This window comes from Mustela nivalis (genome assembly GCF_964662115.1).
Source record: "Mustela nivalis genome assembly, chromosome: X".
Lineage (NCBI taxonomy): Eukaryota > Metazoa > Chordata > Mammalia > Carnivora > Mustelidae > Mustela > Mustela nivalis.
In genome coordinates, this window is record NC_139040.1 from 40517210 (window position 1) to 40589298 (window position 72089).

Consider the following 72089-nt stretch of genomic DNA (forward strand, 5'->3'; position numbering starts at 1 on the left):
ATCCCTAGGCCCATTTATATACAGTGGATCATGGATTGACAGACTGTGCATAACTGTTTATCCCAACAATTATACTGACTAATTTTTATATTTTAAGTGATGCTTTATCCTTGGGATAAATTCCACATAGTCATGGTAAAGAATTATTATTTTTTTATGTTGCTGGATTAGTAGTGCTAATAGTTTGTTGAAAATTTTTGTATCTATATTTGTAAGGAGTTTTGATATGTGAGGTTTTCCCCCCTTAGTTTTAAAGATTTTATTTATTTAGTTGAGAGGGAGAGAGAGAGAGAGAGGGAGAGTAAGCAAGAGCAGGGGGGAGGGCCAAAGGGAGAAGGAGAAGCAGACTCCCCACTGGCTAGAGAGCCCGATGCGGGGCTCCACCCCAGGACCCTGAGATCATGAACTGAACCAAAGTCAGGTGCCCCTTGTTTTCTCCTTCTTGTTATCACTTTGTCTCTATGAGTGCCAGGGTATTACTGGACTGATTATATGAGTTGGGAAGTGTTTCTTCCTCATCTATATTTTGGGGGAGTTTTTAAAAGATTGAGCACTGGGTGTTATACACACCTAATGAATCATTGAACACTACATCAAAAACTAATGATGTACTATACAGTGGCTAACTGAACATAATAAAAAAATGAAAAAACAATAAAAATGAGCAACCTCAAAAAAAATAAAGTTGAATGTAAGATTAAAAATACAATAAAAAAAAAAAAAAAAGGTTGGGAGCGCCTGGGTGAATCAGTGGGTTGAAGCCTCTGCCTTCAGCTCAGGTCATGATCCCAGGGCCTGGGATGGAGCCCCGCATTGGGCTCTCTGCTCAGCAGGGAGTCTGCCTCCTCCTCTCTCTCTCTGCCTGCCTCTCTGCCTACTTGTAATCTCTGTCTGTCAAATAAAGTAAATAAAATCTTAAAAAAAAATAAAAGGTTGATGTTAAATCTCCTTTAAATGTAGAGAAGACCTCTTAACCATAGGAAATAAACTGAGGGTTGCGGGAGGCTAGGGGATTGAGGTGATGGGGCTACATGGTGACTGACATTAAGGAGGACATGTGTTGTAATGAGCACTGGATGTTACATAGAACTGATGAGTCACTGACCTCCACCTCTGAAACTAATAATACACTCTATGTTAATTATTTGAATTCATATTTTAAAAATATAGAATAGACCAGTGAAGCCATCCGGTCCTGGGCTTCTGTGTGTGTGTGTGTGTGTGTGTGTGTTGTGCGGAAGGGGAGTTGTGTTTCATTAGAATGTCAATTTCTTGTTCTAAGTCAGTTCATACTTCCTATTTCTTTTTGAGTCAATCTCATTGCTTTGTGTCTTTCCAGTAATATGTACACTTCATATAGATTATCTAATTTGTTGGCATATGCTTTTTTGTAGGATTATCGTATAACCTCTCTTAAAATTGTAGCATTGGTAGTATTCAAAAATAAAATTCAGCTGATTAATTTTAAAGACCTTATTGCCATTATTCAATGACTCATGAATCAGGCAGCATTCAACCAAACAGAAAGAAAGGAGCTCCAAGCAACTGTACAAAGTGAAAGAGTTTTACAGGCAGAAGGGAGCAGAAACAAGGAAGTTAGACTAAGAAAAAGTGGATTGTCTGTGGAAGGTCACTTACTTTCAGGGGATGGTAGGCAGATTACCTAACTAGTGTTGATTAGGTCATTCCTAATTCACTGGTTTGAGTTTCGATTTCTGAGAGAGCTGAAACTCTAAGTCTTAGTTTGATGATGTGCTGCTTAGCATAAATGACTTGCTTTGGGTCTGTTGTTGTCTTTAACAATTATGATATCCCTTCTTCCTCCAATTTTTCCTTGGTCAATCTAGCTAAAGGTCTGTAACATTGTTTAATTTGTTTATAGAAAAAAAAAAAAAACTTCCAGTCACTAATTCCTGCTATTCTTTTTCTATGCTCTATTTTACTTACTAATACTCTTACCTTTATGTGTACCCCATAAATTTTGATAGCTCGTCTTTTCCTTTGCATTCTTATCAGAATATTCTCTAATTACTGATGTGATTTCCCCTCACTTCAGTTCCTAAGTTATTAAGGAGTCTATTGTTAATTTTTGTGAATTTCCCATGACTTATTATTACTGATTCCTACTGTCACACCCAGTCATGGGCAAGAATTTCCAAGTCTCTTTTACTGTAGTAAATTACTGAATGAAGTTTCCTATTAAAAAGCCAAGAATCATTTCATTCTTTGCCATGTTAAGACCTCTATTATGACTTCCAGGAGAGTAAAGTAGGTAATTTTCTCATCCCCTATTAAGAACCCTCACGGGTGCTAAATATACACAGTGTCTCATTCTCATAAGGAGATGTTTTCAAGGTTATTCACTGCATTATCTTCTGTAATAACAAGAAAATATCCCTTCATGACATGAAAGTGTCTATCAAAGCATGGAAGAGTAAATAATCTGTGGTCTACCCAGAAAATGGAATATCATGGATCAATTAGAATGAATGGGGTTGTACAATTATAACAAATGGAAAGGCAAATCAAGTGGGAAAAAAGGCGGCAAACAAATAAGTACTCAACTATATCTTTTGTTTTAAATGCACAAACATGTATAAAGAAAAAATATTTTTCTTAGAATACACAAGTACATGTAAATGCACATAATAAAGGTCTATACCATTGCCTGATGATGGAGTAACATATGAAGTCAGAAAGAATGAAGATGGTGACAGGTGGTAAAACAGGACTTTCATATTCTCATAATGTTTGAAATTTTCGCAGGGAGAATGACTTTACGATTCAGACATGTAACTCAGTGTTACTTTTTTAAAGTCTATACAGTGAAGAAAAACATGTACAGAAAGCACACGTGAACAACAAAGCAAATATAGCAAAGTCTAAACAAGAAATAGAATTTGTGGCAACTAACTTTCAAAGTAACATAGAGAGATACTCAAATGAAGGAAAGGAGTCGTCATAAAATGTAAGTACATGACAGCATAATTTTGGAATCTAGAAAACAGAGGAGGCTGGAACTACATGGAAAACAAACAAATACAAGTGGAAATTCTACAACTAGAAGGAACCCTTACTGAGATGAAGAAATGAGCTAGAGTAGCACTTCTGGAATGGTGAAATAAGGACCTCTGAAAATCTGTTCCTCCACAATATGCAATGAGAACACTGGGGAAAAAAAAAACTGTCAAAATCAACTTTTCAGAACTCTGGGAATCATAGAAAGGCTTTCAGTCATCCCAAGAATATTTATTCAGGAAAAATGGTCAGATCTTATCATGAACAAGAAACTTTGTGGTATTTTAAATTCTGAACCCCTTGGCCCCAGATCTGTGGTAGCATGGAAAACCAACAGATCTGCAATTATGTTACCCGTGAAACAGCAGCCTGGCACCTAGTGGGGAGGCAGAAAGATTTGGAGCTCCCCAACATTCCCATCCTCAAAGAATTATCAATATTTGACCCATCCAGCAGCTCTCTAAAATGTTCCATGCTCAGACATGACTTCATTTATTCTCACTTAGAATCCATTTTCTATAAACTGGCCTGGCCACAGGCATCAGAAAAAAACAAGCAAACAAACAAAAAACACTCAGCAGCAATTGTTTACCACTGCAGCTTCCAAATGCAGGGTGACTAGTTGGGGCTAATAAGAAGGGAGAGAAACCATATGAGACTCTTGACTCCAGGAAACAAACTGGGGGTTGCGGAAAGGGAAGTGAGTGGCGGGATGAAGTAACTGGGTGATGGGCATTAAGGAGGGCATGTGATGCGATGAGCACTGGGTCTTATATGTAACTAAAGAACACTGAACATTATATGAAAAACTATCTGACGGTTTTAGGGGGGTTGGGAGGATGGGTGATACTGGTGGTGGGTATTAAGGAGGGCACGTATTGCATGGAGCACTGGGTGTTGAACATAAACAATGAATCTTGGAACACTGCATCAAAAACGAATGATGTATTTTATGGTGACTAACATAACACAATAAAAAAAACTAATGATGTACTACTATACGTTGGCTAATTGGATTTAAATTTTAAAAAGCAGAAGCTATCCAAAATATTAAAAAAGCAAAACGGGGAGAGGAAATGTCCGTAGGATGCCTTGAAAAGTTCCAACATATAACTAAGTTCTAGAAGGCCATGAAGTGAACTGCGTGCATACTCAAAAGATACCTGAGAAGACCTGGCCCTCACTTCTAGCTGACATGGGGAATATGAACGGTTAGGCAGAGTTATAAACTGCCTACCTGAGCATTGAATTCATCTAAAAAACATGCTCAAAGCATCCTGATAAAGGTTGGAAGATTTATTGGTTCAAGGAATTTAATTCAATCTCTGTATAGTCATTAGCTCATTAGTAAGCTATCAGAGAAGAGAATCCAGTGACCACAGATGAAAAAGTATCCAGGTTTTAATGCATTACTTAGGTAAAGTCACTATGCAAACAATAACAATGGCAACAAATAATAACAATGAATCTGGAGAGGGAGGTATCATCTGATTTATGGAGTTTCCACAATGTATTATTTTAAAGGTCCTATATATATATGACAACCTACAAAATGTGCAAACAGCCAAGAAGGTATGGCTCATGGAAAAAGAAACAGTCAATGTAAAGTGTTCCTGATGAAGCCTAGACATGGGCTTTCTCAAAGACTTCAAATCAACTTTTCTTTTAAATTTTATTTTATTTTCTTAGTTAAATTGTTTAAGTTCAGTTGACACACAGTGTTATATTAGGTTCAGGTGTAAAACATAGTGATTCAAGTTCTTTTTCTTTCTGTTATGCTCACCACAAGTGTGGCTACTCTCTGTCACCATACAATGCTATTACAACACCTTTGACTATATTCCCTATTCTGTGCCTCTTATTCCCATGACTTACTGACTCCATAACTGGAAGTCTGTATCTCTCCCTCCCCTTCACCCATTTCATCCATCTCCTCATCGCCATTCCCTCTGGCAACCATCAATTTGTTCTCTTTACTTATATGTCTGATTCTGCTTTTTGTTTGTTTGTTTTGATTTTAGATTCCTCGTATAAGTGAAACCATATGGTATTTGTCTTTTTCAGTCTGAATTATTTCACTTAGCATAATACACTCTTGGTCCATCCATACTGTTACAAATGGCACAACCTCATTCTTTTTTTATGGTTACATATTCGTGTGTGTGTGAGAGAGAGTGAGAGAGATTCCTTACCCATTCATTTGTTAATGGATCATTGGGTTCCTTCCATATCTTGGCACTTGCAAATAATGTTACAAGAAACATAAGTGTGCATATAGCTTTCCACATTCGTGTTTTCATTTTGGGGGGTGAATACCCATTAGTGGAATTACTGAGTAATATGACATTTCTATTTTTAATCCTTGGGGGATCGTCCATCCTGTTTTCCATAGTAGCTGCACCAGTTTGCGTTCCCACCAACAGTGCAAGAGGGTGCTCTTTTCCTCCACATCCTCAGAAACACTTGTTACTTCTTGTCTTTTTAATTTTTGCCATTCTGACAGGTATAAGGTGATATCTCCTTATGGTTTTGTAAATCAACTATTTATAAACATGTTTAAATGATTAAAGGAAAGCACACTAGATAATTAAAGTTAAATGAAAAGAATATCTCACCAAATACAATAATTTAATAAGGAGACATTACTTTAAAAAATCAAAGTTCTTGGGTTTCAAGGACAGTAATGAAATGAAAAATTCCCCCATTGGATCTCAATAGCAGATCTGAACTAATAAAGAAAGAATCAGTGAATCTGAAGGTAGGTCAACTGAGATTATCCAGAGTGAGGAATAGAAAGCCAAAATTAAAAAAAAAAAATTAAGAAGACTGAACAGAGAGTCAGGGGCCTAGCCTACACTGGGTGTTGTACATAAACAATGAATCTTGGAACAGTGCATCAAAAACAAATGATGTATTTTATGGTGACTAACATAACACAATAAAAAAAATACACATAATGGGAGTCTCCGAAAAAGAGGAGATAGAGGAAGGGGCAGGGGGATTATATGAAGAAAGAACAACCAAAACTTCCCCAAATAGTTGAAAAGCATTAATCTACACATTCAAGAACTTCAGTAGATCCAAGTAGGATAAAGTCAAAGAGAGATACACCTAGGCACAACGTAATAACACTTTCAAAGCCCAACACAAAAAGATGAGTTTGAAAATGATAAGAGAAAAGCAACTCATTACATTTAAGAGATTTTCATTTCTCAACAACAGCCATGGAGACTCAAAGCCAGTAAGATGACCTTTTTCAGGTGTTGAAAGGAAAAGACTGTCAATGAGGAATTCTATATCTAAAAGAACTATCTTTCGAAATTGAAGAAAAAGTAAGACCTTTACATATTAACAAAACCCTAGAGATTCTGTTTTTCCCACAAGCAATATTAAACTGAACTTTCAGGCTGAAATAAGAGAACACTAAGCAAAAACTCTAATTTACATGAAGCGTTAAAAAGCACCAGGATATGAAGAAGTGGTGATGCAACATGGGAGCTTAAGTGGGTAGGAGAAGAATCAATGAAACAAGATGGGATTGGGAGGGAGACAAACCATAAGTGACTCTTAATCTCACAAAACAAACTGAGGGTTGCTGGGGGGAGGGGGTTTGGGAGAAGGGGGTGGGATTATGGACATTGGGGAGGGTATGTGCTTTGGTGAGTGCTGTGAAGTGTGTAAACCTGGTGATTCACAGACCTGTACCCCTGGGGATAAAAACATATGTTTATAAAAAATAAAAAATTAAAAAATAAAATAAAAAAAAAGCACCAGGAAATGTAACCAGATAGGTAACTATAAAGACAGAGCATATGGATTTTTGTCCATTTCTTTTTTCTTATCTGATTCATGATGTACAAAAAAAATTATAAAACTGCATTGATGGGCTTATAATATATACACACATAATTTGTATAACAATAATAAGCTTTAAGAAAGAAGGAGAAAATTGGATAATAGTTAACAAAGCTTTTTTTTTTTACTATTGGAATTAAACCTGTATTAGTCTATAGATTAAGAGAAATTGCCAATTGTAACCTCTAGGGCAAACCATTAAGAAAATAAAGAATTTAGTAAAATTGAACTTCAAAACGGGCAATATTAAATGAATAAAGGAACAAACGACATAAAATATACAGAAAAGAAAAAGCCAAGTGGTAAGCATGGATCCTATCTCCTCTTTAATTACATTTAATGTAAATGTAATAAATCTTCCAATCAAAAATCATATATCTGTACAATGGATTTAAAAAGCCATTGTCTAATCATAGGCTGTCTACAAGGGACACACATTCGATTCAAAGTAGATTGAAAGTAAAACGATGGAAAAAATATATATATACTATGGAAAGAATAACCAAAAATAGCCCCCTCTTTTTTTTTTTTGGCTATCCTAATATCTGGTAAAATAGAGTTTAAGACAAAAGAGACCAAAGAAAGACAGCTGAGAATGATTAAAGCAACAATTCATAGGAAGGATACAATGATTAAAAATATGAATGCACCTAAGAACAGAGTGCCTAAATATATGAAACAAAAGCTGACACAACTGAAGAGAGAAATGCACAGGTCATCAGTAGCTGAAGACTTCAACAACCCACTCTTGCAACTGAATAAATACAACAATTAGGCAGGAGATCAGCCAGAAATTAGGAGATTGAAACAACACTCTAAGCGAGTTATATCTAACAGATACTCTAACAGATACCTGTAGAATACTCAAGAGAGGAATACACATTCTTCTCAATAGGACATGGAATATTCTGCAGGGTAGGCCTTATAGGGGCCATAAATAAGCCTCAATAAACTTAAAAGGTTTTAATTTATATAAATGTTCTCTGAACAATATGCTAATACAGATGTTAAGAAAATGAGCTTGAAGGTGAATGTGAAATATTCATATCCCTTTGTAGGGAAGGGGTGTGAAATGAGGCCAAGTTGTATGATAAAGGCAAATTGCAGGAGAGTCTATACTGAAAATCTCATTTTGGGGGCAGTATGAAAACACAACAAAAGTGATAGAAACAGGACATCATTTGTACACATGGTCGTCCTCCATATTTGGCTCTACTAAGTTTGGTGGAACTTTCTGGGCACTCAGAAAGGCTGCATATATATAGTCGGTCTCAAGTTAACTTATGGTGGAAATGCATGGTGCAGCTTGCCTTTGACAGTTATCCCGTGTGTGTGTGTGTGTGTGTGTGTGTGTGTGTGTGTATGTGAGAGAGAATGTGATTGTGTGTGTGTGTTGTGTACATGCGTAGGCATATCTATATATACTTGTGTGTATATAAACATCTATATGTGTTTGCAGGTATACATATATTTGTATATATAAATTTGTATTTATATATGTGTGTGTACCCTTATATTTTTATATATGTATGTTTACAGACATTGGAAAATTAGAGAACAGTATTTGTTTTTGTTTCAGTTTGTTACCTACAGCTATCACTTCATGTAGTATGATTATAATAGCTGCTTTAATATCTTTTTTTCTTTCACTTCCAATACTTGTGTCATCTTTGTGCTTGCCTCTCTTGCTTGCATTTTCCCATGGAATTTATTAATGTTTCCCTGGTTTTTCATATACTAATTGATTTTAAGTATATTTGGACATTTTAGTGTTCTGGTTTTAGAGAAAGTATCATGATATCCTATAGAAAATCTCAGAAAATCTCTTTTATCCTACAGAAAATTTCTTTCTTTAGGTAGAGAGAGAGAGAGAGAGAGAAATAGTAATGTTTTCCTTATTTTACCTTCGTTTTAGGTTCAGGCCACAAATTTGTAAATTTTGTTGGCTGTTGTTCCAGTCTCGGTTTTCATTTCAAAGCCTTCGTGATGCTATTCATATCTGGCCATATATGTACCAACCAGTGAGGAATGTGGGATAATGACAGTAGTCTACTTATTTGATCAGTACTCAAATCATTTAATATTATTTTTGGGTTCAGGTACATGCATGCACCGTTTGTCCAGAGCCGAGATCTTTATGCACAATTTTATGTGGTCATTTTCATGAGCTCCATTATCTCAGCAAACTCACTGGTGAATTCTAGGGCTTCAGGGTACCTATACTGATTTTCGCTAAAGTATTGCAGTTTAATTTCTCTCCTCTGCCTTGAAAGTTCTCTGATGGATTTTACCTCAAAGCTAAATAGCGTAAGTACAGAACTAGAATAAATAGGAGCAACAACAACAGCATTGATGGAAAAGGAGTGTTTCTGTGGGAGCTTTGCCTGTCCACACTTGGTGTTTTAGTTTTCTAGGGCTGCCATCACAAAATGCCCCAGAGTGGGTGGTGTAAAGAACAGAAACTTATTTTCCCACAGTTCTGGAGGATAAAAGTCTGAGATCAAGTCGTCGGCAGGTTTGGTTTCTTCCAAGGGCTCGCTCCTTGGCTTGCAGATGGCCGCCTCCTCACTGTGTCCTTACAGGACCTTTCTTCTGTGTGTACACATTTCTGGTGTGTCTTTGTATGTCCCAATCATCTCGTCTTTTCTAGGACACTGGTCAGATTGGGCTAGGACCTACCCGTATGATCTCACTGAACTTTAATTACCCTTTAAAAGGTCCTGTCACCAAATACAGTCAAGTTTGGGGATAGTGAGTCCTAGGGGTTCCACATATGAATTTGGGGGACTATAATTCAGTCCATTAGGGGTAAATCTCCATGACCTTTGATTTGGCAATGGATTCTTAGATAGGACAATAAAAGCGTGAGGAAAGAAGACAGAACAGATAAATTTTACTTTGCCAAGCTAAAAACCTTTTTATGTCAAAGGATGTTACCAAGAAAGCAAAAACAAACTACGGGATGGGATAAAAATTTTCTGGCAAACACGTATCTAAGGAGGGTCTAGTATCCAGAATGCATAAAAAACACAACCCAACAACATGTAGACAGTCCAGTTTAAAAGAGGACTTAGGGGGGCCCCTGGGTGGGTCAGTGGGCTAAAGCCTCTGTCTTTGGCTCAGGTCATGATCTCAGGGTCCTGAGATCGAGCCCCACATCGGGCTCTCTCTGCTCAGCAGGGAGTGTGCTTCCCACCTCTCTCTCTGCCTGCTGCTCTGCCTACTTGTGATCTCTCCTTCTCTCTGTCAAATAAATAAATAAAATCTTTAAAAAAAAAAGTGGACTTAGGATGCGAATTCTTTATCTTCAGAAAAGATGTACAAATATGCAATAAGGACAGGAAAATCAGCTCAACATTATTAGTCATTAGGGAAATGCAAACAAAACCCCCATGCAATGCCACAGCATACTCACAAGGGTGGGTGTAATAGAATTATTTTTAAATGAAAAATAAAACATATTGAGCAGAATGTGGAGAAATTGGGATCCTTGTGCATTACTGATGGGTATGTAAAATGAATGTCGTCCCTGTGGGAAAGAGTTTGAGAGTTCCCCAAAGAGTTAAATGCAGAATTACCATATGGCTGACTCGTGAATTCCACCCCCAAAATTGCCACATGTTCATGGCAGCCCCATTCACCCTAACCAAAAGGTGGAAACGCCTCAAGTGCCCATCAACTGATGGACGGACAAACAAAAGTGGTATGTCCATACAGTGGAATATCGTGCAACCATAAAGAGGAATCAAGTACTGATACATGCAGCATGATGGATGAACCTCAAAACCATTACGCTAAGGGAGAGAGGCCAGACACAGAAGGTCACATATTGTATGATTTCATTTGTACCCAATTTTAGGCAATATAGAATAAATGTAAACTAGGTAAATTTACAAAGAGAGCAGATAAGTGGTTTCTAGAACGTAGAGTCACAGATGGCAAAACAGGGGAGAACTAATTAAAGGGTATGAGGTTTCCTTTTGGAGTGATGGTGTATTTTGGGACTTCACAGAGGGGATACCTGGAGAGCACTGTGAATGTACTAAACGCCACTGACATGTACCCTCCAAAATGGTGAGTTTTTATCACAACAACAATAATGATAAACAGAATAAAGTGCTGATTGGCTTTACACTTTTACAAATAGTGAATTAACTTCAACATCTGCTAAATGCATCATTTAGGAAACCTTTACGTTCTTAATAGTGGGGCTCAAATGATAGTAGCAGTTGGGAATCCTACTAAATTTTAAAAGGGAGCCCCTGAAATCTTAGGAGAGCTAATGAATATAAAATAGAGGTCAGAGAGGTTTCCCTTGCCTTACACATTGAAAGTATTGCCTTACCTCAATTCCCCATGGTCACGGCACCCATTGTCCTAAAGTGTCTATCCTACAGTGGGCATCAGCACTCTGACACAACGGTTAATAAAGTTAAACTCAATCTTTGTCACTTATGAATGGGCTTGACAAAATGGGACCCAAATGGACTGCCCCCACTGAAAACACTGAATACGGGCTAAGGAAAAATAAAATGGGGCCTATAAAGATTGAAATCCATTATGTAAGTTCTATGTAAAGAAAGAATGACTTCCCCCACTGCTTCTCCATTTGACCTTCTCCAGTTTGGCCTGTTCTTAGATGCGGAAAGAATGAAGGATGCCTCAGGGTGGATTCCCACAGCCTTGGTACCTCAGGGTCTGGTCTCACACATTAAGGCCCCCATACCCAATGTTCTTGAAATTATGGACTCCATCCTGTCAGCAACCGCTGAAGGCTTTGCTATTATAAACTTGGCTAATGTGTTCTGTTCACTGTCTGCATATCAATAGCACCTCAGTTGCAGTGTGCCTTCACTTCTGAAAGGACACAATACACATTTACCTGGCTAAACACGGTGTACCTCAATGGCCCTGCCGTCGTCCACAATCTTTGCAGGCAAGATTGTAAGCACATCCACACTGGTCTAGGATCACAGGTATGACATTACATGGATGACCTCTTCCTCCAAGGATAGGCATTTGGAACTGTCAGGACATGCAAATATTCAGAGGGGCTTACAAAAGGCGGGCAAGCCATTGTCCCACACATAGGGCAAGACCATGACACCTTGGTTAAATTCCTGAAAATTAGTTGGTTACCAAGCGCTGCTTCATTGCTGACACTGTCAACAACCAGCTATTGACCCTCTTGGCACCCACAGTGCTAGAACAAACCCAGCATCTTTTAGAACTTTGTGGGTCCAGTAGGAAATTCTTCGTTTGCCAATGTTAGCTGAGCCCACTGATCCCGTTATTTAAAAATTGGCCTGCCTTGGAAGGGCCTCCTACAACAAAAGGGTGTAGAATCTGTCCAAATTACAAAACAGCAGGCACTCCTGTTGGGGTCTGCCAGAGAGTCCTTCAGTGTAGATGCTTTAGCGACCTCCTCTCATGCCTTCTGGACTCTCAGGACCTCTTGTGATGACCATAAGTTGCTAATGGAACTCTGATAAAAAAAAAAAAAAACACTTCTCCTGGGCCCTACGACATGAGACATGGGAGCAGCAACTGCTGGCTGCCTAATGAACTCTCTTGGATTTAGAAATTCTCATGGGCCCCAGGCCTGTGACACTCCTCCAGTTGCCCATCAGGCCTTGGCTTACGTCGCAGCACCCCCACAAGTTTAGCAAAGCCAGCAAGGCAAGCCTTCCTTGTTACAGATGGAGGTAAACCTGGGCCCCCTGGTATATCCCACTTGCAGGAGGGCTTGGCCTTTGCCATTGTCACTCCTTTGCCAGATGCCATGGTACTGAAGGATGTCATCCCTCTCTCAGACCCCTTGGCTACCACGGGAGCCCCTTGGGATCACCTGAGGTGAAGAGTAATGGGTGTTTCTCTGGTTTATGACTGGAATTGTCACCATCACTCTGGTCATCTGTGATGGAGCTCTCAGCCCTTGACCAGGACATCTCTAAAGCACCACTGACTGAACGTTGGGCGATTACCTTAGCACTGGATGCGTCGGCCAACAGGCAGTCCAATCTGCACATTTTTAAAAGACTATCCAGGTCGCCGGCATTGTTCTGGCTGTCTGACAGGGGCAGTGGCAGCAACGACAATTCCTTGTCCAAGACTGTCCCCTTTGGGGTAAAGAACTCCAGGAATACCTTACCCCACAGGTTCCCAAAATATAAATCAAGGAGACATGTAGTTTTACATATATGAAAGCCACAATACAAGGCCTCACCTAAGATGCTCCTTATCTGCTTTGGAGTTCCAGACGTTATTGGTAGTGACCGAGGCATCCATTTCACTCTTCAGGATACACAATGCTGAGCTCATGAACGAGCATCCAAGAGATCGTTCCCTTCCCTATCTGGCCTCAGGCTGCAGAACTCATAGAGTGCCACAGTGGCTTACCTCCCAGACTTCAAATTCAATGAAATAGAAGTGACCCATTTTGGTCATCTGTCACACGTCAGGGATGAATTGTAACAAAGTGTCAACTCCGTTCCTTGGTGTTTGACTGCTGAGAGCTTTTAAACCTCGGCTCACCCTCGACCCCAGTACCCCACATCTGGGCGAGCTCATAAAAACACCCACATGTTCTCTCCCTTGGTGCCGTTTGGATGGGTGGGGTTCAAACTACACAAGCCACTGCCAGCACATGGAAACTCCCATGTTGCCCCCATCCACTAACCACAATAAAACTCCCAAACCAGTCTCCTTTCCCATCTTTCTCAAGCCTGTTTTTTGGAGCTGCCTGGGAAGCCTGTCCTGCTGTCCCCCCTCCTGCCCCACCCGACAAAAGCCTCATAATGTAAGTAAGTAAGTAATTACACTTTTCATATTCTCTTGGTGGTGTGTGGGCGGTTCTACCAGTCCTGACATTTGAACCAAATTTTGGGTAGGGGTCCTGACATTTGAACCAAATTTTGGGTAGGGGTCCTGACATTTGAACCAAATTTTGGGTAGGGGTCCTGACATTTGAACCAAATTTTGGGTAGGGGTCCATACTGTCTCAGAGTGTCTGCAACAGCTCTTCTCGTGATTCTTCTAGTAGCACACTTGTGGCAGGTGTGCTCCCCATCCCTGAAACTTTAGTGTTTGTCAGATGCAAAGAGCGTGTGTGTCCAGTGAGGGACATAGCTCATGTTCTGTTGAACTTGAAGTCACAACTAGTTACGCAGTCTTTCTTCTGTGTCCAATGACAACAGCAAATGGAATTAGTAAAACAAAACAATACAACAGCTGTTGATTGCTTCTTAGGTTTAAGAACCTTTACACATGAGGTCTTGGCCAAGTGGGGCAGAATACAACAAAAAGTCTTGGACTGTTGACTGAGAAATTGTTCTAGGAAGCCTGTTCTTTCAATGTCTGCCATGCTGTATTAATCCGCTCGGGCTGCCATTACAAAATGCCATAGACTGGCTGACTTACAAAACAGACATTTATCTTGCGTGGTTCTGGAGGCTGCAAAGTCCAAGGTCAAGGAGGGTGCTAGTTGATCAGTTTCTTAGTGCGAGCCCTCACCCTGGCCTGCAGACAGCTGCCTTCTTTCTGTGTCTTCACAAAAGGTGATTTGGGGTGGGGGGAGTAAACTCTCTAATGTCTTCTGATAAAGGCGTTAATCCCAATTTGCAGAACTCACTTTCATGGCCTCATCAAAGCCTAATTACCTACCAAAGACCCCCATCTCCAAATACCATCACACTGTAGGTAAGGGCTTCTATGTATGGATTTGGGCGGGGCACACAATTCAGTCCATAGCATGTGCTTAGCCCAGTCCTCTCTTTAAAAGAAGTAGCTCTCTTTCTTGGTTCATTCTTTGGAGGCTTGAAGTGAATGGGGGCACATTCATGAATCACCTTCCACCTCCTATTTTAAAACTTCTTCCGTTCTCTGTTCTCCCTGCATCCACTTCAACTTTGTATGTTCTTTTCTAAGGAGCTTGAGTACATCAAAACATCCCGATTCTCTTTCTCTCTTACGGGAGGTCTTTCACCATCGCTGATATTTCATCCGCACACCTTGTTTTTATCTTAAGTAGCTGTATCTCTACTGGCATGAGCCACCCTGAGGTAGAAATTGGGGAAGAAGATACCTTTTGCATACCCCAGGGTGCCACCATACAGGGGCACTATAGTCGTGCTTGCGATCATAGAATTCAAAGGAAGAGACTTGCGTGGGATCAAAGGGTAACCCAGGGTACTAAAGCCTTGAGGGAGGCAGAAGGCTTTGATCACTCATTGGGCGACAAGCATGTCAATCATTGCTTCTCAGCAAATGAGCTTCGAGCTCATGGTGGAGGAAGTGGCTCTTTGTTGACCCTTCCAATTTCCACCTCCCGTCACCAGCCCAACGGAATCTTTCCCGCCTTGTCCCTCTGCCACCTCAGGCGCAGTCTTGGTTGGCCGATTCTTGGGCTGCCCCTCTGCGCTTCCTGTTGCGGGACTTCCACGAGCACCTTCACAGACTGTCGTACCCTCTGAAGTCATCTTCTCTGCCACCCCCACCGCCTCCTGACAGGTCCTGCTGCCAACAGCCTCCCCTCAGGGGCAGTCACTTCAGTGGCCGCCATCTTCACCGCGGTTGTCGCGGCCCCACAATCAAAACTCCAGTTGAGGCACTGACTGGCGAGTCCCTCCGGCCATGTCTGCCACCGAGGAACAAAGTCTGATTCCAGGTGGCCAGGACCCCAGACCCGTTGGGGTCCCGGTGTCCCCTTCAGAAGGGGTGGACGGGGTCGAGGCAGCCGCAGCCTTCCTGGCTTCTGAAGGGGTTGCGCGAGCCCTTCCTGAGGAGGAGGGTGGGCAAGATGCTGCCCAGGCCGCAGAACAGAGCCAGGAGGGAAAGCTGGTAGAAGAGGAGGAGGCGGGGGAAGAGGACGAGGAAGAGGAGGAAGAAGAGGAGGAGGAAGAGGAGTTCGAGTTCGAGTTTGAGTTTGGAGATCAGGAAGACTATGAGTACCAGTCGCCAGAGTTTGAGTTTGGGAACCAGGAGGAGTCTGACTATGAGTCAGAAGAGGAGGGTGAAAACGAGGAAGAGAATGAGGAGGAAGAGGAAGAGACTGAACAGGAGGAAGACAATGGCCAAGTGCCCCCAGACGTCCCAGAAGTCGCCACGGCCACTCCTGAGACCCTCATGGCACGGTTTCGGTCCCTCTTCAGGGCTCTGCTCCATTCCCTTCTACACCGTATCCGTGATAATGACCATGTCCTGGTCCAGCCCCATGCAGGCCGCATGGGAATCAGGCGCCACTCCCGGGAGCCTGAGGACCCTGGAGAGAGGCCAGCGCCTCCAGAGGTGGAAGAGCCAGGAGAAGGACCAGCTCCCCAGGACCAGGGGCACCCGAGAGAGGAAGCGGAGGTCCGGGTGGGCGAGTACCAGGCAGAGGGCACCTCGCCCTGGGGGCCGCAGGAACCAACAGAGGAGGCTGTATCCCAAAAGGCAGAGGAACCCACAGCAGAGGCTCACGGGAAAGAGGACGAGGCCCTGGGCGATGCCTCCAAGTCCTCCGAAGCTGGGGCCTGTGCCCCCGACAAGGTCCAGGTTGGCGAGTGGCCGTCAAGTCCTCGGGCCCTTGCAGCCCCTCTTGGGGCACCCAGCTCAAAGGCAGGCGGTGCTCAGCACTTGCCTTTAGCGGTGAAGCAGCGGGTCAAAGCTCTCAAAAATCTTCAGGCCCAATATGCTCAAGTGGAAGCTCAATTCTACCGAGATTTTCACGATCTAGAGAAAAAGTATGCGGTCTTCTACCAGCCTTTGTTTGATAAGAGATCTGAGATCGTCAATGCAATCTATGAGCCCACAGAAGGTGAGTGTCAGTGGCAAGTAGCTGTCCAGGAAGGCGCGTGGGGGGAAATGGAAAGAGAGCCTGCGGGAAAAGGGCCAACAAGCGGCATACCTCACTTTTGGTTGACAGCTTTTAAAAATGTGAAGATCCTTGGGAGGATGATCCGAAAAAATGATGAACCTGTACTCGAGCACTTGAAAGATGTAAAAATTAAATTTTCAGGGTTCAAGGAACCAATGAGCTTCACCGTAGAATTTATCTTCAAGTCCAACGAATACTTTCTCAATGAAATCCTGACTAAAACATACCAAATGCGATCAGACCCCGATGATTCCGATCCCTTCCTCTCCAAAGGCCCAGAAATTATCAGCAGCACAGGATGTGAGATCTACTGGAAAGAGGGGAGAAATGTCACCATGAAAACGAGCAAGCTGCAGAAATGTGAGGACCGCAGAAGCATTGTATCCACCACCAAGAAGACGCCCCGCTATTCTTTCTTCACCTACTTCTATCCTCCTGATTCTCCTGAGGGCAGAGTCGTCGATGTCGCCACCGATTTTAGACTGGGCTATTTTTTCCGTGAAGTTCTGGTCCCGAAGTCCGTATTATTCTTCACCAATGAAGCCAGCGAATATAAGTGTGGAAGCTCTGATGATGAGGCCCGAGAAGCTGGAGGTGAGGAAAAGAAAGCAGAAGAGATCAGAAATGAAGAACCTGAAAAAGGGCCTGAAAAGCATCTGGGCCCAGGAGAGAGCAGTTCCCGAGAACCCAGGTATCTGTGCGTCGCTTTGTGTATCATCCAGCCATGCCTGATCTACATCAATTATGCTTCTAACTTTTCTCAGTAAAGTAAATAACAAAATGTCAAAAATTTAGTTCTGTGAGCCAGTTCGGTATTAATTTTGGATATCGGTGTAGAAGGCAGCATATTCTGAAATGTGCTTCATTCACAGCTTCAAGTCCTTTCAGGTGTAGCTGTGAGTCTTCAACGGGTGGGAGATGTGTCAGCCTGGTAGCAGAGACCAATGTTTGTTTAGAACACGGTTGCCAGAACAAGCGGCTAAAGGAACATAAATCAATACCAGCTGGGCTTTCAACATGTAGCCACAGAAATATGGTCTTTTATGCTAAGTAGGAGACGATTCCTTTGAGAATGTGACTATCACAGGAATCGTTAAGAATTTTATTTAGAATTTCATATATTTATTTTTCAGCCATTTAAACCATTTATTCAGTTGTAAATGTCTATATTTCAGGGGACAGTGAAAAGAAAACAACAATAGTCATGGTAAGATGAATGTTAATCACTGGATTGATATTTAACTCAATCTATATTCAACATATTTTGTCCTTTCCTTTTACTTTCTTCTTTTACAGATATTGGAACTTGGGCCCTGGGGGATAAATGAGTGTAGTTTATGGATAGAGCATAGGCCTTTAAAATCAAAAGAAATGTGTACATACTAGAATGTTGTCTCACAACAAACAAACAAGCCTTTTTGGTTTGGCAAATAACAGTTGATTTTGTTGTGTCACAGAATGGACGACCTCAGAGTATGCAAAAGCATGCTTACACCCAGGTGTCTGGGTTGTAAGAGAGATACATGATTTCTCATTTTAGCTCAGACATAAATAGGATTGGCTATTCTTAGACTTAGAAAGTCACTGTTGCATTTCAATCAAGTTCAATTGTTAATTGTCTCTTGTTTCATCTACAGTTTGGAGGCATAGTAAGCCATGAACGAAGAAAGCCACAGTGAATTTGTTCTTCAAGGAATGGAGATTTTTTGATATTTATTTGTCTTTTGAAACTTTAGCACCACTGGTCTTGTTCTAATGTCATCATATATTTGAGAGATATGACAGCATTTCAAAGTTGAAAATAAAAGTTCATTTAAAATGAATAAGCTGCAGACTCTTTAGATATATGACAATGACTTAAATCTATCTTTGTATATTTTTGTTTTGGCCACCTATTATTGAAAGGAATCACTTTCAATCATTTGATAAGCCTGTTTTAGGTTCCTTTATTCATCCTCCAATTAATTAAAAAACTTATAAACAATTTACATAAAGAAGGGTGTGGTTGCCCCTACTGTATTCTTTTGAAGTACATGATGGATGATCTTGCTTACCTGGAGATCAGATGGTGCTGGTTTTTACTGGGCTGATATGGACCAGCATCATCATCATCACCTGAGAACTTCTTAGGAATGCAAATGCTCAGGCCTCACTCCATAACTTCTGAATTGGTAATTCTGTCACAGTTTAGAAGTCCTCGCAGATGATTCTGAAACTCAATAAAGTTTGGGAAACATTTCAAGCAATGAATGAGAGGAAATCAGCTTCATTTTTGGTAGGAGCCGCATTAACACAGTGATGTGAAGCTGTTTCAAATAGAGAGTAAGGTCAGAGCTGGGAATGAAAGTGGAAATCTCCAAGACTTGGGACACAGATAAAGACCCCCTAGAAGAACAAACTTTGGATGGTTGCAGTGAAAAATAATGCATAAGAGAACCATCTCATTCCAGAAGAATACAAATACTATGACACAATGTATATGAATTTTCAAAATATGCAAAATAAATGTATACATTATGGATACATATATATGTAGTAAAAAGTAAGCATTGGAAATGCCAGCATATATAGCATGCAGAAAGGCCTATAATGTAATGATAAGGAGACTTTTTAGGACACTGGTTATGTCTTGTGTAGAGGGATAGTGAAGAATTCAATTGGAGACGGGCTGTCTTAGTTTTCTACTTCTGTTATTAAAAAAAAAATTACACAAAGTGGGTGGCCTAAAACAGAACTTCATACCCTCATACTCTGGGGTCTGATTCTGGCAGTTCCGGAATTCTGGAGTTCTGATTTCAGGTGAAATCACGTTGAGGATACAGACACATTTCCTTCTAAGATCCAAGAGAGAATATTCCTGATTCTTCTAGATTCTGGTGTTTTCTGAAATTCCTCTGTTAGTGGCAGCATAACTCCAATATCTGCCTCCATTATTTTATGTCCTTCCCTGCGAGTCTGTGATTCAATTCTGCCTCTCCTTTCTCTTATGTTCACATTAGTCATGGGGGTTAGGCTCACCATAATTCCAGGTTGAGCTCGTCTTGTGTCTCTTAGCCTCGTTATATTTGCAAAGGCCCTGTTTCTAAATAAAATCACATTTATAGGGACCAGATATTAGGATGTGAAAAATTTCTTTTTGGAAAATGCAGTTTAGCCCAGTACAGGTATGCAGTGGGCTTCAACTGTATCTGTAATGTTCTATTTCTTGAGTAAGGTGGTGGGTAAATGGATGTAGTATTGTCTATACCATAGACTCTGTAGGTCTGAAATATTTCCTAATAAAAACGACAACATATTAAAGAGGGAAAGGAGAAAACGGGCCTAAAATCTGGAAGCTGTTTAAGGAAAATGAAGTCTTAATTTACCAGAGGATCAGAAGAAGGCCAGGAAGTCTGATAAGAGAAGATCCTGTTTCTCCATTTATATAAGCCTGCCTAGGTTCTTGTATTTGGCATCGATACCTTTTTCTTTCATATTCTGTGGTAGCACTCTCATGTTCTAATATTAAAATGATCTAGATGTGTGTGTGTGTCTATCCTCTGCTCCACCCCTTCAGACACTGTACAGATTGTGAAATTCTGAATAATTGCAAGCTTAAAAGGTTTAAATTATCCTTCCTTCCCCAAATATCAAGCACTCTGTTCTCCCCCTTTTCAGGTGCTCAATTAATACACCCTCAACCTTTCCTTTTCACCAGTGTTGGCATTTTAAAATGTATTATTACAGGAGTGCCTGGGCTGTTCAGTCCGCTAAGCATCTGACTCAATTTTGGCTCAGGTCGTGATCTCAGGGTTGTGAGATCAAGCCCTGCATCAGGCTCTGCACTTGGCAGGGATTCTGCTTGGGGTTCTCTCTCTCCCTCCCCCTCTGCCCCTTCCTACTTCTCTCTAAAATAAATAAATAAGTCTTTAAAAATAAATAAAATGTGTTATCACATAGTACTTCTTATGACTAGAACTGCATGGTGAGAGAATGTATAGGACCCTTCGTCAGCATTATTTAAATGGAAAGGGCAGAGCAAATAGACAACCATCCACAAGTGTGATTTGAAGGCCCTCAGTTTGTGTCTGATTGGTTAATTCATGCTGTACCAGTTATTAAATACTGCATTTTTCTTAGGCCCTATCAACAGAGGCCCATCTCCTAAACGGTATGCTTTGAAAGCTCTCTTTGGTTCTCTTGGTGATAGGTTCTTCCCACAGCACCAAAAGCCCAGTCTAGGGGACAAAGGAATACATGCATTCTCTGTACCTCCATATCATCCTCAAGATTCCTGGGACACCTAAACTCTTCATTTGAATGGACCCAAGCCTGCTTCCAGTACCAGCATGCTTTTCACTGGGGCTTAGTTTTCTATTGTTTGAAGACTAAATGCACTGTTGGTGTATGTACTTCCAGGTGGCTATGGGGAGGGGTCTTGCCTATACATGAGGAAAAGTTAATGAGTTGCCCTGGTTCTCCACATACACACAGATGAGTCCTCAAAGGTGGGGGATAAAACTCAGGGTGGGAAGAGAAGGCAGACTGACTAATATCTGGGCCTAGTCTAGGACATTGGACATAGAGGGTTGGTGGTAGTTCCTCCCACACTGAAGGCTCAAAAGTTAGAGCAGTCTATGAATTCAAAACCCAAACTGGACCTTTTAGGCCATTATGAAGTATATTTGCCAAAGCATATTTTTACAGTTTATTGGTTGACTTAAACAATTTAACCTAATTAGAAATATGGCATGTAAGCCCCCACTTGAAGTTTTGCCCCCAACTTTGCACATTTTATAAATGTTATACCTGGTTCATGCTAAACACTTGGTGTTTACTTTTTTCCCTCATGAGCTATCATGCTCTCTTTCTGGTGTTTTATGCTGCTTTAAAGTAACCACATGACTAGGTCAGATGAAACAGATAGAGTCCTTGTTGTGCACTTGTCCCACTACTCCTGTCCTAATTGTGTCTTTCATTTGGGTTCCCTTAATACAGTTAAGTATGACATATACTTAAAACTTACAGCTCAAGGAAAGGGCTCTGCCCATTCTTGACAAATGGACTGTGTGGTTCTCTGCTGCCATTTGGTGGCTATCACTGGTATCTAATAGGTATTGAAATGCATTCTACTGATGGGGTGTCATCCCTTTGTAAGTGGGAGATTCTAGCTACATCATAATAGTTCTTGAGTCCATGAACCTCTACATTTTTAATAATTGGGATGCTTAGACCTATTCAGTGCATTGTTATTCATGGTGAAGGAGATCTAATAGTGCACTAATGGACATGGCATTCAGTGACCACTTCATGACCATTTTTGTTCTCATGGTCTTGGCATTTTGATGTGGAATGGGCTTTTAAAGAGGCGACTAATAAAGATTACTTGAAGTTCCACTTCTGGCATGATAGCTTGAGGAGCTCTATGATTCTGCTCCCCAATGAAACTGAAAACAAATTAGTTTAAAAAAAATCAAACTATCTAAATTATCTAGAAATGGTCCTGAGGACATATAGCAAGTACAGAAACATTTATTCAAGAATGTCTAGTAATATTCGGTAAGGACAGTGATAGTCTGGTATTTGAGCAATGACCCAAAACCTCCTTTCCCCTGCTAAATCAGCAAGACAGAAACTCCATCCAGATTGGTACAACCAAGAAAACAGGAACTTCTCTTCCCACAACAAAGCCAGAGTGATCTTTCCAGGGAAGACAGAGCATCAGAGTTTCTCATATTGCCCCAAGCTACCTGTTGCTGAGTCTGAGTCTAGACGAATACAGTCCAGAGTTGGGGGCTCCCATCTTCCATGCAGTCTTCATTCATAGGATTACCTCGGATGAAGCACTGCTAAGAATATCGGGACCCCAATTTGGTAAGAGACTCTATATTGGGTAAAGCAAGCCAAGAAGACCTGAAACTACTGTCCCTTTCCACTGGAGGCCCAGATCCTAAAGCACAAGTGTCACTCATTGAAAAATTCACCATTCCCAGCTCTACATCTATAGCTCAGAGAGATTTTTTTTTCCCCAACAGAAGAAGCAGGCCATTAAACAGAGGTCTCTGCATCTCTTCCCAGAGGAAATATATCATTTTTGCATTAGACTATGAAGAAGTTGAAGCCTATGGCCCTCTCAAAAAATAATGGAGTTTGTGGTTAAGAGCAATTAAGATGAAATTGATAGAATTATTCAAATTAAAAGCTAAACTGTAGGAAAGCTAGTTTACTAGAAAGAACCATGGAGACAGCCAAGAAGAGCCCTTCTGGAGAGAAAACAAATCTCAAACACTGGCTTCAAAACTATTTCACCAAAGGAACCCAAATTTAATTGGATTAGTCTATTGAGCAATTTATGCCTTATCAAGCAACTGGTGACGATTACCAGCTGAATATAGACAGGGAAAGAGACAATCAAAGGGTGCCTTGCAAAAAATAGTCATCCTAGTGTGAATGCAGGCATATCAAAGCCAGTGCTTGGTTCCCTGAGGAGGAAAATCAGAGGTTTCATGCTTTGGGGGAGGGGGAGTAGACTTTGACAAAACAATTCAACCAGTCATTAAACAAATGAAAAAGCAAAGAACAATAACAAGCACCAGAGGGGGAACCAGTAGAAGAGTTGCTACAACATATTGCCTCAAATGTGCAGTTTCCCACAAAAAAGGAAGAGACATGTAAAGAAGCAGGGAAGTTTGCTCCCCTCCATTTTGATTTACTTTTATAGACTTCATTGGTGATAAAGGGATGCTCCACACTAAATATTATGGAATGGCCAAATGCACAATGCCTGACACCAGACAGATGAAATAAAACTGAAGTTTATTAATCAATGATACAGTTCCAAAGGAAATCATGGCGGTCCAAGCAAGGCCACATGGCAGTTGTTTTTGGAATCAAAGTTAATAAGAGGGGTTGAAAGAGGCAGGCTTTGGGGTGCCTGGGTAGCTCAGTGGGTTAAAGCCTCTGCCTTCAGCTCAGGTCATGATCCCAGGGTCCTGGGATCAAGGCCCGCATTGGGCTCTCTGCTCCACAGGGAGCCTGCTTCCTCCCCTCTCTCTCTCTCTCTCTCTCTGCCTGCCTCTCTGCCTACTTGTGATTTCACTCTCTTTGTCAAATAAATAAAATCTTAAAAAAAAAGAAAGAGGCAGGCTTTGTAGAAACCAAAGTTTCAGGTGACCCTTAATTTTATGTGAGTGTGTGATTGGTTTGAATAGTTTTGCAGTCTGTCAAGAAAGTGAAAACTATCAAGCTGAAGTTTGGGTGGAGTGTAGCTGGTCTGGCTCTTAGGGGAGCTAGCAGGCTGGATAGGCTTTCCTTCTGGCTGGGGGGCATATTGGGCAACAACATAGGAAAACATAGCTAAGCTTTTAAGGTCACATGTCAAGGCAGCACATAAATTTTTAAGCCTTTCATTAAAAGACCATACCATGATGGGGGAAATGTCAAAAGAGACTGTCTGGCTTTCCCTGTGGGGTCCTGTTTGTGCAGGACCAAGGGGTCAGTAAGAGAGAAATTGTGAATGGCTGAAATTGCTGCTGGTTCTATTGTTGCTGCAGGCTAAGCAGGAAAGACAATGTACATTGAGCAGTCAGGACCATCACTGGAGCCTGAGGATATATTTCTGGCATTACAGTTTTACATGAAGCAACCATAACAGATGAAGCCAAGAGCAAAGAAAGCTTCTTGGGAATGAAACCAAACCCAAGCACAATGTTTTGCCAGAGAAATAAAGAAATATTCAGATTTTATGAAAACCTACTTTTGGGAGGAGAAAATCCACTGAAGAATGAACTGGCTGGTTGACATCAAGAACACGAGAGAAAATCCACTGAAATAAAGTAGAATTGGACTTAACATGGCTAACAATTTGACCACATCAACACCAGGAGCAGGAGAGAAGCCTAACAAGTATCTTGAAAGCTGGTGGTTATGAAATGTCAAATCAGCATGTAAAGCAAAATAGAAAATAGAACACAATCCTTCCTCTGGCAATCTCTGGTAAACTATATTATCGGGTCCATATTTTCTCATGTCTTCCAATTTTATTTTTTAACATGGAATAACTGACACATCAGAATCAGATTTTTTAGGACAGGCCGCACAACTGAAAAGATGGTAAAACCACTTAATATGGAACAAGCAGATAGAACCCCTTCTGATATTACTAAATCAACTAATGGAGCAGTTAATTCAAATGAGGCTATCAATAATGGTTTAGAAGAAACAGAAGAAACAGTTCTTTGGGATATCTTACCCTTTATGCACCAGTAACTCTAGATACCCATTATTTATCAGCTCATGCAGAGACCACCTACGAGTTAGACTGGAAAGTACTTGACCTTTATAATGTCGGGCAATGTATTATGTTACTAACAGAAAAACAACTAAATAAGAAATCTGCTTTTCTACTAAAAAAAAAAAAAGAAGCACACCAGGATTCTGCCCACTTTTAGAAATAAAACACTATGTGCACTGCAGTAAATGAGCTAGGAGATGCAAACCTTAGTTTTCCTCAGTCATTTCCAAGATATCATTGGTCAGATTTATGTGAAATTAAATTATTCTTCCAGGAATCCTTGATACCAATATCTCAGATGTATAAAATATCCTTTTTACTATTCCCAAGATGTTATAAGCAGATACCTTCTAAACATGTTAGACACTAAAAGCAACTGTTCAGGCACTGGTCTTTCTGTGAACACTGTGTTCATTAACAAGGACTATATTCAAAGGACTTACCCTTGGAAGACATCTTTCAAAAACTGTATTAGTTGTCAAACCAACACAAGCCTTTATATATTAGCTTTTTAAAAATTTTGCTGTTTTTTATTAACATATAATGTATTATTTGCTTCAGGGGTACAAGTCTGTGATTCATCAGTCTTACACAATTCACAGCACTCAGCATAGCACATACATTCCCCAATGTCCATCACCCAGACACCCTATCCCTCCCACCCCCTCCCCTCCAGCAACCCTCATAATGGAATCATTATAGAAAGCTGGCTTGTAGATTAAAGTTTCAATGTACTCCTAAAAGTGATTCCATCCTGTAGAAGCTTGTAGTCTTGAATGGAATTTTCAACCTCTATCAGAAGAAAACTTTGCCTGCATAATTTGCTGTCTCCAGATTAAATACAAAGACTTGTCAAATCAATTAAGGGAGAGAGACTGCAGGGCCCTTTCCTTTTGGACTAAGGCAAAACATCACTATTACTATTGAAATTGTTCATTTTGTAGCCATATTGCTTTTCTTAATTGTGGTGCTGAATGATAATCAATGGTTACAGAATGATACTTCATCTCAGATTAAATACATAGAATAGGTAGGCTGAAACAAAAAAGTCCTTGGAATTCGTGCAACAATTTTTATGTAAGGAACTTCTACAGTTTACATAGAATTATGTTTCTGCCACAGGTGCTTTGGCCTGCAGTCACAAGGGATTTTATAATAAAAAAGATGAAAATGGATTTGTGTTTTTTTTTTACTCCTTTGGAGCATATTATTTTGTTTTTACATTTTTTTAAATTTCTTTTCAGCATAACAGAATTCATTGTTTTTGCACCACACCCAGTGCTCCATGCAATACGTGCCCTCCTTAATACCCACCACCTGGCTCCCCCAACTTCCCACCCCCTGCCCCTTCAAAACCCTCTATTGTTTTTCAGAGTCCCTAGTCTCTCATGGTTGACCTCCCCTTCCAATTTCCCTCAACTCCCTTCTCCTCTCTATCTCCCCATGTCCTCCATGTTATTTGTTATGCTCCACAGATAAGTGAAACCATATGATAGCTTGAATTATTTCACTCAGCATAATTTCTTCCAGACCCGTCCATGTTGCTACAACATTCACCCTTTCTGATGGAGACATAATACTCCATAGTGTATATGGACCACATCTTTCTTATCCATTCGTCCGTTAAAGGACATCTTGGTTCTTTCCACAGTTTGGTGACTGTGGCCATTGCTGCTATAAACATTGGGGTACAGATGGCCCTTCTTTTCACTACATCTGTATCTTTGGGGGTAAATACACAGTAGTGCAATTGCAGGGTCTTAGGGAAGCTCTATTTTTAATTTCTTAAGGAATCTCCACACTGTTCTCCAAAGTGGTTGTACCAATTTGCATTGTTTCTTTCTGTTTGTTGTTGTAAGGGAATTTAAAGCCACTTTTCTGTTACTTTAAGATTTTCATCTTAATAGAAATTTCCAGTAAAAGTATTTTTACTTTTCCTGTTAGGATTTATACCTGTTTTTTTTTTTTTACATTTATTGACCTGTATTAGATTAGAATTTCATTATGTATTTTAGCTGAGGTACTTCATAACTTTTTTTAAATGGTAATTTTTTCTTAGAATACACTTGAATGTCATTTGCCTACTTGTTCTGCCTACACAATGCATATTTGTTTGAAGCCACTTCATAGGTTTTTAAAAATAGTCAATTTTGGTGTAGAGAAATGCAACTGATTTCTGTGCATTGATTTTATATCCTGACACTTTACTGAATTCCTGTATAAGTTCTAGCAGTTTTGGAGTGGAGTCTTTTGGGTTTTCCACATATAGTATCATATCATCTGTGAAGAGTGATAATTTGACTTCTTCTTTGCCGATTTGGATGCCTTTAATTTCCTTTTGTTGTCTGATTGCTGAGGCTAGGACCTCTAGTACTATGTTGAATAGCAGTGGTGATAATGGACATCCCTGCCGTGTTCCTGACCTTAGCGGAAAAGCTTTCAGTTTTTCTCCATTGAGAATGATATTTGCGGTGGGTTTTTCATAGATGGCTTTGATGATATTGAGGTATGTGCCCTCTATCCCTACACTTTGAAGAGTTTTGATCAGGAAGGGATGCTGTACTTTGTCAAATGCTTTTTCAGCATCTATTGAGAGTATCATATGGTTCTTGTTCTTTCTTTTATTGATGTGTTGTATCACATTGATTGATTTGCGGATGTTGAACCAACCTTGCAGCCCTGGAATAAATCCCACTTGGTCGCAAGACAGAAGAAAGAGATATTAAGGAGTCAATCCCATTTACAATTGCATCCAAAACCATAAGATACCTAGGAATAAACCTAACCAAAGAGACACAGAATCTATACTCAGAAAACTATAAAGTACTCATGAAAGAAATTGAGGAAGACACAAAGAAATGGAAAAATGTTCCATGCTCCTGGATTGGAAGAATAAATATTGTGAAAATGTCTATGCTACCTAAAGCAATCTACACATTTAATGCAATTCCTATCAAAGTACCATCCATCTTTTTCAAAGAAATGGAACAAATAATGCTAAAATTTATATGGAACCAGAAAAGACCTCGAATAGCCAAAGGGATATTGAAAAAGAAAGCCAACGTTGGTGGCATCACAATTCCGGACTTCAAGCTCTATTACAAAGCTGTCATTATCAAGACAGCATGGTACTGGCACAAAAACAGACCCATAGATCAATGGAACAGAATAGAGAGCCCAGAAATAGACCCTCAAATCTATGGTCAACTCATCTTCAACAAAGCAGAAAAGAAAGTCCAATGGAGAAAAGACAGCCTCTTCAATAAATGGTGCTGGGAAAATTGGACAGCCACATGCAGAAAAATGAAATTGGACCATTTCCTTACACCACACACAAAAATAGACTCAAAATGGATGAAGGACCTCAATGTGAGAAAGGAATCCATCAGAATCCTTGAGGAGAACACAGGCAGCAACCTCTTCGACCTCAGCCGCAGCAACATCTTCCTAGGAACAACGCAAAAGGCAAGGGAAGCAAGGGAAAAAATGAACTATTGGGATTTCATCAAGATCAAAAGCTTTTGCACAGCAAAGGAAACAGTTAACAAAATCAAAAGACAACTGTCAGAATGGGAGAAGATATTTGCAAACGACATATCCGATAAAGGACTAGTGTCCAGAATCTATAAAGAACTTAGCAAACTCAACACCCAAAGAACAAATAATCCAATCAAGAAATGGGCAGAGGACATGAACAGACATTTCTGCAAAGAAGACATCCAGATGGCGAACAGACACATGAAAAAGTGCTCCATATCACTCGGCATCAGGGAAATACAAATCAAAACCACAATGAGATATCACCTCACACCAGTCAGAATGGCTAAAATCAACAAGTCAGGAAATGACAGATGCTGGCGAGGATGCGGAGAAAGGGGAACCCTCCTACACTGTTGGTGGGAATGCAAACTGGTGCAGCCACTCTGGAAAACAGCATGGAGGTTCCTCAAAATGTTGAAAATAGAACTGCCCTATGACCCAGCAATTGCACTATTGGGTATTTACCCTAAAGATACAAATGTAGTGATCCAAAGGGGCACATGCACCCGAATGTTTATAGCAGCAATGTCCACAATAGCCAAACTATGGAAAGAACCTAGATGTCCATCAACAGATGAATGGATCAAGAAGATGTGGTATATATACACAATGGAATACTATGCAGCCATCAAAAGAAATGAAATCTTGCCATTTGCAACAACATGGATGGAACTAGAGCGTATCATGCTTAGCGAAATAAGTCCAGCAGAGAAAGACAACTATCATATGATCTCCCTGATATGAGGAAGTGGTGATGCAACATGGAGGCTTAAGTGGGTAGGAGAAGAATGAAAGAAACAAGATGGGATTGGGAGGGAGACAAACCATAAGTGACTCTTATCTCACAAAACAAACTGAGGGTTGCTGGGGGGAGGGGGTTTGGGAGAAGAGGGTGGGATTATGGACATTGGGGAGGGTATGTGCTTTGGTGAGTGCTGTGAGGTGTGTAAACCTGGTGATTCACAGACCTGTACCCCTGGGGATAAAAATATATGTTTATAAAAAATAAAAAATTAAAGAAAAAAAATAGTCAATTTTTAGTTTTCTACCATACACTTGAATGATATTTTCCTACTTTTCTGCTTGCATATTTTATATTTCCTAAAAAGCAATCTCTACTTTTAGTCCATATAAGTTCCATTTAGAAAGATGCACATTAGCACTTTGTTACTAAAATATCTTACTGTAGGTAAAATCTTTTCAGAAGTGTAGAGAATGGGTAGATAGGAATATATGAATAATACTCAAAAGATTTAAACCATTATGATGACATATATCCCAAATGGTAATATGGGCACACAGATTTAATGGATAAAGTTATGCCTCAGACATCATGTGCTCAGAAATCTTTAAGGAGAGTGAGTTCAGCCATCTTTTGTATTTAATTTGGTTACTGTTCCCTTTAGTTTTCTCCAAAAATGAAACATTCAGCACAGTGACTCAATATTTTCAATTATTTTGCATGGGCTGAGAGTACCTCTGTTATGTTCTCAGTGATAATCAAGTTAAAACTCTGTGCAACAGTTCTGGTAACTAATATAACCTATACATAATACTGCGGCATAGCACACAATCAAGCCATAAAGGTAGTTAATATGCCTTCACAGTGGTTTTCTCTGCTATAAGAAATTTGTCTTTAAGGCTTGGTTCTCCAGTTGAGCTACTATAGGTGGTTGATACTTTTATAGTAGTGTTTAATTTGCTTTAAGGGAGGGTTTTTTCTTTTCTTTTCTTTTTTAACTTGAAGGTGTAATATGTAATAAAATGCTTTTCCCGTCAACTGCATTAACTTGTCACAGGCTCAGGATATTTTTCTATAAAGGGCCATACGCTCAGACTGCTTTTCTTTAAAGAGTGTCAAATAACAATACTTTTTTTCTGGAGAGAGGTGTGATAGTTTCTATGCTTGTTAAGAAAGTATAGTATTAGAAATTAAGAGCAGAGAAGTAGAAGTTGGCTATTTCAATTGGTTATTATGTATGTTAATTGCTTACTAGTAAAACTTGTACATCTTATATATTAGATACAGCTTCATTTTCAAATGAATCCTAAAACTAGGAGAACACTTAACTTTGTATTATTTATTTAAAAAACCAAAAGTTATTATAATTTTAAGTGTATTAACAAAGATTTTCACATTTCATCAGGTTGAGCATATTCTTATTTTATTATTTGTTGGGTATGCAGTTAGCATGTATACTAAAGTGTTCAAAAATTAGTATGTTTGGGGCACCTGTGTGGCTCAGTCTGTTGGCCATCTGACTCTTGATTTCAGCTTGGGAGCACACAGGGGAACACACAAGGACAATATTTCCCCAAATTCACTGGCTTGGAAAATGAGAGGGACTGATTTCTGTGAGTTCTGGCAATCAGCAGAGCTTAAAACCTATAGTTTTAAAGGTCAGCTGGCTTGGGAAGGGGCAAGATGGTGGAAGAGTAGGGGACCCTATTTCAACAAGTCCCCTGAATTGTGCTAGATATCTACCAGAGCATGCTGAACACCCATGAAATCAGCCTGAGATGTAAGAGTATATACTTCTGGATCTCTGCAGGGGCAGAAGATCATCAGTGCAGAGGTACAAAGGAGTTTGGAGTTCAGGGACAGACATCAGCAGATAAACAGAAGGGGGAAGGAGCCACCAGAAGTAAGCCATTGGAAAGTAATAACCCAATGCGAAAGTGCCCTGTGCTTGAGGACCAGCAATAGCTTGAAGACTCATGGCTGTGAGATGGGAAGGGACTGCTAACAGCATTCAAACACAATAAAGGGACTTAGGGACAATTGCTGGGATTAGGCAGCCACAGGCATGGACCTAAGCCCATGGTCCTGGGACCAGTGGCAGCCACTGCCAGCTCACGCCTGAGAGGATCCAGTGGGGACTTGAGTCAGTGGTCCCTGGGTCTGGTGGCTGCTGCTGCTACCACAGCTGCTGCAGCCTCCGACGAGGCTGATAGGACCTGGTGCATACTTGAGTCCCCCATCCCGGGACTGGCTGCCACCGGGACCGGGCTCACCCAGAGCAGTATTGCTCATGGTTTTGGTGGCAGGGGGGATCAGAGACAAGCGGAGTCTTCAGGCAACCACTGAGACAGTGGTTGGGAGTGTGCACCACCGGTGGGAGGCTGCAGTATTCAAGGGGGTTTGCAGAGAGGGAGTCTGTGTTTTCTCAACCATTCAGAGAGGAACAGACTATGACTTCTTTCTGAGGCAAAAGTCTGGGTGCAGACAGTTTACCTTGGTCTGACCCTTCAAAAAGGCATGAAAAGCTGCCAGAGAACAAAAGCCTAAAAAACTGGCTTACATGGAGCTCAGGCCCTTGATAGGTGGCAGGGCAACTCAGCCCAAGCAGGAATGACGGGAAAACAATGCAACAGGTCCCTCCCCGAGAAGACAAGCTGAAAGAACAAGAGGACAGCAACCATAGGGTCCCCGTAAAACTATAAAACCCCCACACCATGGGAAAACTGTATTTTAAGCTTCTGGTATTGCCCCGCAGCTTGCATATTTAAATACAACTTTTCTCTCTCTCTCTCTCTTTTAAACTCGTTCTCATGATTCTTGTTCTTTTATTTATTTATTTTTTTACCTGGTTATCATTTCAACAAGATGTTTAATACAACTTATTCCATAGTAAATTTTTAACTTGAACTTTTCATACATATACTTTTGTTTTATATATATATATATATATATATATATGCTTCAAAGTGGTCTTTTTTACCTATTCAGATATATATATATATATATATATATATATATATATATATATATAATTTCTAATTTCCCTGTATCTCTGGAAAGTTGAGTCCTCTAACGAAGATAATAAGATACATCCAGGAAAAACTGAAATACCCTTCCTCACTCACATATAGGGATTATAACCACCTTCCCAACACCCACCTTTTTGTGTGCTTCAATTTTTTTCTTTTTCTATTGTAAGTCATATCAATCATACTGTTTGTTTTTGTACTTTATAAATCTTATTCTTAGGGCTCATTCTGGCTTTTTTTTTTTCTTTCTTTCTTTTTAGCAGTGACTTTTGATTGCTCCAAAACTTCCCAGAGTGCACCTTGCCTGGATTGTGATTGATATTTTTAGCTCTACATCCCCTCAACCACAACTCAACAGAATGACAAAGAGAAGGAATTCTCAACAAAAAAAAGACCCAGAGACAATGGCCTTTCCAGCAGATCTAATGGACATGGATCTAAGCAAGATTTCAGAAACAGACTTCAGGGTAGCAGTTATGAAGACAATAGTCAGGCTGGAGAAAACTATTAAAGACAACATAGATTCATTAATGGCAGAAGTGAGAGCAGATCTGGCAAAACTTAAAAATGCTATCAATAAGATCCAATCTAATCTAGATACTCTGACAGTTAGGATAAATGAGACAGAAGATCAAATTAGTGATCTAGAAGACAAACTGATAGAAAAGAAGGATCAGGAGGAGGCCTAGAACAAACAGCTTAGAATCTGAATAAAAACAGAATTAGAGAAATAAATGATGCCATGAAATGTTCAGTGTCAGAATTGCTGGACCCCTGAGGGGTTATGGAGAGAGAAGACTAAAAGATATATTTGACACAATAGCTGAGAACTTCCTTAATCTGGAGAATGAAACAAACATTTGTGTCCTAGAAGCAGAGAGGACCCTTCCTAAGTTCAAGGAGAACAGACCAATGTCCTGGCATGTAACAGTAAAAATTGCAAATCTTAGAACCAAGGAAACAATTTTAAGGGCAGTTAGGGTAAAGAGATTTCTTACATACAGAGGGAAGACAACTGAACAACATCAGACCTGTCAATGGAGACCTGGCAAGCTAGAAACGGCTGGCAAGGCATAATCAAGGCACTAAATGAGAAAAGCATGCAGCTAAAATTCTTTATCTGACAAGGCTGTCATTCAGAATAGATGGAGTAGTAAGGACCTTATGGGATGGGCAGAGACTGAAAGAATAGGTGACCACTAAGCCTTGCAAGAAATAGTAGTTTCTATAGAAACAAGGACTTCACAGACAACATGATGACAATAAAATCTTATCTGTCAATAATCACTCTCAACATGAACAGCCTAAATGTGCCCATAAAATAGCACAGGGTTGCAGATTGGATAAAAAGACAGGACCCATCCATATGCTGTCTACAAGAGACTCATTTTGAATCTAAAGATACATCCAGACTGAAAGTGAAGGGATGGAGAACCATCATTCATACCAACAGACTTCAAAACAAAGCTGGAGTAGCAATTCTCACATCAGACAATTTAGATTTTAAGCTAAAGACTATAGTTAGAAATACAGAAGGACACTATATCAGTCTTAAATACAAGAAGATATAACAACTGTAAATATCTATGCTCCAACATGGGAGCAGCCAACTAGATAAGCCAACTGTTAACCAAAATAAAGAGACATATTGATAATAATATGTTAATTGTAGGAGAGTTTAACACTCAATCTCAGCAATAGACAGATCAACTAAGCAGAAAATCAACCAAAAAACAAGAGCTTTGAATGACACATTGGACCAGGTAGACCTTATAAATATATACAGAACATTCCACCCTCAGACAAAAGAATACTCATTCTTCTCGAGCACACATGGAACGCTCTCTAGACTAGACCACATACTGAGTCACATATCAGATTTCAACCATTACCAAAAGATTGAGATTATTCCCTGAATATTCTCAGTTCATAATGCTTTAAAACTGGAACTCAATCACAAGAAAAAGATTGGAAGGAATGCAAACACTTGGAAGCTAAAGACCATCCTGCTGAAGAATGTTTGGATCAACCAGGAAATAACAAAGAAGAACTTAAACAATTCATGGAAACCAATGAGAATGAAGACACATTGGTCCAAAACCTATGGGATACAGCAAAGGTGGACCTAGGGGGGAAATATATAGCCATCTAAATCTCACTCAAAAAAAATATAGAAAAGTCCTGAATACACAAACTCTCTTTATACCTTAAAGATTTGGAGAATCAATGACAAATTAAGCCTAACCTATGCAGGAGAAGGGAAATAATTAACATTAGAGCACAAATCAATGGTTTAGAAACCAGAGATACAATAGAACACATCAACGAAACTATAAGCTGGTTCTCTGAATGAATTCATAAGATTGATAAACCACCGACCAGGTTAATCCAAAAGAAAAGAGAAAGGACCCAAATTAATGGAACTATGGATAAAAGGGGAGAGATCACAACTAACACCAAGTATATAGAAACAATAATCAGAAATTATTATCAACAGCTATATGCCAGTAATTTAAGCAACCTAGATGAAATGGATGCATTCCTGGAAACTTATAAACTTCCAAGACTGAAACAGGAAGAAACTGACAACCTGAATAGACCAATAAACAGTAACAAGATTGAAGCAGTGATCAAAAACCTCCCAAAGGACAAGAGTCCAGGACCTGACGGATTCCCTGGGGAATTCTAACAAACATTCAAAGAAGAAATAATACCTATTCTCTGGAAGCTGTTTTTAAAAATAGAAACAGAAAAAAAACTTCCAGACTTTCTGAGGCCAGTATTACCTTGATTCCTAAACAAGGCAAAGCCCCCATAAAAAAAAAAAAAAAAAAAAAAAAGAGAGAGAGAATTTCAGACCAATATACCTGATGAATATGGATGCCAAAATTCCCAACAAGATCTTAGCTAATAGGATCCAACAGTACATTAAAAGGATTAATTGGAAGGGGAGGTGAATCATGAGAGACTATGAATAATAATGAATACTGTTATGCTGAAAATAAATAAATTTAATTAAAAAAATAAATTATAAGTATATAAGGACATAAATATGAGTCCTGAATCCACAAAATTCTAGAACAGAGCTTAGGCAATAATGTCTCTAACACTGGCTAGCAATATCTTTCTAGATATGTCTCTTGAGGCAAGGAAAATTAAAAAAAAACCATTAGGACTTCATTAAAATAAAAAGCTTCTGAGCTGGAAACAATCAACAAAACTAAGCAATATCCCATGGAATAGATATTTGCAAATGACATATCTGATAAAGGGTTAGTATTCAAAATATAAAAAGAACTGATACAAGTTATTACCCCCCCAAAAATAATCCAATTTAAAAATGGATAGAAGACATGAACAGAAATTTCTCCAAAGAAGACAGTCCAATGGCCAACAGACACACAAAAAGATGCTGAACATCACCCATCATAATCAAATCCACAATGAACTATAACCTCACTCCTATCAGAATGGCTCAAACAAAAATCAGAAGAAGTGTTGGCATGGATGTGGTAAAAAAAGGAATCCTTCTTTACTGTTGGTAGAAATGCAAACTGGTACAGACACTGTGGAAAATAATATGGGGTTTCCTCAAAAATATTAAAAATAGAACTACCATATGATCCAGTAATCACAGTATTGGGTATTTACCCATAGAATACAAAAACACTAATTGGAAAGATAAGCAACACGATGTTTATTGTGACATTATTTGCAATAACCAAATTATGGATGCAGCCCAAGTGTCCATCAACAGATGGATGGATAAAAATGTAGTCTATATATAAAATGGAATATTACTTAGCCATAAAAGAATGAAGTCTTGTCATTTGCCACAACATGGATGGAGCCAGAAAGTTTAATCTTAAGCAAAATCAATCAGAGAAAGACAAATATTATATGATTCTATTCACACGTGGAATTTTCAGGACACTGAGAAAAAAAAAGAAAACAAATGAACAATGAGGAAAAAAGAGACAAACCAAAAAACAGACTCTTAACTGTAGAGATGAACAAATTGTTACCAGAGGGGAGGTGGGTACAGGGATGGGTGAAATAGGTGATGGATATTAAGGGCACACTTATCTTGAAGAGCACAGAGTAATATATGGAACATTTGAATCACTGTATTGTACATCTGAAATGAATGTAACACTGTATTTTAACTAGACTGGAATTAAAATTTTAAAAACTAAGAAGAAACAAAACAAATGAACCAATGAAAAAGAAACCAAAACAAAGACTCTTAGCAGTAGAGAACAAACAAGTGGTTATCAGTGGGGTAGGAGTGTGGGGAAAGGGTAAAATAGGTGAAGAGCATTTAGGAGTGCACTTACCTTGATGAGCACAGAGGAATATATAGAATTGTTGAATCGCTATATTATATACCTGAAACTAATTTAACACTGTATGTTAACTATACTGGGATTAAAAGAAAAGTTTAGGTGTGATTTCTGAAGCCTGACTATAAGCAATCATAAAGGCTTTACATGGCAGACCTCACAAGAGAATCCTACTCTTCCCAACTGGATTTGTACAACCAATGAACTGAAGTCTCTAAAGGGAGTTGTGGTCAAGAAATCAGGTTCTCTTGGCTTTCTGTGCTCTTACACAGAACTGCATTCCTAGCCTAGTTGCCTCCATTTAGAGGCCTCTTGATCACTTGCCTTGGCAGAGACTTTCCTTGGGTACCTCAGCTGAAGTCTCCTTAGAGGGGATGGAGAGGGAAGGAACCCTGAAGACACTTTTACTTCTCTCTCAATCAGTCCTCATTGCTCTCTCAGCCCTTCCCCTTTCCAGTATTTCTTGGATCTTGTGTCCATAAAACTGCAGGACATTTTCTCTCAGGGGTCCCTTCACAGTGGAACAATCCTCACTTTTGTGTTCATTTATCTGACCCTTTATTGATACTGGTCTGTGGGCAAAAATGGAACAGAGAGAAGTCAGCACTCTCTACAGTTTAGATATTTGCTTTTTCTTATGCAGCTGGTGATTTAAGGCTTGAGTGTTACTTTCGTTTTTGGCTTGCTGTCTAAAGCATCTATTCTGGCAGATCAGTTTTCTCTCCAGATCAACGAAACTTCTGAAAAATGTGTATAGTGAGCCAGGCAATTTACCACAGTCCCATTCTGGAGAAGCAGAAAGCCTGTAGATCCCATGAGGTACCTTTGGAAAATATTCAGAGCCTGCAAGATATATCAGAAGGGTGCTGGCAGAGCATTTCCAGGCTCTGAGTGTCTCATGGGGCACATTGTCAGCCATGCTTATGGGTCTTGAGGAGTGCTAGAGGAAGCCGTGCATCATTCATAGAAGGTGTTAGTGTATTTTTAATATAAACTTTTTAATCTGGGGGAGATCACTTTGGTCTCTGACTTTCCAGCCTATCTTGCCAGGCTGGTCAGATAAGTGATCCAACAGAGGAATTTGAAAAAAGCCCGGCAAGCAGTATCCTAGCCAGTGCTTAAGGCTCTTCAATAATAGGACCAGAGACGGTCATGATGGGCTCTCACATAAGCTGAGCAACTCCAAGTATGTTACTGGTACCAATAAACACCCTGCAGTGAGCAAGTTGCTAAAACTGCAAGGGAAAGAACAGTGTAGTATCTCTCAAGATTGTTTTGTTCAGCAGCCCTGAAGATACCTTAGAAACTTAAATTCCTCCAGACAATCTGGCTAAAATTAATGACTGGAGAGTAGTATGGTGTGGGGTGCGTTAATACCATCCATCCTTCAGAGTGGCCTTTATAGCAGCTGTTGCCAGGATAACAGAACACAAACAGCACAGCAAAAGCAGCTGCAGCCTTCTCGTTACTGCCCCCCTTCAGAGAAACCTGGGATCTACTTGGACAGCCCTACCGAGCATGCTCCCAGGAATCTCAGCCAGGAAACAGCTGTCCTTCCAAGCCATTTGCTTTACCCACTCTCTGCCATCTCTCTGTCTCCAGAAAACTTTTGGCTAAATGCAGGAAGTTGGCCATGCTGGGACCTGTGAATGATGCAGTTCCTGTTCCCTTTACTTCTCCCTGTGGGCCTCAAGATAAATCAAAAGGCCCGCAGCTTTTGTCTAGTTGTCTCAGCTTTCTTATTTTTCTTCTTCTTCCTTTTGTTTTTTTTTTTTTTACAATTTTTAAATTTGAGGTATGACCAGCATATGACATTATGTTAGTTTCACGGCACAACATAAAGATTCAATATTTGTATACATTGTTCAATGACCACCACAATAAGTCTAGTTGTGCAATGACCACAATAAGTCTAGTTAATATCCATCATTTTACATAGTTACAAAATTTTTTACCTTGTGATGAAAAATTTTAGGATTTATTTCCTAAGCAATTTTAATATATCTAATGCAGTATTATTAACTATAATCACCATGTACATCTCCATGACTTATTAATTTTATACCTCAAATTTTGTTCCTTTTGTCTCCCTTCACCCATTTCTTTCACAATCCCTAAACACCTTTCCATTGGCAACCACCAATCTGTACCCTGTATCTTTGAGCTTATTTTTAATTTTGTTTTTGTATTCCATATATAAGTGAAATCATACCATGTCTTTCTCTGTCTGATTTATTTCACTTGGCATAATTACCTCAAGGTCCATCCATGTTGTTATAAATGGCAAGATTTCACTTTCTATGGCTGAATAATATTCCATCGTGTGTATATATACCACATATTTTTTATCCATGTGTCCATTCCTGGACACTCAGGTTGTTTCCATTTCTTGGCTATTTGAAATCTAGGAGTGTGATGCCTCCAGCGTTGTTCTTCTTTATCAAGATTGTGTTATGTATTCAAGGTTTTTGTGGTTACATACAAATTTTCTGATTGCTTGTTCTACTTCTGTGCTAAATGACTTTGGATTTTAATAGGTATCTCATTGAACTTGTAAATACTTTTGCATAATCTGAACATTTTAACACTATTTATTCTTGCAATCCATGAGCATGGAATATCTTTCCATTTATTTGAGCCACCTCCCATTTCTTTTATCAATTTCTAATTGTATACACTATATAGGTCTTTTACCTCCTTGGTTAAATTCATTCCTAGGTATTTTTTCTTTTTGATATAATTATAAATTAAATTATTTTCTTAATTTCTCTTTCTATTACATTATTAGTATATAAAATGCACAGATTTTTGTATGTTGATTTTGTGTCTTGCAACTTTATTGAATTTTTTTCATTATTTCTAACAGTTTTTTGATGGACTCTTTAGGGTTTCTATATATATTATGTCATTAGCAAATGGTGACAGCTTTCCTTCTTTCCCTTTTATATTGCTTTTATTTCTTTTCCTTGCCACTTTCTCTTGTTGGGACTTCCAATACTATGTTAAATAAAAGTGGCCAGAATGGACATCCTTGTCTTATTCCTGATCTTCGAGGAAGCACTTTCTCCACTTTCCACCATTGAATATGCTGAAGCTGTGGGCTTTTCATATATGGCTTTTGTTATGTTAAGGTACATTCTGTTTATATCTATTTTGTTGAGAGTTTTTGCATTATTATATGTTGTATTTTGTCAAATGCTTTTTCTAGATATATTGAAATGACCATGTGATTTTTGTCCCTTATTTTATTAATGTGCTATATCATGTTGATTGTTTGTGGTATATCCTTGCATCCTCGGAATTCTGCATGATCATGGTGTATTAATCCTTTTATTGTATTCTTGACATTGCGTGTCACTAAAGGTCTATGCACAGTACTTGAACACTTCAAAGTTCTGTTCCAGGTATGTGAGGAGAGAGGGCCAATATCCCTGGTCACTGGTCCACATTCCAGGCTCCAGACTTCTCCTCATTTCTACTCAATCTGACCTCCATTCCTAATCACAAGAGACCTCACCTGCATATATGTGGTTACTGAAGCCCAGTTTTCCACTCTTCCCTGAATGCAGCCACAAACTTTTGGCCACCCCCAGTCCTGAAAATAGAACACTGGTAGTGCCACTTAACCCTCAGGGGCACAGATGCAGTGAAGAGGAGCATGCAGACTTCTTGGTACTTGAGGACTTGGACCACTTGGGCAGGGAATTTAGGGCCCCAGATACATGGAACATAGGTGGGGGCAGGCAGTATCAGTTCTGAATGTGCGTATATCTCTAATGCCACATACAGGATCCCTAGCTGTTTGCAGATAGGTAAGACTGGAAGAGGATGGGAATTAAGTCTCTAAATTTTAGGGTCTATGAGAAGTTCCTCTACCCTGGATCTCAGAGTATTATTATAACCAACAACAGGTTCAGCACAGATACTGTGATAGCCAGTCTCAAAGAGCACCCTAATTATCCCTGACTCCTAGTGTCATGTCCTAGTGTCTCATGTAATAGAGATGACTTACATGACCAACAATTTAGCATACAGCAATAGAAAACTAAAACAGATGTTGGCACCTATAGTAGGGTACTGCAGTAACAAAAACCTAAAATGTGGGATTGGCTCTGAAAATGGCCAGAGAGCAGAAGCTGGAGGGACTTTAAGAAGAAAATTGGTGTTAGTAAAAGATTCTTTGAAGAGATTATTACCAGAAGGCTTATGGCCATTGTGGAGGCTGTCCATGAGAGCTTAAAGGAAAGTGAGTAAAACATTAGTGGAAACTAAAGGAAAGAATCTCTTGTTATTTAGCTCAGTGGTGTGGGAATAAGAAAATGTACATAACTGGGTGATACAACCAAGGATATTTCCCAGAGTGTTGAAGGTGCTGCCTTTCTTCTTGCTGTTTATAACAAAATATGAGAGGAGGAAGTTAAAAGATGGACTTTAGTGTAAACAAAAGTGAGACTGAACTTGATGCTTTGAACATCCCCAGCCTCTCTAACATGGCAAATGATGCCAAAGTTCATAAAAACCTTCCAGGCAAAGGCTGAATGCAGAACCCTTACAATAATCACATCCATGTGCCTATCACCCAACTAAGAAATATAACATTACAAATTCAACTGAAGTACACTGTGTGCTTTATTGGGTTGAATTATATCCTCCAGAAAGATATGTCCAATTCTAAATCCCTGGTATGTGTAAATGTGACCTTACTTGGAAATAGAGTCTTTGTAGTTGTCATTAAATTAGGGCTCTTGAAATAGAGTTATCCTGCATTTGGGGGTAGACCCTAAATGTATTAAGTAGTGTCCTTATAAGAGAAAGCAGAAGAATATTTGTGCCACATAAGCACAGGGAAGAAGTCTATGTGAAGAAAGAATTAGAGACTGTAGTTATTGTGTCAATAACCAAAGAATTCAAGGAGACACCAGAAGGTGAAAGAGGCAAAGAGGATTCTCCCCTAGAATTTTGGACAGAGTATGGCTCTGCTGGCACATTGATTTTAGACTTCTGGCCTATAGAACTGTGAGACATTAAATTTTATATTGTTTTAAGATACCTACTTTGTGGAAATTTGTTATGAAAGCCTTAGGAAATTAAAAGTAACCCTTCCAATGGGGCACCTTGGGTGGCTCAGTGGGTTAAGCCGCTGCCTTCGGCTCAGGTCATGATCTCAGGGTCCTAGGATGGAGTCCCGCATCGGGCTCTCTGCTCAGCAGGGAGCCTGCTTCCCTCTCTTTCTCTCTGCCTGCCTCTCCATCTACTTGTGATTTCTCTCTGTCAAATAAATAAATAAAATCTTTTAAAAATAAAAATAAAAAATAAAAATATAAAAGTAACCCTTCCAAATTGAATTCTTCTCTCTCCCTCTTTACTAGATATAACCACTATCCCAAATAGGAGTCTTATCATTTTCATCATGCCTTTCTACATGGTTCATATGCATGTATTTCCCATGCATGCATTTTAGTGCATATATGTGTATCTATAATCAACATGTGACTGTATATGTTAAAATTTCATATACCTGGAGGGACTTTAAGAAGAAAATTGGTGTTAGTAAAAGATTCTTTGAAGAGATTATTACCAGAAGGCTTATGGCCATTGTGGAGGCTGTCCATGAGAGCTTAAAGGAAAGTGAGTAAAACATTAGTTTTTCATAACACTTCTATTCTTATGGAACAAGTTTATTCCCTCACCCATTTTTTCCACTGCCACCACCCAATCTTTGCCCCTCGAGGAGGTCTTTCTGTGTCTCAGGCCTCTAAGAATTCTAGTCTCTTCTGTAGTCCAGCCTTTGCTGTTTCATTCAGTTTACTCAAAACAGTCCCAAGTCATTGAATTAATGTTGGTAGTACCATAGGAGAAGCTTAGTCCCTTAGGACACCTCCACCCCATCACAGCTCTAAACTAGTAGTGCTTAAATTTTAGTATGCCAAAAGACATGTAAAACTCTGATTCCTGACCCACCTTCAGAATTTCTGATACATTAGATATGGAGTAGGGCTTGAGAATTTGCATTTCTAAGTACCCAGGTGATGTAAATGCTGCTGGTCCATGGAAGCCAAGGAGCACCACCTGGTCTCCAGATAAGCTATGCCATACATGGGTTTCTTTCAATTAAATTCAGTAGAGATTAGACCAGACTCCTCTTTCTCTTTACATAAATTGTTCATAACTTGGTACTGTAATTAATTTAGGAATGCAACAAAAGAACTTAAAACATGACTGAAAGTGATCCCTTTCAATCACAGTGAGGTGGGCCAAAAAAAGAAACAAAAAGATACAGTTATAAATTTGTGTTAGTAACTAAAACATGACAACTTACTAATTTCAAGAAAATTTATTTTTAACCTGAACAAATGCTGTCAAATTTATCTGACAAAGGTAAAAGTCAGATGTTGCTGGATATCAATTTTTCTGTGATGATATCTGCAACAAAACCAGTGTTAAAATTCAAATGGGCTATTGAAAAGCAGAAATTTTCAAATCCATACAGAATAAAATCATTGTTTATTCCTCCATTGTGACTTTGTAAGTCTCACAACTGTAAAATAAAATAAGAGACAATTAACAATTGTAAACTAATAATATGCAACAGTGATTTTCAAAATATAAGAAAATAGTCAACCCTATGTTCTATTAACAAGAGCAATCAACACTTACCCTCTTGTAACATACATGTTTGGATAGAGCTTTAATCACCTGATCATACCACCTCCTCTCCACTTGTTAAACACCAAAAACATCTGCCTTGGACTAGTTGTGCTTTGTTTCAGAGATTTACTTAATAAGTCTTTCACCTGAAAAGTCTATACCCTATCAATCTATTTGTAACCACACAAGGCCTCCATTTCCAAGTTGGCAAAAGTGAATAGAAGAACAACAGAAAAAAAAAAAATTAAAAGGCATTTGCATATTAGATTGAGTTAAATATCAATCCAGTGATTAACATTAATCTTACCATGACTATTGTTGTTTTCTTTTCACTGTCCCCTGAAATATAGACATTTACAACTGAATAAATGGTTTAAATGGCTGAAAAATAAATATATGAAATTCTAAATAAAATTCTTAACGATTCCTGTGATAGTCACATTCTCAAAGGAATCGTCTCCTACTTAGCATAAAAGACCATATTTCTGTGGCTACATGTTGAAAGCCCAGCTGGTATTGATTTATGTTCCTTTACCCGCTTGTTCTGGCAACCGTGTTCTAAACAAACATTGGTCTCTGCTACCAGGCTGACACATCTCCCACCCGTTGAAGACTCACAGCTACACCTGAAAGGACTTGAAGCTGTGAATGAAGCACATTTCAGAATATGCTGCCTTCTACACCGATATCCAAAATTAACACCGAACTGGCTCACAGAACTAAATTTTTGACATTTTGTTATTTACTTTACTGAGAAAAGTTAGAAGCATAATTGATGTAGATCAGGCATGGCTGGATGATACACAAAGCGACGCACAGATACCTGGGTTCTCGGGAACTGCTCTCTCCTGGGCCCAGATGCTTTTCAGGCCCTTTTTCAGGTTCTTCATTTCTGATCTCTTCTGCTTTCTTTTCCTCACCTCCAGCTTCTCGGGCCTCATCATCAGAGCTTCCACACTTATATTCGCTGGCTTCATTGGTGAAGAATAATACGGACTTCGGGACCAGAACTTCACGGAAAAAATAGCCCAGTCTAAAATCGGTGGCGACATCGACGACTCTGCCCTCAGGAGAATCAGGAGGATAGAAGTAGGTGAAGAAAGAATAGCGGGGCGTCTTCTTGGTGGTGGATACAATGCTTCTGCGGTCCTCACATTTCTGCAGCTTGCTCGTTTTCATGGTGACATTTCTCCCCTCTTTCCAGTAGATCTCACATCCTGTGCTGCTGATAATTTCTGGGCCTTTGGAGAGGAAGGGATCGGAATCATCGGGGTCTGATCGCATTTGGTATGTTTTAGTCAGGATTTCATTGAGAAAGTATTCGTTGGACTTGAAGATAAATTCTACGGTGAAGCTCATTGGTTCCTTGAACCCTGAAAATTTAATTTTTACATCTTTCAAGTGCTCGAGTACAGGTTCATCATTTTTTCGGATCATCCTCCCAAGGATCTTCACATTTTTAAAAGCTGTCAACCAAAAGTGAGGTATGCCGCTTGTTGGCCCTTTTCCCGCAGGCTCTCTTTCCATTTCCCCCCACGCGCCTTCCTGGACAGCTACTTGCCACTGACACTCACCTTCTGTGGGCTCATAGATTGCATTGACGATCTCAGATCTCTTATCAAACAAAGGCTGGTAGAAGACCGCATACTTTTTCTCTAGATCGTGAAAATCTCGGTAGAATTGAGCTTCCACTTGAGCATATTGGGCCTGAAGATTTTTGAGAGCTTTGACCCGCTGCTTCACCGCTAAAGGCAAGTGCTGAGCACCGCCTGCCTTTGAGCTGGGTGCCCCAAGAGGGGCTGCAAGGGCCCGAGGACTTGACGGCCACTCGCCAACCTGGACCTTGTCGGGGGCACAGGCCCCAGCTTCGGAGGACTTGGAGGCATCGCCCAGGGCCTCGTCCTCTTTCCCGTGAGCCTCTGCTGTGGGTTCCTCTGCCTTTTGGGATACAGCCTCCTCTGTTGGTTCCTGCGGCCCCCAGGGCGAGGTGCCCTCTGCCTGGTACTCGCCCACCCGGACCTCCGCTTCCTCTCTCGGGTGCCCCTGGTCCTGGGGAGCTGGTCCTTCTCCTGGCTCTTCCACCTCTGGAGGCGCTGGCCTCTCTCCAGGGTCCTCAGGCTCCCGGGAGTGGCGCCTGATTCCCATGCGGCCTGCATGGGGCTGGACCAGGACATGGTCATTATCACGGATACGGTGTAGAAGGGAATGGAGCAGAGCCCTGAAGAGGGACCGAAACCGTGCCATGAGGGTCTCAGGAGTGGCCGTGGCGACTTCTGGGACGTCTGGGGGCACTTGGCCATTGTCTTCCTCCTGTTCAGTCTCTTCCTCTTCCTCCTCATTCTCTTCCTCGTTTTCACCCTCCTCTTCTGACTCATAGTCAGACTCCTCCTGGTTCCCAAACTCAAACTCTGGCGACTGGTAGTCATAGTCTTCCTGATCTCCAAACTCAAACTCGAACTCGAACTCCTCTTCCTCCTCCTCTTCTTCCTCCTCTTCCTCGTCCTCTTCCCCCGCCTCCTCCTCTTCTACCAGCTTTCCCTCCTGGCTCTGTTCTGCGGCCTGGGCAGCATCTTGCCCACCCTCCTCCTCAGGAAGGGCTCGCGCAACCCCTTCAGAAGCCAGGAAGGCTGCGGCTGCCTCGACCCCGTCCACCCCTTCTGAAGGGGACACCGGGACCCCAACGGGTCTGGGGTCCTGGCCACCTGGAATCAGACTTTGTTCCTCGGTGGCAGACATGGCCGGAGGGACTCGCCAGTCAGTGCCTCAACTGGAGTTTTGATTGTGGGGCCGCGACAACCGCGGTGAAGATGGCGGCCACTGAAGTGACTGCCCCTGAGGGGAGGCTGTTGGCAGCAGGACCTGTCAGGAGGCGGTGGGGGTGGCAGAGAAGATGACTTCAGAGGGTACGACAGTCTGTGAAGGTGCTCGTGGAAGTCCCGCAACAGGAAGCGCAGAGGGGCAGCCCAAGAATCGGCCAACCAAGACTGCGCCTGAGGTGGCAGAGGGACAAGGCGGGAAAGATTCCGTTGGGCTGGTGACGGGAGGTGGAAATTGGAAGGGTCAACAAAGAGCCACTTCCTCCACCATGAGCTCGAAGCTCATTTGCTGAGAAGCAATGATTGACATGCTTGTCGCCCAATGAGTGATCAAAGCCTTCTGCCTCCCTCAAGGCTTTAGTACCCTGGGTTACCCTTTGATCCCACGCAAGTCTCTTCCTTTGAATTCTATGATCGCAAGCACGACTATAGTGCCCCTGTATGGTGGCACCCTGGGGTATGCAAAAGGTATCTTCTTCCCCAATTTCTACCTCAGGGTGGCTCATGCCAGTAGAGATACAGCTACTTAAGATAAAAACAAGGTGTGCGGATGAAATATCAGCGATGGTGAAAGACCTCCCGTAAGAGAGAAAGAGAATCGGGATGTTTTGATGTACTCAAGCTCCTTAGAAAAGAACATACAAAGTTGAAGTGGATGCAGGGAGAACAGAGAACGGAAGAAGTTTTAAAATAGGAGGTGGAAGGTGATTCATGAATGTGCCCCCATTCACTTCAAGCCTCCAAAGAATGAACCAAGAAAGAGAGCTACTTCTTTTAAAGAGAGGACTGGGCTAAGCACATGCTATGGACTGAATTGTGTGCCCCGCCCAAATCCATACATAGAAGCCCTTACCTACAGTGTGATGGTATTTGGAGATGGGGGTCTTTGGTAGGTAATTAGGCTTTGATGAGGCCATGAAAGTGAGTTCTGCAAATTGGGATTAACGCCTTTATCAGAAGACATTAGAGAGTTTACTCCCCCCACCCCAAATCACCTTTTGTGAAGACACAGAAAGAAGGCAGCTGTCTGCAGGCCAGGGTGAGGGCTCGCACTAAGAAACTGATCAACTAGCACCCTCCTTGACCTTGGACTTTGCAGCCTCCAGAACCACGCAAGATAAATGTCTGTTTTGTAAGTCAGCCAGTCTATGGCATTTTGTAATGGCAGCCCGAGCGGATTAATACAGCATGGCAGACATTGAAAGAACAGGCTTCCTAGAACAATTTCTCAGTCAACAGTCCAAGACTTTTTGTTGTATTCTGCCCCACTTGGCCAAGACCTCATGTGTAAAGGTTCTTAAAACTAAGAAGCAATCAACAGCTGTTGTTTTGTTTTGTTTTACTAATTCCATTTGCTGTTGTCATTGGACACAGAAGAAAGACTGCGTAACTAGTTGTGACTTCAAGTTCAACAGAACATGAGCTATGTCCCTCACTGGACACACACGCTCTTTGCATCTGACAAACACTAAAGTTTCAGGGATGGGGAGCACACCTGCCACAAGTGTGCTACTAGAAGAATCACGAGAAGAGCTGTTGCAGACACTCTGAGACAGTATGGACCCCTACCCAAAATTTGGTTCAAATGTCAGGACCCCTACCCAAAATTTGGTTCAAATGTCAGGACCCCACCCAAAATTTGGTTCAAATGTCAGGACTGGTAGAACCACCCACACACCACCAAGAGAATATGAAAAGTGTAATTACTTACTTACTTACATTATGAGGCTTTTGTCGGGTGGGGCAGGAGGGGGGACAGCAGGACAGGCTTCCCAGGCAGCTCCAAAAAACAGGCTTGAGAAAGATGGGAAAGGAGACTGGTTTGGGAGTTTTATTGTGGTTAGTGGATGGGGGCAACATGGGAGTTTCCATGTGCTGGCAGTGGCTTGTGTAGTTTGAACCCCACCCATCCAAACGGCACCAAGGGAGAGAACATGTGGGTGTTTTTATGAGTTCGCCCAGATGTGGGGTACTGGGGTCGAGGGTGGGCCGAGGTTTAAAAGCTCTCAGCAGTCAAACACCAAGGAACAGAGTTGACACTTTGTTACAATTCATCCCTGACGTGTGACAGATGACCAAAATGGGTCACTTCTATTTCATTGAATTTGAAGTCTGGGAGGTAAGCCACTGTGGCACTCTATGAGTTCTGCAGCCTGAGGCCAGATAGGGAAGGGAACGATCTCTTGGATGCTCGTTCATGAGCTCAGCATTGTGTATCCTGAAAAGTGAAATGGATGCCTCGGTCACTACCAATAACGTCTGGAACTCCAAAGCAGATAAGGAGCATCTTAGGTGAGGCCTTGTATTGTGGCTTTCATATATGTAAAACTACATGTCTCCTTGATTTATATTTTGGGAACCTGTGGGGTAAGGTATTCCTGGAGTTCTTTACCCGAAAGGGGACAGTCTTGGACAAGGAATTGTCGTTGCTGCCACTGCCCCTGTCAGACAGCCAGAACAATGCCGGCGACCTGGATAGTCTTTTAAAAATGTGCAGATTGGACTGCCTGTTGGCCGACGCATCCAGTGCTAAGGTAATCGCCCAACGTTCAGTCAGTGGTGCTTTAGAGATGTCCTGGTCAAGGGCTGAGGGCTCCATCACAGATGACCAGAGTGATGGTGACAATTCCAGTCATAAACCAGAGAAACATCCATTACTCTTCACCTCAGGTGATCCCAAGGGGCTCCCGTGGTAGCCAAGGGGTCTGAGAGACGGATGACATCCTTCAGTACCATGGCATCTGGCAAAGGAGTGACAATGGCAAAGGCCAAGCCCTCCTGCAAGTGGGATATACCAGGGGGCTCAGGTTTACCTCCATCTGTAATAAGGAAGGCTTGCCTTGCTGGCTTTGCTAAACTTGTGGGGGTGCTGCGACGTAAGCCAAGGCCTGATGGGCAACTGGCGGAGTGTCACTGGCCTGGGGCCCATGAGAATTTCTAAATCCAAGAGAGTTCACTAGGCAGCCAGCAGTTGCTGCTCCCATGTCTCATGTCGTAGGGCCGAGGAGAAGTGTTTTTTTTTATCAGAGTTCCATTAGCAACTTATGGTCATCACAGGAGGTCCTGAGAGTCCAGAAGGCATGAGAGGAGGTCGCTAAAGCATCTACACTGAAGGACTCTCTGGCAGACCCCAACAGGAGTGCCTGCTGTTTTGTAATTTGGACAGATTCTACACCCTTTTGTTGTAGGAGGCCCTTCCAAGGCAGGCCAATTTTTAAATAACGGGATCAGTGGGCTCAGCTAACATTGGCAAACGAAGAATTTCCTACTGGACCCACAAAGTTCTAAAAGATGCTGGGTTTGTTCTACAACTGTGGGTGCCAAGAGGGTCAATAGCTGGTTGTTGACAGTGTCAGCAATGAAGCAGCGCTTGGTAACCAACTAATTTTCAGGAATTTAACCAAGGTGTCATGGTCTTGCCCTATGTGTGGGACAATGGCTTGCCCGCCTTTTGTAAGCCCCTCTGAATATTTGCATGTCCTGACAGTTCCAAATGCCTATCCTTGGAGGAAGAGGTCATCCATGTAATGTCATACCTGTGATCCTAGACCAGTGTGGATGTGCTTACAATCTTGCCTGCAAAGATTGTGGACGACGGCAGGGCCATTGAGGTACACCGTGTTTAGCCAGGTAAATGTGTATTGTGTCCTTTCAGAAGTGAAGGCACACTGCAACTGAGGTGCTATTGATATGCAGACAGTGAACAGAACACATTAGCCAAGTTTATAATAGCAAAGCCTTCAGCGGTTGCTGACAGGATGGAGTCCATAATTTCAAGAACATTGGGTATGGGGGCCTTAATGTGTGAGACCAGACCCTGAGGTACCAAGGCTGTGGGAATCCACCCTGAGGCATCCTTCATTCTTTCCGCATCTAAGAACAGGCCAAACTGGAGAAGGTCAAATGGAGAAGCAGTGGGGGAAGTCATTCTTTCTTTACATAGAACTTACATAATGGATTTCAATCTTTATAGGCCCCATTTTATTTTTCCTTAGCCCGTATTCAGTGTTTTCAGTGGGGGCAGTCCATTTGGGTCCCATTTTGTCAAGCCCATTCATAAGTGACAAAGATTGAGTTTAACTTTATTAACCGTTGTGTCAGAGTGCTGATGCCCACTGTAGGATAGACACTTTAGGACAATGGGTGCCGTGACCATGGGGAATTGAGGTAAGGCAATACTTTCAATGTGTAAGGCAAGGGAAACCTCTCTGACCTCTATTTTATATTCATTAGCTCTCCTAAGATTTCAGGGGCTCCCTTTTAAAATTTAGTAGGATTCCCAACTGCTACTATCATTTGAGCCCCACTATTAAGAACGTAAAGGTTTCCTAAATGATGCATTTAGCAGATGTTGAAGTTAATTCACTATTTGTAAAAGTGTAAAGCCAATCAGCACTTTATTCTGTTTATCATTATTGTTGTTGTGATAAAAACTCACCATTTTGGAGGGTACATGTCAGTGGCGTTTAGTACATTCACAGTGCTCTCCAGGTATCCCCTCTGTGAAGTCCCAAAATACACCATCACTCCAAAAGGAAACCTCATACCCTTTAATTAGTTCTCCCCTGTTTTGCCATCTGTGACTCTACGTTCTAGAAACCACTTATCTGCTCTCTTTGTGAATTTACCTAGTTTACATTTATTCTATATTGCCTAAAATTGGGTACAAATGAAATCATACAATATGTGACCTTCTGTGTCTGGCCTCTCTCCCTTAGCGTAATGGTTTTGAGGTTCATCCATCATGCTGCATGTATCAGTACTTGATTCCTCTTTATGGTTGCACGATATTCCACTGTATGGACATACCACTTTTGTTTGTCCGTCCATCAGTTGATGGGCACTTGAGGCGTTTCCACCTTTTGGTTAGGGTGAATGGGGCTGCCATGAACATGTGGCAATTTTGGGGGTGGAATTCACGAGTCAGCCATATGGTAATTCTGCATTTAACTCTTTGGGGAACTCTCAAACTCTTTCCCACAGGGACGACATTCATTTTACATACCCATCAGTAATGCACAAGGATCCCAATTTCTCCACATTCTGCTCAATATGTTTTATTTTTCATTTAAAAATAATTCTATTACACCCACCCTTGTGAGTATGCTGTGGCATTGCATGGGGGTTTTGTTTGCATTTCCCTAATGACTAATAATGTTGAGCTGATTTTCCTGTCCTTATTGCATATTTGTACATCTTTTCTGAAGATAAAGAATTCGCATCCTAAGTCCACTTTTTTTTTAAAAGATTTTATTTATTTATTTGACAGAGAGAAGGAGAGATCACAAGTAGGCAGAGCAGCAGGCAGAGAGAGAGGTGGGAAGCACACTCCCTGCTGAGCAGAGAGAGCCCGATGTGGGGCTCGATCTCAGGACCCTGAGATCATGACCTGAGCCAAAGACAGAGGCTTTAGCCCACTGACCCACCCAGGGGCCCCACTAAGTCCTCTTTTAAACTGGACTGTCTACATGTTGTTGGGTTGTGTTTTTTATGCATTCTGGATACTAGACCCTCCTTAGATACGTGTTTGCCAGAAAATTTTTATCCCATCCCGTAGTTTGTTTTTGCTTTCTTGGTAACATCCTTTGACATAAAAAGGTTTTTAGCTTGGCAAAGTAAAATTTATCTGTTCTGTCTTCTTTCCTCACGCTTTTATTGTCCTATCTAAGAATCCATTGCCAAATCAAAGGTCATGGAGATTTACCCCTAATGGACTGAATTATAGTCCCCCAAATTCATATGTGGAACCCCTAGGACTCACTATCCCCAAACTTGACTGTATTTGGTGACAGGACCTTTTAAAGGGTAATTAAAGTTCAGTGAGATCATACGGGTAGGTCCTAGCCCAATCTGACCAGTGTCCTAGAAAAGACGAGATGATTGGGACATACAAAGACACACCAGAAATGTGTACACACAGAAGAAAGGTCCTGTAAGGACACAGTGAGGAGGCGGCCATCTGCAAGCCAAGGAGCGAGCCCTTGGAAGAAACCAAACCTGCCGACGACTTGATCTCAGACTTTTATCCTCCAGAACTGTGGGAAAATAAGTTTCTGTTCTTTACACCACCCACTCTGGGGCATTTTGTGATGGCAGCCCTAGAAAACTAAAACACCAAGTGTGGACAGGCAAAGCTCCCACAGAAACACTCCTTTTCCATCAATGCTGTTGTTGTTGCTCCTATTTATTCTAGTTCTGTACTTACGCTATTTAGCTTTGAGGTAAAATCCATCAGAGAACTTTCAAGGCAGAGGAGAGAAATTAAACTGCAATACTTTAGCGAAAATCAGTATAGGTACCCTGAAGCCCTAGAATTCACCAGTGAGTTTGCTGAGATAATGGAGCTCATGAAAATGACCACATAAAATTGTGCATAAAGATCTCGGCTCTGGACAAACGGTGCATGCATGTACCTGAACCCAAAAATAATATTAAATGATTTGAGTACTGATCAAATAAGTAGACTACTGTCATTATCCCACATTCCTCACTGGTTGGTACATATATGGCCAGATATGAATAGCATCACGAAGGCTTTGAAATGAAAACCGAGACTGGAACAACAGCCAACAAAATTTACAAATTTGTGGCCTGAACCTAAAACGAAGGTAAAATAAGGAAAACATTACTATTTCTCTCTCTCTCTCTCTCTCTCTCTCTCTCTACCTAAAGAAAGAAATTTTCTGTAGGATAAAAGAGATTTTCTGAGATTTTCTATAGGATATCATGATACTTTCTCTAAAACCAGAACACTAAAATGTCCAAATATACTTAAAATCAATTAGTATATAAAAAACCAGGGAAACATTAATAAATTCCATGGGAAAATGCAAGCAAGAGAGGCAAGCACAAAGATGACACAAGTATTGGAAGTGAAAGAAAAAAAGATATTGAAGCAGCTATTATAATCATACTACATGAAGTGATAGCTGTAGGTAACAAACTGAAACAAAAACAAATACTGTTCTCTAATTTTCCAATGTCTGTAAACATACATATATAAAAATATAAGGGTACACACACATATATAAATACAAATTTATATATACAAATATATGTATACCTGCAAACACATATAGATGTTTATATACACACAAGTATATATAGATATGCCTACACATGTACACAACACACACACACAATCACATTCTCTCTCACATACACACACACAAACACACACACACACACACACACACACACACAGGATAACTGTCAAAGGCAAGCTGCACCATGCATTTCCACCATAAGTCAACTTGAGACCGACTATATATATGCAGCCTTTCTGAGTGCCCAGAAAGTTCCACCAAACTTAGTAGAGCCAAGTATGGAGGACGACCATGTGTACAAATGATGTCCTGTTTCTATCACTTTTGTTGTGTTTTCATACTGCCCCCAAAATGAGATTTTCAGTATAGACTCTCCTGCAATTTGCCTTTATCATACAACTTGGCCTCATTTCACACCCCTTCCCTACAAAGGGATATGAATATTTCACATTCACCTTCAAGCTCATTTTCTTAACATCTGTATTAGCATATTGTTCAGAGAACATCATATATATAAATTAAAACCTTTTAAGTTTATTGAAGCTTATTTATGGCCCCTATAAGGCCTACCCTGCAGAATATTCCATGTCCTATTGAGAAGAATGTGTATTCCTCTCTTGAGTATTCTACAGGTATCTGTTAGAGTATCTGTTAGATATAACTCGCTTAGAGTGTTGTTTCAATCTCCTAATTTCTGGCTGATCTCCTGCCTAATTGTTGTATTTATTCAGTTGCAAGAGTGGGTTGTTGAAGTCTTCAGCTACTGATGACCTGTGCATTTCTCTCTTCAGTTGTGTCAGCTTTTGTTTCATATATTTAGGCACTCTGTTCTTAGGTGCATTCATATTTTTAATCATTATATCCTTCCTATGAATTGTTGCTTTAATCATTCTCAGCTGTCTTTCTTTGGTCTCTTTTGTCTTAAACTCTATTTTACCAGATATTAGGATGGCCAAAAAAAAAGAGGGGGCTATTTTTGGTTATTCTTTCCATAGTATATATATTTTTTCCATCGTTTTACTTTCAATCTACTTTGAATCGAATGTGTGTCCCTTGTAGACAGCCTATGATTAGACAATGGCTTTTTAAATCCATTGTACAGATATATGATTTTGGATTGGAAGATTTATTACATTTACATTAAATGTAATTAAAGAGGAGATAGGATCCATGCTTACCACTTGGCTATTTCTATTCTGTATATTTTATGTCGTTTGTTCCTTTATTCATTTAATATTGCCCGTTTTGAAGTTCAATTTTACTAAATTCTTTATTTTCTTAATGGTTTGCCCTAGAGGTTACAATTGGCAATTTCTCTTAATCTATAGACTAATACCGGTTTAATTCCAATAGTAAAAAAAAAAAAAGCTTTGTTAACTATTATCCAATTTTCTCCTTCTTTCTTAAAGCTTATTATTGTTATACAAATGATGTGTGTATATATTATAAGCCCATCAATGCAGTTTTATAATTTTTTTGTACATCATGAATCAGATAAGAAAAAAGAAATGGACAAAAATCCATATGCTCTGTCTTTATAGTTACCTATCTGGTTACATTTCCTGGTGCTTTTTTTTAATTTTATTTTTTAATTTTTTAATTTTTTATTTTTTATAAACATATGTTTTTATCCCCAGGGGTACAGGTCTGTGAATCACCAGGTTTACACACTTCACAGCACTCACCAAAGCACATACCCTCCCCAATGTCCATAATCCCACCCCCTTCTCCCTAACCCCCTCCCCCCAGCAACCCTCAGTTTGTTTTGTGAGATTAAGAGTCACTAATGGTTTGTCTCCCTCCCAATCCCATCTTGTTTCATTGATTCTTCTCCTACCCACTTAAGCTCCCATGTTGCATCACCACTTCTTCATATCCTGGTGCTTTTTAACGCTTCATGTAAATTAGAGTTTTTGCTTAGTCTTCTCTTATTTCAGCCTGAAAGTTCAGTTTAATATTGCTTGTGGGAAAAACAGAATCTCTAGGGTTTTGTTAATATGTAAAGGTCTTACTTTTTCTTCAATTTCGAAAGAAAGTTCTTTTAGATATAGAATTCTTCATTGACAGTCTTTTTCTTTCAACACCTGAAAAAGGTCATCTTACTGGCTTTGAGTCTCCATGGCTGTTGTTGAGAAATGAAAATCTCTTAAATGTAATGAGTTGATTTTCTCTTATCATTTTCAAACTCATCTTTTTGTGTTGGGCTTTGAAAGTGTTATTACGTTGTGCCTAGGTGTATCTCTCTTTGACTTTATCCTACTTGGATCTACTGAAGTTCTTGAATGTGTAGATTAATGCTTTTCAACTATTTGGGGAAGTTTTGGTTGTTCTTTCTTCATATAATCCCCCTGCCCCTTCTTCTATCTCCTCTTTTTCAGAGACTCCCATTATGTGTATTTTTTTTTATTGTGTTATGTTAGTCACCATAAAATACATCATTTGTTTTTGATGCACTGTTCCAAGATTCATTGTTTATGTACAACACCCAGTGTAGGCTAGGCCCCTGACTCTCTGTTCAGTCTTCTTAATTTTTTTTTTTTAATTTTGGCTTTCTATTCCTCACTCTGGATAATCTCAGTTGACCTACCTTCAGATTCACTGATTCTTTCTTTATTAGTTCAGATCTGCTATTGAGATCCAATGGGGGAATTTTTCATTTCATTACTGTCCTTGAAACCCAAGAACTTTGATTTTTTAAAGTAATGTCTCCTTATTAAATTATTGTATTTGGTGAGATATTCTTTTCATTTAACTTTAATTATCTAGTGTGCTTTCCTTTAATCATTTAAACATGTTTATAAATAGTTGATTTACAAAACCATAAGGAGATATCACCTTATACCTGTCAGAATGGCAAAAATTAAAAAGACAAGAAGTAACAAGTGTTTCTGAGGATGTGGAGGAAAAGAGCACCCTCTTGCACTGTTGGTGGGAACGCAAACTGGTGCAGCTACTATGGAAAACAGGATGGACGATCCCCCAAGGATTAAAAATAGAAATGTCATATTACTCAGTAATTCCACTAATGGGTATTCACCCCCCAAAATGAAAACACGAATGTGGAAAGCTATATGCACACTTATGTTTCTTGTAACATTATTTGCAAGTGCCAAGATATGGAAGGAACCCAATGATCCATTAACAAATGAATGGGTAAGGAATCTCTCTCACTCTCTCTCACACACACGAATATGTAACCATAAAAAAAGAATGAGGTTGTGCCATTTGTAACAGTATGGATGGACCAAGAGTGTATTATGCTAAGTGAAATAATTCAGACTGAAAAAGACAAATACCATATGGTTTCACTTATACGAGGAATCTAAAATCAAAACAAACAAACAAAAAGCAGAATCAGACATATAAGTAAAGAGAACAAATTGATGGTTGCCAGAGGGAATGGCGATGAGGAGATGGATGAAATGGGTGAAGGGGAGGGAGAGATACAGACTTCCAGTTATGGAGTCAGTAAGTCATGGGAATAAGAGGCACAGAATAGGGAATATAGTCAAAGGTGTTGTAATAGCATTGTATGGTGACAGAGAGTAGCCACACTTGTGGTGAGCATAACAGAAAGAAAAAGAACTTGAATCACTATGTTTTACACCTGAACCTAATATAACACTGTGTGTCAACTGAACTTAAACAATTTAACTAAGAAAATAAAATAAAATTTAAAAGAAAAGTTGATTTGAAGTCTTTGAGAAAGCCCATGTCTAGGCTTCATCAGGAACACTTTACATTGACTGTTTCTTTTTCCATGAGCCATACCTTCTTGGCTGTTTGCACATTTTGTAGGTTGTCATATATATATAGGACCTTTAAAATAATACATTGTGGAAACTCCATAAATCAGATGATACCTCCCTCTCCAGATTCATTGTTATTAATTGTTGCCATTGTTATTGTTTGCATAGTGACTTTACCTAAGTAATGCATTAAAACCTGGATACTTTTTCATCTGTGGTCACTGAATTCTCTTCTCTGATAGCTTACTAATGAGCTAATGACTATACAGAGATTGAATTAAATTCCTTGAACCAATAAATCTTCCAACCTTTATCAGGATGCTTTGAGCATGTTTTTTAGATGAATTCAATGCTCAGGTAGGCAGTTTATAACTCTGCCTAACCGTTCATATTCCCCATGTCAGCTAGAAGTGAGGGCCAGGTCTTCTCAGGTATCTTTTGAGTATGCACGCAGTTCACTTCGTGGCCTACTAGAAATTAGTTATATGTTGGAACTTTTCTTTTTATTTTTTTAATTTTTTATTTTTTATAAACATATATTTTTATCCCCAGGGGTACAGGTCTGTGAATCACCAGGTTTACACACTTCACAGCACTCACCAAAGCACATACCCTCCCCAATGTCCATAATCCCACCCACTTGTCCCAAACCCCCTCCCCCCAGCAACCCTCAGTTTTTTTTGTGAGATTAAGAGTCACTTATGGTTTGTCTCCCTCCCAATCCCATCTTTTTTCATTTATTCTCCTTCTACCCACTTAAGCCTCCATGTTGCATCACCACTTCCTCATATCAGGGAGATCATATGATAGTTGTGTTTCTCTGCTTGACTTATTTCGCTAAGCATGATACGCTCTAGCTCCATCCATGTTGTTGCAAATGGCAAGATTTCATTTCTTTTGATGGCTGCATAGTATTCCATTGTGTATATATACCACATCTTCTTGATCCATTCATCTGTTGATGGACATCTAGGTTCTTTCCATAGTTTGGCTATTGTGGAAATTGCTGCTATAAACATTCGGGTGCATGTGCCCCTTTGGATCACTACATTTGTATCTTTAGGGTAAATACCCAATAGTGCAATTGCTGGGTCATAGGGCAGTTCTATTTTCAACATTTTGAGGAACTTCCATGTTGTTTTCCAGAGTGGCTGCACCAGCTTGCATTCCCACCAACAGTGTAGGAGGGTTCCCCTTTCTCCGCATCCTCGCCAGCATCTGTCATTTCCTGACTTGTTGATTTTAGCCATTCTGACTGGTGTGAGGTGATATCTCATTGTGGTTTTGATTTGTATTTCCCTGATGCCGAGTGATATGGAGCACTTTTTCATGTGTCTGTTCGCCATCTGGATGTCTTCTTTGCAGAAATGTCTGTTCATGTCCTCTGCCCATTTCTTGATTGGATTATTTGTTCTTTGGGTGTTGAGTTTGCTAAGTTCTTTATAGATTCTGGACACTAGTCCTTTATCTGATATGTCCTTTGCAAATATCTTCTCCCATTCTGTCAGTTGTCTTTTGATTTTGTTAAGTGTTTCCTTTGCTGTGCAAAAGCTTTTGATCTTGAGGAAATCCCAATAGTTCATTTTTTCCCTTGCTTCCCTTGCCTTTTGCGTTGTTCCTAGGAAGATGTTGCTGCGGCTGAGGTCGAAGAGGTTGCTGCCCGTGTTCTCCTCAAGGATTTTGATGGATTCCTTTCGTACATTGAGGTCCTTCATCCATTTTGAGTCTATTTTTGTATGTGGTGTAAGGAAATGGTCCAATTTCATTTTTCTGCATGTGGCTGTCCAATTTTCCCAGCACCATTTATTGAAGAGGCTGTCTTTTTTCCATTGGACATTCTTTCCTGCTTTGTCGAAGATTAGTTGACCATAGATTTGAGGGTCTATTTCTGGGCTCTCTATTCTGTTCTATTGATCTATGGGTCCGTTTTTGTGCCAGTACCATGCTGTCTTGATGATGACAGCTTTGTAATAGAGTTTGAAGTCCGGAATTGTGATGCCACCAACGTTGGCTTTCTTTTTCAATATCCCTTTGGCTATTCGTGGTCTTTTCTGGTTCCATATAAATTTTAGCATTATTTGTTCCATTTCTTTGAAAAAGATGGATGGTACTTTGATAGGAATTGCATTAAATGTGTAGATTGCTTTAGGTAGCATAGACATTTTCACAATATTTATTCTTCCAATCCAGGAGCATGGAACATTTTTCCATTTCTTTGTGTCTTCCTCAATTTCTTTCATGAGTACTTTATAGTTTTCTGAGTATAGATTCTGTGTCTCTTTGGTTAGGTTTATTCCTAGGTATCTTATGGTTTTGGATGCAATTGTAAATGGGATTGACTCCTTAATATCTCTTTCTTCTGTCTTTCTGTTGGTGTAGAGAAATGCAACTGATTTCTGTGCATTGATTTTATATCCTGACACTTTACTGAATTCCTGTATAAGTTCTAGCAGTTTTGGAGTGGAGTCTTTTGGGTTTTCCACATATAGTATCATATCATCTGCGAAGAGTGATAATTTGACTTCTTCTTTGCCGATTTGGATGCCTTTAATTTCCTTTTGTTGTCTGATTGCTGAGGCTAGGACTTCTAGTACTATGTTGAATAGCAGTGGTGATAATGGACATCCCTGCCGTGTTCCTGACCTTAGCGGAAAAGCTTTCAGTTTTTCTCCATTGAGAATGATATTTGCGGTGGGTTTTTCATAGATGGCTTTGATGATATTGAGGTATGTGCCCTCTATCCCTACACTTTGAAGAGTTTTGATCAGGAAGGGATGCTGTACTTTGTCAAATGCTTTTTCAGCATCTATTGAGAGTATCATATGGTTCTTGTTCTTTCTTTTATTGATGTGTTGTATCACATTGACTGATTTGCGGATGTTGAACCAACCTTGCAGCCCTGGAATAAATCCCACTTGGTCGTGGTGAATAATCTTTTTAATGTACTGTTGAATCCTATTGGCTAGTATTTTGTTGAGTATTTTCGCATCTGTGTTCATCAAGGATATCGGTCTATAGCTCTCTTTTTTGGTGGGATCCTTGTCTGGTTTTGGGATCAAGGTGATGCTGGCCTCATAAAATGAGTTTGGAAGTTTTCCTTCCATTTCTATTATTTGGAACAGTTTCAGGAGAATAGGAATTAGTTCTTCTTTAAATGTTTGGTAGAATTCCCCCGGGAAGCCGTCTGGCCCTGGGCTTTTGTTTGTTTGGAGATTTTTAATGACTGTTTCAATCTCCTTACTGGTTATGGGTCTGTTCAGGCTTTCTATTTCTTCCTGGTTCAGTTGTGGTAGTTTATATGTTTCTAGGAATGCATCCATTTCTTCCAGATTGTCAAATTTATTGCCGTAGAGTTGCTCATAGTATGTTCTTATAATAGTTTGTATTTCTTTGGTGTTAGTTGTGACCTCTCCTCTTTCATTCATGATTTTATTTTTTGGGTCCTTTCTCTTTTCTTTTTGATAAGTCGGGCCAGGGGTTTATCAATTTTATTAATTCTTTCAAAGAACCAGCTCCTAGTTTCGTTGATTTGTTCTATTGTTTTTTTGGTTTCTATTTCATTGATTTCTGCTCTGATCTTTATGATTTCTCTTCTCCTGCTGGGCTTAGGGTTTCTTTCTTGTTCTTTCTCCAGCTCCTTTAGGTGTAGGGTTAGGTTGTGTACCTGAGACCTTTCTTGTTTCTTGAGAAAGGCTTGGACCGCTATATATTTTCCTCTCAGGAATGCCTTTGTTGTGTCCCACAGATTTTGAACCGTTGTATTTTCATTATCATTTGTTTCCATGATTTTTTTCAATTCTTCTTTAATTTCCCGGTTGACCCATTCATTCTTTAGAAGGATACTGTTTAGTCTCCATGTATTTGGGTTCTTTCCAAACTTCCTTTTGTGGTTGAGTTCTAGCTTTAGAGCATTGTGGTCTGAAAATATGCAGGGAATGATCCCAATCTTTTGATACCGGTTGAGTCCTGATTTAGGACCGAGGATGTGATCTATTCTGGAGAATGTTCCATGTGCACTAGAGAAGAATGTGTATTCTGTTGCTTTGGGATGAAATATTCTGAATATATCTGTGATGTCCATCTGGTCCAGTGTGTCGTTTAAGGCCTTTATTTCCTTGCTGATCTTTTGCTTGGATGACCTGTCCATTTCAGTGAGGGGAGTGTTAAAGTCCCCTACTATTATTGTATTATTGTTGATGTGTTTCTTTGATTTTGTTATTAATTGGTTTATATATTTGGCTGCTTCCACATTGGGGGCATAGATATTTAAAATTGTTAAATCTTCTTGTTGGACAGACCCTTTGAGTATGATATAGTGTCCTTCCTCATCTCTTATTATAGTCTTTGGCTTAAAATCTAATTGATCTGATATAAGGATTGCCACTCCTGCTTTCTTCTGATGTCCATTAGCATGGTAAATTCTTTTCCACCCCCTCACTTTAAATCTGGAGGTGTCTTCGGGCTTAAAATGTGTTTCTTGGAGGCAACATATAGATGGGTTTTGTTTTTTTATCCATTCTGATACCCTGTGTCTTTTGACAGGGGCATTTAGCCCATTCACATTCAGGGTAACTATTGAGAGATATGAATTTAGTGCCATTGTATTGCCTGTAAGGTGACTGTTACTGTTTATGGTCTCTGTTCCTTTCTGATCTACCACTTGTAGGCTCTCTCTTTGCTTAGAGGACCCCTTTCAATATTTCCTGTAGAGCTGGTTTGGTATTTGCAAATTCTTTCAGTTTTTGTTTGTCCTGGAAGCTTTTAATCTCTCCTTCTATTTTCAATGATAGCCTAGCTGGATATAGTATTCTGGGCTGCATGTTTTTCTCGTTTAGTGCTCTGAAAATATCATGCCAGCTCTTTCTGGCCTGCCAGGTCTCTGTGGATAAGTCAGCTGCCAATCTAATATTTTTACCATTGTATGTTACAGACTTCTTTTCCCGGGCTGCTTTCAGGATTTTCTCTTTGTCACTGAGACTTGTAAATTTTACTATTAGATGACGGGGTGTGGGCCTATTCTTATTGATTTTGAGGGGTGTTCTCTGAACCTCCTGAATTTTGATGCTCGTTCCCTTTGCCATATTGGGGAAATTCTCCCCAATAATTCTCTCCAGTATACCTTCTGCTCCCCTCTCTCTTTCTTCTTCTTCTGGAATCCCAATTATTCTAATGTTGTTTCGTCTTATGGTGTCACTTATCTCTCGAATTCTCCCCTCATGGTCCAGTAGCTGTTTTTCCCTCTTTTGCTCAGCTTCTTTATTCGCTGTCATTTGGTCTTCTATATCACTAATTCTTTCTTCTGCCTCATTTATCCTAGCAGTTAGAGCCTCCATTTTTGATTGCACCTCATTAATAGCTTTTTTGATTTCAACTTGGTGAGATTTTAGTTCTTTTATTTCTCCAGAAAGGGCTTTTATATCTCTCGAGAGGGTTTCTCTAATATCTTCCATGCCTTTTTCGAGCCCGGCTAGAACCTTGAGAATTGTCATTCTGAACTCTAGATCTGACATATTACCGATGTCTGTATTGATTAGGTCCCTAGCCTTCGGTACTGCCTCTTGTTCTTTTTTTTGTGTTGAATTTTTACGTCTTGTCATTTTGTCTAGATAAGAGTAAATGAAGGGGCAAGTAAAATACTAAAAGGGTGGCAACAACCCCAGGAAAATATGCTTTAACCAAATTAGAAGAGATCCAAAATCGTGAGTGGGGAGAAAGGGGATAAAAAGAGGTTCAAAAAGGAAGAAAGAAAAAAAAAAAAAAAGCAAAAAGAAAAGAAAAAAAAAAAAAAGAAAAGAAAAGAATTTTTTAAAAAAGAAAACACCTAAGAAAAATGTAAAAAAGAAAAAATATATATATTAGATAAACTAGTAAAAAATCGTTAAAAAAGAAAAAGGTAACAGTTAAAAAAAAAAAAATTTACCCGAAGGCGAGGGAAAAAAAAAAAACACAAAAAATGAAAAAGAAAAAATTAAATTAACTGCAAGACTAAAAAAAATCACAGGAAAAAAGCCATGAGTTCCGTGCTTGGCTTTCTCCTCCTCTGGAATTCTGCTGCTCTCCTTGGTATTGAAACCGCACTCCTTGGTAGGTGAACTTGGTCTCGGCTGGATTTCTTGTTGATCTTCTGGGGGAGGGGCCTGTTGTAGTGATTCTCAAGTGTCTTTGCCCCAGGCGGAATTACACCGCCCTTACCCGGGGCCAGGGTGAGTAATCCGCTCGGGTTTGCTTTCAGAAGCTTTTGTTCCCTGAGTGCTTTCCGTAGAGTTCCGGAGGACGGGAATACAAATGGCGGCCTCCTGGTCTCCGGCCCGGAGGAGCCGAGAGCCCAGGGCCCCACTCCTCAGTGCGCCCTCAGAGAACAGCGCCCAGTTACTCCCGTCTGCCTGACCTCCGGCTGCGCTCCGAGCTCACCGAGCCTGTGACCGGTTCAAGGTAACACCGAGCTGCGAGCTTACTGTCGGCTCTGTCTCTGTAGCCGGCTTTCCCGATCCAATACCCGCAAGCTCTGCGACACTCAGACACCCCCGATCCTTCTGTGACCCTGCGGGACCCGAGGCCACGCTGACCCCGCGTGGGCTTCGCCCCGGTTTAGCCTCTGGAGCGATGTCCCTCAGCGGAACAGACTTTTAAAAGTCCTGATTTTGTGCGCGGTTGCTCCGCCGCTTGCCGGGAGCCGGCCCCTCCCCCCGGGGTCTATCTTCCCGTCGCTTTGGATTCACTTCTCCGCCGGTCCTACCTTTCAGAAAGTGGTTGTTTTTCTGTTTCCAGAATTGCTGTTCTTCTTCTCTTCGATCTGCCGATGGATTTTCAGGTGTTTGCAATCTTTTGATAAGCTATCTAGCTGATCTCCGGCTAGCTGAAGCAGTCTCAGCTTGCTACCTCTCCGCCATCTTGACTCCTCCCCCCTGTTGGAACTTTTCAAGGCATCCTACGGACATTTCCTCTCCCCGTTTTGCTTTTTTAATATTTTGGATAGCTTCTGCTTTTTAAAATTTAAATCCAATTAGCCAACGTATAGTAGTACATCATTAGTTTTTTTTATTGTGTTATGTTAGTCACCATAAAATACATCATTCGTTTTTGATGCAGTGTTCCAAGATTCATTGTTTATGTTCAACACCCAGTGCTCCATGCAATACGTGCCCTCCTTAATACCCACCACCAGTATCACCCATCCTCCCAACCCCCCTAAAACCGTCAGATAGTTTTTCATATAATGTTCAGTGTTCTTTAGTTACATATAAGACCCAGTGCTCATCGCATCACATGCCCTCCTTAATGCCCATCACCCAGTTACTTTATCCCGCCACTCACTTCCCTTTCCGCAACCCCCAGTTTGTTTCCTGGAGTCAAGAGTCTCATATGGTTTCTCTCCCTTCTTATTAGCCCCAACTAGTCACCCTGCATTTGGAAGCTGCAGTGGTAAACAATTGCTGCTGAGTGTTTTTTGTTTGTTTGCTTGTTTTTTTCTGATGCCTGTGGCCAGGCCAGTTTATAGAAAATGGATTCTAAGTGAGAATAAATGAAGTCATGTCTGAGCATGGAACATTTTAGAGAGCTGCTGGATGGGTCAAATATTGATAATTCTTTGAGGATGGGAATGTTGGGGAGCTCCAAATCTTTCTGCCTCCCCACTAGGTGCCAGGCTGCTGTTTCACGGGTAACATAATTGCAGATCTGTTGGTTTTCCATGCTACCACAGATCTGGGGCCAAGGGGTTCAGAATTTAAAATACCACAAAGTTTCTTGTTCATGATAAGATCTGACCATTTTTCCTGAATAAATATTCTTGGGATGACTGAAAGCCTTTCTATGATTCCCAGAGTTCTGAAAAGTTGATTTTGACAGTTTTTTTTTTCCCCAGTGTTCTCATTGCATATTGTGGAGGAACAGATTTTCAGAGGTCCTTATTTCACCATTCCAGAAGTGCTACTCTAACTCATTTCTTCAACTCAGTAAGGGTTCCTTCTAGTTGTAGAATTTCCACTTGTATTTGTTTGTTTTCCATGTAGTTCCAGCCTCCTCTGTTTTCTAGATTCCAAAATTATGCTGTCATGTACTTACATTTTATGACGACTCCTTTCCTTCATTTGAGTATCTCTCTATGTTACTTTGAAAGTTAGTTGCCACAAATTCTATTTCTTGTTTAGACTTTGCTATATTTGCTTTGTTGTTCACGTGTGCTTTCTGTACATGTTTTTCTTCACTGTATAGACTTTAAAAAAGTAACACTGAGTTACATGTCTGAATCGTAAAGTCATTCTCCCTGCGAAAATTTCAAACATTATGAGAATATGAAAGTCCTGTTTTACCACCTGTCACCATCTTCATTCTTTCTGACTTCATATGTTACTCCATCATCAGGCAATGGTATAGACCTTTATTATGTGCATTTACATATACTTGTGTATTCTAAGAAAAATATTTTTTCTTTATACATGTTTGTGCATTTAAAACAAAAGATATAGTTGAGTACTTATTTGTTTGCCGCCTTTTTTCCCACTTGATTTGCCTTTCCATTTGTTATAATTGTACAACCCCATTCATTCTAATTGATCCATGATATTCCATTTTCTGGGTAGACCACAGATTATTTACTCTTCCATGCTTTGATAGACACTTTCATGTCATGAAGGGATATTTTCTTGTTATTACAGAAGATAATGCAGTGAATAACCTTGAAAACATCTCCTTATGAGAATGAGACACTGTGTATATTTAGCACCCGTGAGGGTTCTTAATAGGGGATGAGAAAATTACCTACTTTACTCTCCTGGAAGTCATAATAGAGGTCTTAACATGGCAAAGAATGAAATGATTCTTGGCTTTTTAATAGGAAACTTCATTCAGTAATTTACTACAGTAAAAGAGACTTGGAAATTCTTGCCCATGACTGGATGTGACAGTAGGAATCAGTAATAATAAGTCATGGGAAACTCACAAAAATTAACAATAGACTCCTTAATAACTTAGGAACTGAAGTGAGGGGAAATCACATCAGTAATTAGAGAATATTCTGATAAGAATGCAAAGGAAAAGACGAGCTATCAAAATTTATGGGGTACACATAAAGGTAAGAGTAGTAGTAAGTAAAATAGAGCATAGAAAAAGAATAGCAGGAATTAGTGACTGGAAGTTTTTTTTTTTTTCTATAAACAAATTAAACAATGTTACAGACCTTTAGCTAGATTGACCAAGGAAAAATTGGAGGAAGAAGGGATATCATAATTGTTAAAGACAACAACAGACCCAAAGCAAGTCATTTATGCTAAGCAGCACATCATCAAACTAAGACTTAGAGTTTCAGCTCTCTCAGAAATCGAAACTCAAACCAGTGAATTAGGAATGACCTAATCAACACTAGTTAGGTAATCTGCCTACCATCCCCTGAAAGTAAGTGACCTTCCACAGACAATCCACTTTTTCTTAGTCTAACTTCCTTGTTTCTGCTCCCTTCTGCCTGTAAAACTCTTTCACTTTGTACAGTTGCTTGGAGCTCCTTTCTCTCTGTTTGGTTGAATGCTGCCTGATTCATGAGTCATTGAATAATGGCAATAAGGTCTTTAAAATTAATCAGCTGAATTTTATTTTTGAATACTACCAATGCTACAATTTTAAGAGAGGTTATATGATAATCCTACAAAAAAGCATATGCCAACAAATTAGATAATCTATATAAAATGTACATATTACTGGAAAGACACAAAGCAATGAGATTGACTCAAAAAGAAATAGGAAGTATGAACTGACTTAGAACAAGAGATTGACATTCTAATGAAACACAACTCCCCTTCCGCGCAACACACACACACACACACACACACACACAGAAGCCCAGGACCGGATGGCTTCACTGGTCTATTCTATATTTTTAAAATATGAATTCAAATAATTAACATAGAGTGTATTATTAGTTTCAGAGGTGGAGTTCAGTGACTCATCAGTTCTATGTAACATCCAGTGCTCATTACAATACATGTCCTCCTTAATGTCAGTCACCATTTAGCCCCATCACCTCAATCCCCTAGCCTCCCGCAACCCTCAGTTTATTTCCTATGGTTAAGAGGTCTTCTCTACATTTAAAGGAGATTTAACATCAACCTTTTATTTTTTTTAAGATTTTATTTACTTTATTTGACAGACAGAGATTACAAGTAGGCAGAGAGGCAGGCAGAGAGAGAGAGGAGGAGGCAGACTCCCTGCTGAGCAGAGAGCCCAATGCGGGGCTCCATCCCAGGCCCTGGGATCATGACCTGAGCTGAAGGCAGAGACTTCAACCCACTGATTCACCCAGGCGCTCCCAACCTTTTTTTTTTTTATTGTATTTTTAATCTTACATTCAACTTTATTTTTTTGAGGTTGCTTATTTTATTGTTTTTTCATTTTTTTATTATGTTCAGTTAGCCACTGTATAGTACATCATTAGTTTTTGATGTAGTGTTCAATGATTCATTAGGTGTGTATAACACCCAGTGCTCAATCTTTTAAAAACTCCCCCAAAATATAGATGAGGAAGAAACACTTCCCAACTCATATAATCAGTCCAGTAATACCCTGGCACTCATAGAGACAAAGTGATAACAAGAAGGAGAAAACAAGGGGCACCTGACTTTGGTTCAGTTCATGATCTCAGGGTCCTGGGGTGGAGCCCCGCATCGGGCTCTCTAGCCAGTGGGGAGCCTGCTTCTCCTTCTCCCTTTGGCCCTCCCCCCTGCTCTTGCTTACTCTCCCTCTCTCTCTCTCTCTCCCTCTCAACTAAATAAATAAAATCTTTAAAACTAAGGGGGGAAAACCTCACATATCAAAACTCCTTACAAATATAGATACAAAAATTTTCAACAAACTATTAGCACTACTAATCCAGCAACATAAAAAAATAATAATTCTTTACCATGACTATGTGGAATTTATCCCAAGGATAAAGCATCACTTAAAATATAAAAATTAGTCAGTATAATTGTTGGGATAAACAGTTATGCACAGTCTGTCAATCCATGATCCACTGTATATAAATGGGCCTAGGGATTGTAGTCTAAAATGGTGGATCAGGAGGATCTTGAGCTCATTCCATCCCATCGACAACACTGAGAAAACAAGTACCTGTATGTAACTAATTCTGTTAAATAACTGGAAGGCTGGTAGGAAAGATCTTCCACAGTTAGTCATAGAGAAAAGACCACATTATAATGGGTAGGACAGGTGGAGATGCGGTTGGAAACCAAACCCTTGGTGTGACTAACCACCAATGGGAAGGACATTACAAGTGCAGAAAAGTGAGAGGACAAGACCCCACATCAAGCACTTCTGGCACTGGGGACCCTCACTAAGAAGACAAGTCCCCATTATGTCTGGCTTTGAAAGTCACTGGGGGTTAACTCCAAAGGCTTTAAAACTCAGTGGGGCTTAACTCAGAGAGAGTCCATGGGTGACAGGCAACTGAACCTCGACCCTTAAAGAGCTAGCACACTATATAGCTCAAGACACAGCACAGAAGCAGTAGTTTGGAAAATGCCCAGAATATATGGTGAAGATTTACTGACAAATCCTAGAATGTGTGCCTGAGGGTTAGGGATTGGCAAACGATTTCCCTAGGAATGAAAGTGCTGGTGGGTGCCATTTTTCTTCCCTTCCCTCAGCCTAGATAGCCAAACACTTGCAGGAGCCAGTTCTAACACTCTCCATCTTCCTGGCTAACATGGTGTGCCCTGCCCTAACACTCCCCTGTGGACGTGTCCCACCCAACCCAACTTCCTCATCGGGCATCCCTCCAAAGTTGATACCACCCCTACCATACCTGGCAGGCAGCGCCAGCCAGGACCAGTGCCACCCTAAGGTGACTCCTGCCCGGGGGAGGGGGTGAGCAAACCCCCGCCCTCCAGTGCACTCATAGCTTTGCAGCCGGACCTCTCAACAGCACAGGGAGCAAACCCTCACCAGTGCACCCACAGCAGTCAAAGTGACTCATTGCAGCAAGTAGGACTGAAGGCAATCACAGCTCAAGCACAATAAAAGGGGGCATGCAGACCACACAGACGACAACCCTGGAGTTGCTAGTTCTGATGATTGGGGAGGGTGCGCTATAAGGGCAAAACAGGACCTCTTCCACATGAGGTCACTACTTTTGAGACCAGGAGACGTAGCTGATCTACGTAATACACAGAAAGAATCACAGCGAGTTAGGCAACATAAAGAAACAGAGGAATATGTCTGAAGTGAAAGAACAAGACAAAGTGACAGAAAAAGAGTTAAATAATACAGAGATAAGCTATGTGCCTGATAATCTTCAAAGTAGTGGTGATAAAAGACACTCAGTGTACTTGAGAAAAGAGTGTATGAACTCAGTGAGAACTTCAGAAAAGAGAGGGAAAACATCAAGAAAGAACCAGTCAGAACTGAAGAATTTAACAACTGAAATGAAAAATACGCTAGGGGAAATCAACAGCTGATTAGAGGATGCAGAAGACTGGATCAACAATCTGGAAGACAGGGTAATGAAAAACAACCAAGCCAAACGGCAAAAAGAATAAAGAATAATAAGAATGAGAATAACTCAAGGGAGCTCTACAAACTTAACTAAGCACAATAAGATTTGTATTTTACAGATCCCAGAAGGGGAAGAGAGAAAGGATAGGGAAAATGTTGTTTGAAGAAATAATAGCCAAAAATATCCCTAATCTGCTAAAGGAAAAATACATCTAGGTCCGGGAATCACAGAGAGCCCTAACAATGTGTCACCAAGACACATGATAATTAAAAAGGCAAAAAGCAATAAAGGGACATATAGGGAGAAATTTACAGCGATAAAATAGCAGTAAAGGACTTGAACACTGCACTTCATCCACGGATAGATCATCAGACAAAAAACTCAACAAGGAAACAGGGGCTTTGAATGGCACGTTAGATCAGATGATCTATACGTAGCATCCCATCACAAAACAGCAAAATACACATTATTTTCAAGTGGACATAAATCATTCACTAGGATAAATCACATGTTGGGTCACAAGACAAGTTTCAATAAATTTAAGAAAGCTGAAATCATATCATGCATCTTTTCACTATGAAACTAGAAATCAATTATAAGAAAAAAAAACTGGAAAAAGCACAAACCCTTGGAGGCTAAACAATATGGTACTAAACAACACATGTGTCATCAAAGAAGTCAAAGCGAAAATTTAAAAATACATGAGGACAACTGAAAATGAAAGCACGATGATCTGAAATTTGGACGACACAGCAAGAGCAGTTCTAAGAAGGAAGTTTTTAGCAATATGGGCCTACTTCCCTACTTCAAGAAGCAAGAAAAATCTCAAATAAACAACCTAACCTTATACCTAAAGGAACTAGAAAAAGAAGAACGAACAAAGGCCCAGGCCAGTAGAAGTGAGACAATAATACAGATTAGAATAGACCTAACTGAAATGGAGACTAAAAAATCAATAGAAAAGATCAATGAAACCAAGACCTGGTTCTTCAAAAAGATAATCGAAATTGGTAAACCTTTAGCCTGATGCATCCCATAAAGAAGAGAGAAGAGTCAAATAAATAAAATAAAAAATGAAAGATGAAAAATAACAACCACCTCCACAGAGATGCAAAGAATTGTAAGAGAATAGTATGAAAGCTTATACGGCAACAAAGTGGACAACTTAGAGGAAATGGATGAATTCCTCGAAACACGCGATCCCCCAATACTGAACAAGAAAGAATTAGGATATTTAAACAGACTGATTACTAGTTACAATATTGAATCAGTAATGACAACATTCTCAACATGAAAGTCCAGGACCAGATGGCTTCACAGGAAAATTCTACCAAACATTTAAAAAAAAAAAAAGTGTTAATACTTATTCTTCTCAAGCTATTCCAGCAAAACTAGAAGAGAAAGGCAAACTTCCAAATTCATTTTACGAGGCCAACATTACTCTGATAACCAAAACCAGACAAAAACACTACAAATAGACAAACAGAAAAACCCAAAACTGTAGGCCAATATCTCTGATGAACATAGATGCAATAATGCACAACAAAATGTTAGCAAACCAATTCAACAGTACATTAAAAGAATCATTCACCATTTTAAAGTGGGATATATTCCATGATAACATGGGGTGAAGCAAAGGGGATACAATATTTGCAAATCAATCAATGTGATATGCCACATAAAAGTCATATAATCGTCTCGACCGTTTGACAAAACAAATTTTCTTCCCACAAAGCAGGTCTACGGGGTACATAACTCAACATAATAAAGGTCATATATGAAAAAACCACAGCTAAAAGCATTCTCAAGGGTGAACAACTGAGAGCTTTTCCTTTAGGACAAGGATGAAGACAAGGATGTCCATCCTCACCACTTTTATTCAACAGAGTACTGGAAGTCCTAGCTGCAGTAATCAGACAACAGAAAGAAATAAAAGGCAGCCAAGGCGGTGAGGTAGAAGTAAAACTTTCACTATAGGCAGATGATGTGTTACCCTATATAGAAAACCCTAATGACTCCACTAAAACAAACAAACAAACAAACAAACAAAAAACTCTACTAGAAATGATCAGTGAATTCAGTTAAGTTTCAGGATACAAAACCAATGTGCAAAAATCTGTTGCATTTCTATACACTGATAATGAAGCAGCAGAAAGTGAAATTAAGGAAAAAATCCTACTTACGATTTACCAAAAATGATGATACCTAGGAATACAACTAACCAAATGAGGTGAAAGACCTCTACTCTGAAAGCTATAAATCAATGATGAAAGAAATTGAAAAGGACACAAACAAATGGAAAGACATTCCATGTTATGCGTTGGAATAAGAAATATTGCTAAAACGTCTGTACTACCTATGCAATCTACACACTTAATGCAATCCCTATCAAAATATCAACTGCATTTTTCATAGAATTAGGACAGAAAATCCTAAAGTTTATATAGATCTGCAAAAGACCTTGAGTAGCCAAAGCTATTTTCAAATAGAAAAGCAAAGCTAAGGATATCACAATTCCAGACTCCAAGTTTATTATAAGACTGTAGTAAGCAAAGCGGTATGGTACTGGCACAAGATAAGATATATAGATCAATGGAACAGGATGGAATACCCAGAAATAATCCTACAGTTATATGGTCAACTAATCTACAAAGGAGGAAAGAATGTCTGATGGGAAAAAGACAGTCTCTTCAA

The 72089-nt window shown here is 40.0% G+C and overlaps 2 protein-coding genes across 2 annotated transcripts; one reads left to right on the forward strand and one right to left on the reverse strand.

Annotated features, from left to right (window-relative positions):
- The first annotated feature begins 14859 nt into the window (after positions 1-14859).
- On the forward strand, positions 14860-18474 carry LOC309855857 (uncharacterized protein). The gene is made up of 2 exons (XM_082716503.1): positions 14860-17417; positions 18364-18474. Exons 1-2 carry the CDS (start codon positions 15505-15507, stop codon positions 18374-18376), a joined length of 1926 nt encoding a protein of 641 aa, XP_082572629.1. The 5' UTR covers positions 14860-15504; the 3' UTR covers positions 18377-18474.
- A 24528-nt stretch (positions 18475-43002) lies between these two features.
- On the reverse strand, positions 43003-45542 carry LOC309856341 (nucleosome assembly protein 1-like 1). The gene is made up of 2 exons (XM_082717378.1): positions 44124-45542; positions 43003-43190 (listed from the first exon to the last, which is right to left on the reverse strand). Exons 1-2 carry the CDS (start codon positions 45443-45445, stop codon positions 43157-43159), a joined length of 1356 nt encoding a protein of 451 aa, XP_082573504.1. The 5' UTR covers positions 45446-45542; the 3' UTR covers positions 43003-43156.
- Positions 45543-72089: the final 26547 nt, after the last annotated feature.

Bases quoted from the DNA above. Each gene is read 5' to 3' on its own strand.
- LOC309855857 (XM_082716503.1), top strand. From the start codon at position 15,505: ATGTCTGCCACCGAGGAACAAAGTCTGATTCCAGGTGGCCAGGACCCC.
- LOC309856341 (XM_082717378.1), bottom strand. From the start codon at position 45,445: ATGGGAATCAGGCGCCACTCCCGGGAGCCTGAGGACCCTGGAGAGAGG. The intron at 43,191-44,123 runs GTATCTGTGCGT...TTTATTTTACAG, and splicing joins AGCAGTTCCCGAGAACCCAG to TTGTGAGACTTACAAAGTCA.